The sequence below is a fragment of the Camellia sinensis genome, chromosome 15 (assembly GCF_055761805.1).
Source record: "Camellia sinensis isolate YWXY chromosome 15, ASM5576180v1, whole genome shotgun sequence".
NCBI classification, from domain to species: Eukaryota; Viridiplantae; Streptophyta; class Magnoliopsida; order Ericales; family Theaceae; genus Camellia; species Camellia sinensis.
This window is the reverse complement of record NC_138975.1, coordinates 84131727-84203815: the sequence shown is the minus strand read 5'-3', so window position 1 is coordinate 84203815 and position 72089 is coordinate 84131727. Positions and strand designations below refer to the sequence as shown.

General features: G+C 36.5%; 2 protein-coding genes across 3 annotated transcripts; both read right to left on the bottom strand.

Annotated features, from left to right (window-relative positions):
* Positions 1–10022: 10022 nt before the first annotated feature.
* On the bottom strand, positions 10023–15725 carry LOC114258662 (Tetratricopeptide repeat (TPR)-like superfamily protein). Of its 2 annotated transcripts, XR_003628023.2 has the most exons (2): positions 13625–15725; positions 10023–10274 (listed from the first exon to the last, which is right to left on the bottom strand). XR_003628023.2 is itself a non-coding variant. In XM_028198648.2 (1 exon), the coding sequence occupies exon 1, from the start codon at positions 15423–15425 to the stop codon at positions 13761–13763; it is 1665 nt and encodes a 554-aa protein (XP_028054449.2). In that variant the 5' UTR covers positions 15426–15725; the 3' UTR covers positions 13498–13760. The 2 variants fall into 2 exon arrangements, 1 of the variants encoding a protein (XP_028054449.2); XM_028198648.2 differs by lacking the exon at positions 10023–10274 and having other exon boundaries at positions 13498–15725.
* A 19736-nt stretch (positions 15726–35461) lies between these two features.
* On the bottom strand, positions 35462–65766 carry HDA6 (histone deacetylase 6). Its single transcript, XM_028198649.2, has 6 exons — positions 65102–65766; positions 56437–56877; positions 56199–56341; positions 38403–38493; positions 38165–38304; positions 35462–35977 (listed from the first exon to the last, which is right to left on the bottom strand). The coding sequence occupies exons 1-6, from the start codon at positions 65633–65635 to the stop codon at positions 35920–35922; spliced, it is 1407 nt and encodes a 468-aa protein (XP_028054450.1). The 5' UTR covers positions 65636–65766; the 3' UTR covers positions 35462–35919.
* Positions 65767–72089: the final 6323 nt, after the last annotated feature.

Here is a 72089-nt window from a genome sequence, read left to right as displayed (position 1 = left end):
TTCATTTCTATTTTTCTTTTCTATTCTTTTTCTTTTCTTTTTTTTCTTTTTCTTTTTCATCTTCTTTTTTTTTTTTTTTTGGCTCTAACTTTTGCCTGGGTTGCCCTTCTGGGTTTTCAGCCCAACGAGCCTCTCAAGGGTAAAAGTGTAACCTTTTCCATGTTGATCAGTTTTGAGATCTCAAAGCCATCTGAATCCAGGAGAATGGCTGCTGTTCGTTGATAATGTAGGAGTCCATCCAACCGGGGTCTGAATTGCCCCCAGTGTTCTGGATAGGAACTCGATTGTCCTTCAACAAAACTTTCTTCTTTTCTCCATACTGGGATTTGGCATTTTTGTTGATCTTTGTTAGCTTGAAAAATGTCCCAATTTTTTACTCTTCGAGCACATCTGACATTTTTTTGCTCCTAGTTCAAGGGCTACTTCTCATCCAGCTTTACAAGCTTTCTTTTGATCATATCTGACCTTCTTGCCCTTAGTTCATGGGCTGCTTCAAATCTGGTCATACAAGCCTCACATTATGGTTGACCTTTGAACATTCTAAATCCAAGTTCAAGGTTTGAAAGCAAAAAGGGTTGAGTCTCGAGGCTGAGAGCGATCCTATGCTACACAATCTCAAGAACGATTCCACACAGGTCTTCGTAGGACCACACAAAACATTTTTTGAAATCTTTTAAGAAAGCGACAAATCGCTCGCGCTGAAGACAGTGTAGAACCAATCTAGATCAAGCCAGAATCCTTCTCAGTATTCACATTAACAAACATGATCTCATTCATTAAGGGCTTAGCATGCCTCTCTTTCTCTCAATTGATCAAATTTTTACAAATCCCAAGGAATTCCTTCCTCTTTGTTTTCATCACAATGTTCAAAAAGTTTTGAAAAACTTAGGTCAATGCAATGATTTAAAGGCACAGAAAAGTAGGTGAAGAGCACTGTCGTTTCGTTCAAATCTTCTGGCACAACTGGCTTAAAGGCAGAAACAAACGCAAAAGGGCGAAAATCACTGTTGTTTTATTTAGATCTTCTGGCGCAACTGGCTCAATGGCAAAAATAGACTCAAAAGAAAGGGTGCAAAAGACAAACACAAAACAAGCAAATGATGTCCGAGCTAACACCCCTGAAATCACCCGATTCCAACACAACAGGACTGACTCGATACAACAAGACAGACTCGACTGACTCAGTATAAAAAGACTGACTCAATACAACACAACAAGACTGACCCAATACCCAAGTCAGAGAGTACAATAATCGGCATTTGCACATTGCTCAAAACAGTGCGTGCGATCCACCACATCTGGAGTAAACTGAGTGCCACCAGCAGGTTGTTCATCCCCCGATCACATTATCAAATTAGCCCCCCAAGTTCAGTGATCTAGTGCCGATAGACTTTGCAAAGCCTGGTGCGACGATGACCTTGTTATCAATCAGATCTTGTATTTGTTGGCGAAGACGAAAACACATGTCCGTGTCATGACCAATTTGTTGATGGAAGGCACGGTACTTGGCCAGATCATGCTTAGCTGGAAGGGGATCCAGGAGAGGCCGAGGCTCAAGGGGTTTGAGATGACCTTGTCCAACGAGGATGTGAAGAGCTTTGGACAAAGTCATGTAAAGGGGATTGAAGACCCTCTTGCCTCGGGGTTGATGATTCGAGGTTTATGGAGTGTTGGATGTACCGGCAAAGGGGTCAGCAGGTGTTGACTGGGCTTGTCGATCTCTTCCGAGTGTAGGATTGGAGCTGAAACGGGTGTTTTTGGTACGACATCCCTTGTCATGGCTTATCCCTTGATTCAAACTGCCCCCAACTTGAGTGGCGAAAGTGTCGTCCACAGTCTTTGCAACCACTACAAACACTTGCTGTTTGTTTAGTCCTTCAGCTTTCAAAGCCTCAATAACCCACAGAAGGTGTTCGTGTGGACCAATGCATGCCCCTACCTTGTTCTTACCGCTTGCCTCCACTTTGCCAAGGAATTGGCCTTCTTCCACTACAACCTGTCCCAAGATTGGGGAGCCGTTTGACATGAAATCCCAAATGATGGAGCCAATATCCCAAAGGCTAAATCTGTCACAGTTCTCTAAAGATCTTCAATCATTCTCATTAGCTCAGAAGTAGTGGGCTCACGGGTTTGAGATAATTGGGGTTCAGGTGCACTCATCATGCATAAGTCCATGCTGACTGGAATGAACACCTCAGGCTTGGGTAAATGGGCTGGGGTGATGTATATACTGGGGTCATAGGTGGACGGCAGTATATGGATAAGGTTGAGATGTAGAGGTGACGAGTCAGTGGTGGCCCGAGGTTCTTTTGGTGGAGTTAAGATCTCTTCATCAATAAGATCCTGAATCTTATGACGGAGGCGGATGCAACGGTTTGTATCATGGCCGTGTTATTGATAATAGGCACAGTATTTAGCTGGGTCATATCTTGGTGGAAGAGGATTTGGAAGGGGTTGAGGTTCTAGGAGCTCTAGGTGCCCTTCGTTTCGCAGCTTTTTCAAAGCTTGAGAGAGACTCATGTAAAAAGGGTTGAACTTTTGAGCTTGGGGCCGATTTGAAGTGGTTGGTTTTTGGCCATTGAGGGGAGTGGCGATAGTGTCTACTTCTGAGCATTCCGCAGCTGTGCTACCATTAGTAGTAGCATTGGAACTGTGACTAACATTCTTCTTCAAAGGCTCATCTTCTTCCATAAAAATCCCTTGTCTGAGGGCATCTTCAATTTGAACCCCTATTTCATGAAGATCTGAAAAAGTAAACAGAGGTAGAACAATCATCTTTTACAGCAACTGGCCACACATATTCTGAAAAATCATCCTAATCTGATCTTTGTCAGAAGGCCTTGTAGTCACCATCGAGGCCTTTGCTCTCCTTCTCGTCACGAAATCTGAGAAACCCTCCCTTGGCTCTTGGTGGGTGACTTCGAGGTCATGAGTTGTGACCTCGATCTGTGTGTTGTAGGAATATTGAGCAATAAAGGCCTCAGCCATCTCTTCCTAGTTCTGTTTCACAGAGTTCTCCAATTTAGCGTACCAGATTACGGCTATCCCCACATGGTTCGGCTAAAGAAAGACAACTTCTGGGCTGAGGTCAAACCCATTGGCCTCAGGATATCAGAAAACAGGTGGAGGTGCACCATTGAGTCTCCAAAGCCATCGAAGATGTCGATAAGCGGCATTTTGAACCGCTCCGGTAAGGTAACTACAAATTCAGTATACCCATCATCTAAGTCCAAAATAGAGTTCACTCCTTGTGCTCCTTTGAATAACTTCTCCAGTTTACTGACCTTGAGTGCAGTTGGGTCAACCTCAAATTCAAACAGAGCTTCGGTTTGATAGACAGGAGCTTTAGAGGCTTGTTCTGGGATTGGCTCCGCCGGGTTGCCCTGAGTCCCTTGGACATTAGCAGTGTGGGCAGTGGCTTTGGGTGTCGGGTTACCCATGGGAGGTGCATGAGAAGCAGAAGCCACGGCCGGCTGTGGCTGTTGTTATTACTGCAGCCTGTTTATCACTTCGGCTTGACGAGCCGTGACTTCAGCCTGACGGACTACGTCCTACTGTAGTGCCTCGATTATCTGTTGTAGGTGTTGTATCTGTTCTTCCACACTGGCTGGGGGATACTGAGCCATGGGAATGGGTGATTGATCTCGTGTTGAGCCGAATACAAACAACTATTTCCAGACCAGACTAGACCCGGGTGAATGTGATTGTTGTAGAAACTATACTGGTGACTTCTGCCTGAACCTCCTTCGTCTTGTAACCGGTGGGGGTGAGGTAAACACAGGTTGCTTCTGAACCAATTCCAACCTGACAAAGTCTATCGATATAAGCCCAAAGTACCCAGGGGATAATGGAGCCTTCTAAAGCTATGATTCCAAGACTACCATGCAAAAGAGAAAACAAACAGCATCTCAGCCCGATTTCACGAGAACAGATATAAGCATAGCTGAATGACTGTGCTCTCTACTGAATTATGCCCCAAACTTTCTGCCTCAAATTGATACCCCCAAACTGATACCCAAACTTGCAACTGATACATACATTCCTGTAGAGACACACCCTAACAGCACATATCAAGCAAGTGAGAGCCAAAACACCCCTATGGTGGGGTAAGGTCTCCCTGTCCTAGTTTCGTCAGGAGCTAGGGTTTCACTATGCACGCATGTGGTTTCATACAACCTACATTCGGGTAAGCAACATGTCCTAATTTGGAATGGTCTCTATGGCTTCCGATATGCAACTAGGTCGAATGGTCAAAAAAGGTGCCTCGGTAAAACTGAGGTTTGTGTTCCCATCATGGCAGAGCTCGTAACCGATCAGCCTTATGGTACGCTTTTCCAAGCAAGCCTCCGGCAAACCGTTCAGGAATAGCAGACGACAAACACTGTGATTTAAGCGCACCAATGCAAATGCAATGCAAAGAAACACTTAAGTGTAAACAAAACAACATATCATGATGTTCGAGTCAAGTTCTCTAAACTCCCAACAGAGTCGCCAAAAACTGTAGACCGCCCGAACTCTCTCCGCGCGCCCCCCTTTTTGGAGAGGGCGCAGATTGTGTTCTAGCTACTACAGTTCGGACTCCTGTCATGGTTCAGAATTTAATCTCACAAAATGTAATGTAAGACTGATAAATCACCAAAGAGTCCAAATCTGACAAATCGTTTTGGAAAATTGATTTTAATCAAAAAGCGCCAAACATGGACTGCTTTACCAGATTTCAGAGTCGCCACCTAAATTTTTTATTTTGGGAAATTTAGGAAACCCTGACTTGTGCCTAAGGCCACGTGTCCGTCATCACCAAAGTTACCTCGGCTCGGGAACTTGGGTACGAGAGGGGAAGGTCCTGAAATGAGCACACCCACTCGCCCAATCAAACGATCGGCCTCTACTAATCATGATATATTGTTTTTGAAAACACATATGTTCTTATTCTGATTATTAACTAACTTACTATGTGATGCGCACAACACACAAGTATAGACTAAATCACTCAATTTGGATCAAAACATCACATGTTTGTTTTTGAAAGTGCTACCCTTGAGCAGGCTAAAGTGTGGATTTGCCACCCTCAAGTGGGCTTAAAACAGGATGATTTGCCATTTCACAAAGTGGGCTTAAAACTCACATTTGTCAAATTGTTCCAATTCAAGTAATAAAGTCTTCATCCACAGGCATTCATACAATTAATCATTTAAGCACATAGCCTCATGGCAAGAATGCTAAACACGGAAATATGCAATCACACTCATGCAATATGCTAAAGCGTAAACACTTACAGTGTACTTCGAGCCAAAATAGAAGCTAATTAGAAATCAGTGCATGATCCTAACTATTCAAGATGCTTAATGCAACACATGCAAAATGCGACTAATAGGCTTGGCTATCTAAGGTGGCATATGAATGCAACACTTGATAACATGCTGTGAAACACGTATTCAAGTAAGTGTATTGAAATACAATGCAGTTTGAATGATGCGCCGAGCCCGATGCATGCAAGACAAATGAATGATGCACGCATGCAAAGCATAAGGTATGCTAATTGAAATATGCCCTAAACTAACCATCAAAAGCTGATAAGTAAAAAGAAGAAAGAAGTGAGGTGGGAAGACATGCACACACACACACACACTTATTACAACATTTTCCCTCTCGACGGAGGATCCGAATAAGATAAGCTAATCTAAGCTAAGCTAATCAACTAATCTAATAATCTAATTAGACTAATTATTACAGACCAATAAAGAAATAGCTAAACTAAGCTACTTAATTATTACAACACTTAATTAATTAAATTACAAAACCAAATGCTAACTAACAAGTAAGCATTAAACTAAGCTGCTCCAGCTCTGTTTGAAGAAGAAGAAGATGCATGCTCGGTTTTTGCGCCAAAAAGCTCTCCGATTTGCTCTTTCGAGGCTCTGTTTGTAGGATGTCCTCAAGAACTTGCTGCTGAATCTTACCAAAACAAAGCTGGGGAATGCACCAGTGGCATACCGGCCATGAGGAGTTGCTGCCGGCCAACAATGCAAGGGTGCCGGCCATCAATGTGGCACTACCGGCCATTGGTGTGCTGTGACACCAAACTGCAACAGAGCAAAAAACAGAGAAAAAGGAGGGTCTCCCTAGGACATGTATGTGCTATGCCACTCCTTATGATTTCAAAACATCATGGGAGGGACACTATTGGATCCAAAACCATCAATCAAGCATGCAATGCATGATGGCCAAAGATCCAACTTGCACACATTTCAGTAAATGCAATGCAAACAAGACTCTAAATCCACTACCTCATCATGGATGATCAAAGGCAACGGAGACAAAGGGAATTGGCTCACTTTCATCGCTTCAAGTATTGAAGTGGACCAATCCACCTTGTGTTCAACATAATGTCCGATTGAACACAATTCAATGCACACATACAACATGCTTATCTTGACATGTTAAGGTGGCATGCACAAGACTCTATCATGCAAACACTCATGCACAACATACTAGAACACTTAAGCATTAAAAGCTAGTAAAGGACACAACACTAGAATCATGCAAAGCAGTGCCCGATGGACTAAACCAACACCAAACAGACCCCATGCATGCCAAAACAGTGGCAAAATCCTACTCGAAATGAAGCACCAAAAGCTACAACAACATGCTCATGCATTGGCTCGCAAGCTAGGCATTAAACACAACTCTCAAAAGCTCTCAAGGAATGAAAGAAGTAAGAACATGACACATGTATACGCTCTGAAATAACATGTTAAACGATGCCCAAACATGCAATCATCACAAACATAGCATATTGCGGTGCTCAAAACTCAAGACTAGCTAAGGTACTTGCACCATAGCCATATCAAGCAAGCCCCGAAGGACCAAGATTACTCAAAATAGTTCTAAGGCAGGCCAAAACAATGCTAGAAACATGATGAAGTGTAGCCAAAACAAGCTAGAATGGGAGGCATGAAGCATGATGCATGCAAGGCCAATGAGTGGGATTACACTACACATACCAAAACCAAGTAAGAGGTGACTCTACCAACAAAAATCAAAGTAGTAACATGGCAAAGTAACACCAGAAACACGCTAAGATGGTAGCCCCAAAGCTTAGGCAAGCATGCATACATATTGGCTTATAAGTGAAGCATAAGGCTCAACCCTAAAGCATAACAAAAGGGCGATAAATGCAAGAATATGGCAGAGGTATATGATCTGAAATAACATGCCAAATGATGCCATGCCATGCAAAAAGCTCAAATATGACATACTAGAGGTCTCAAAGCTTAAGGCTAGCAAGGCCAATCACACTAGAGCCATACCAAGCAAGGCATGCACGACCAAAACCATTCAAATCAAACCTAAAGCATGTTAAATCAAAGCCAAAAATGTGCTGGAGTAGAGCATACACATGCTAGATCAATAGGCTAAAACACCAAACATGCTAGGCTAGTAAACAAGATTGCACTACAAGTACATGAAGCATGCAAGTGGCAACCAAATCAACCTAAAACAGAGTTATAACATGTTAAAATAAGGCCTAAAACATGCTGAGATAGAGCCTCAAGAAGGTAGAAAAACATGCCAAAGTGTTGAGCCAGCAACACATGCAAACAAAGCACAAAAGGTGGGGGGGACCACCCCCATCCACTTTGGGTGTCAAAACCCACTTTCCACCACTGAAATTCCTCTGGAATTCAGTGATGGAAAGGCCAAACAAAGGTGAACTTAAGGGCCTAAACGGATGGCACCAAACCTAAGCAAATAAGGCACATAAGAGGGTAGAACATCCTCAACACCAAAGAGGCCTCAAACAACCATTCTAAGCACTTAAAAATAGAACTTTTTGTGGTTAACAACCAAGCCTAAAACAGCATGCAATGAGGGCTAACATGGAATACAAAATATGCCTAAAAGAGGAACATGCTCCCCCTTGAAGTACAACAGCAAGACAAGTCTTTTTCTGAGCCAAAACCAGCCTTTTGAGTTCCAAACACACCTCCAAAAGTCTCAGCTCCAAGGTAGTGGTGTTTGACTATGTGTTCCTTTGCAAAAATGTGAAGAAAACACACTTTAAGCCACTATTGAGCACAATATAGAGAGAGTGTGAGTATTCTAGAGAGAGAGATTTTGTCTCTAAAAATCTGAACCTCTGGAAAGGGGGAGGAGTCTCCCGTTATGTAGAGCAATGCAATGCAAAGCTTGCTTGACAAGCTTGAAATGGAGGATGGCTCAGTGAAAAACAGCTGGCTCAAAAGATCTAAAATAATATCTGCTGAAACAAGGTGTCCTGCCGGCCATCAGTGGTGGCCGGCAGTGCCTCATTGATGGCCGACAGGCCTTATCAATGGTCGACAGGGCCAAATCCATGGTCGGCAGCCCATTTCCCATGGCCGGCAGGCCATCACAAACATCAATATGGAGGGACTAAGGCATGGTCCAAAAATGAGACAGAATGAAAGTAGGGTTTGGAAAGAGTAAACCTGGCTTGCCGTCGCGAAAGTTGAGAGCTCAGCGAGCAATCAAACTTGTAATTGGATGTACCTGCAAGCACATCTAAGTCTTGAGGATAGTCAAAAATGGGGTGTCTACACTTACCCACCAGTGCAAATGCTTCCTGGTAATCTACTCCATAAGTTTGAGTAAAGCCCATAGCAACCAGTCTTGCTTTGTACTGTTCTATGGAAGCATCGGCTTTGTGTTTTATAGTGTACACCCACTTACACCCAACTGAATTTTTGCCTCTATGTGACTCCACTAACTCCTAAATGCCATTCTTGATGAGAGATCGTATCTCCCCCATCATGGCATGTTTCCATTCAGGAATGGAGAAAGCATCCTGAAAATTAGTAGGTAGATTCACAGAAGAAATCTTAGACAGAAAGGCTTTGTTTGAGGAAGACAGATTAGAATAAGAGACATTTTTAGTAATTGGATGCTGAGTACATGACCTAACCCCCTTTCTATTAGCAATGGGAACATCAAGATCTGAAAACTTTGGAATAGAAGCATTAGGATTAGAATTACCTAGGTTTTCAAGAGAGGATGATGACTCTGGACACTCATCTGGAGAAGAAGTTGGCAGTAGAGGAAAGAAAGTAGTCTCTTGTATCCAAGTGACTTTCTGTTTATCCTTGTCCCTGACATAAACTTTGCCTAGTTCCTTTTCCACAACAACTGCTGAGCCATCATCCATAATGTGTTCAACCACAGGTGGTAGTGGAACAATCTCTTCACACCAAGGCTCCCCCTAAAGGGAAGACTGTGACACTGGGAATGGAAGAAAGTAAGACTGAGACTCAAAGACGGTAATATCCATGGAGACAAACCATTTCCAAGTGAGAGGATAATAACACTTATAACCCCTTTGGGTTGCAGAATAACCCAGAAAAATACATCTAAGAGACCTAGGATCCAATTTATCATGAGTGGGTGAATGATTATGGACAAAGCAAACACATCCAAAGGTCTTAGGAGAAATAGAGAACCCGAAAAAGGTAGAGCCGAACCAAACTTGAAGAGGAGTCTGTTTGTGAAGGACTTGGGTAGCAAGACGATTAATCAAATAAGCGGCAATGAAAACCGCTTCCCCCCAATAAGATTGAGGAACCCGCATCTCAAAGCATAGACAACGGGCCATATCAAGGAAATGGCAATTTTTTTTGTTTGTAACACCATTTTGTTGAAGGGTATTACTGACTGAAGTTTGGTGAATAATGCCATGAGTGAAGAAATGATTGGCAAGACCATAGTCGATATATTCCCCCCCCCCCCCCAAAAAAAAAATTTATCAAAACGTAGAATTTAGACAACCGCCCCAAACTGAGTACAAACCATTTTATGGAAGTTTTAAAACACCGAAAACACCTCACTCTTATATTCATCAGATATACGCAAGTGGCCTTGGAACAGTCATCAATGAAAGTAACAAATCATTTTTAACCTTTTAAAGACACAAAACGAGATGGACCCTATACATCAGAATGAATCAAAGAAAATGGAACTGAACTTTTATTAATAGACGGAGCAAAAAAGGCTCGGTGTTGTTTTCCAAGTTGACACGACTCACATTGAAAATCAGACACATTATTTTTTGCAAAAACAAAAGGAAATAAATGCTTAAGTAATAAAAATGAAGGATGTCCTAAGCGACGATGCCACATCCAAATGTCTTCCTTGGTGGATGATAACTGGATAGATAAATGAGCTAGCTTGTCTGTCTGATCCAAAATGTAGAGACCATGTTCCTCTCTACCACTGTCAATCATCTTCCTGATGATAAGGTCCTGATACAAATAATGATCAGAAAAAAAAACATCACACTACAATATAAATTACGAGTAATACGACTCAAAGATAAAAGATTAACACTAAAATTAGAAACATGGAGTATAGAGGACAAAGGAAGGGAAGAGGTGGCATGAATTAAACATTTCCCTAACATAGACGAAATATTTCCATCAGCAATACGCACTTTTTCCTGACCTGAGGAAGGGTTATACTCTGAGAATAAATTAGAGGAGCCAGACATATGGTCGGAAACACCAAAATCAATAATCCATGGTACAGTCGTATGAGATAGCAATGCACATGGGGAATAAGCCAAGTTACCTGAATTAGCAAAGGAAGAAAAGGGTGCACCTGTAGTAGATGTGGAGGCTCGACGGTGTAGCAAGTGGTGAAAAGCAATCTCAAAATCTAAGGCAGATAATCCCAAAACATCAGCAACAGGGGAGACAACTAGAGATGAAGATGGTGTGGTTCAACAGTGTCTGAAAGATGTGTCTGAGCATTGGCCCCTTGGCCTCTAGACTAACCAGACCTACCCCCTCAAGTACCAGGACGATCTCCTCGACCACCAAAGGGAGTCCCATGCAGCTTCCAACAAGTCTCTCATGTGTGTCAAGGTCTACGGTAGTAGTCACAGAAAAGATTATCCTTCTCAAAAAAAGGGCGAGAACCACGAGTATCACAAGGGGGTGCAAAAACCAAGGCCGAGCGATCAGTAGTAGCCGAAGGAAGTATCGTAAAGTGGTGACTCTTCTCATTCTGCACAAAAGCAAAAACTTCCTAGAAAGAATGAAGCACATCGGTGCCAAGTACTCTGCTCCGAACCGGATCATACTCCACATTTAAGCCTTCTAAGAACTTGAAGACCCACTCTTGCGCCATAAAGTTTCTGTAATCAGCAGAATCAATGGGACAGACAGACTTATCATCCTGAAGATGATCAAGCCACTTCCACCCATTGCTAAGGAAGGTAAAATACTTGAGGAAAGTCATCTCACCTTGTACCGACCTTTCAATGGAGCAACATAACTCGAAAGCCTGTGAGAAGTTCCCCTTCCTGGAGTAAATAGTAGCTACAACCTCCCAAATATCTTGGGCAGTGTCCATAGACAAGCAGCCCTCTCCAATCTCAGGTATCATAGAATGTATCAACCAATCCATGATTAGGGAATTGGTGATCTCTCACTGGTCATAACTAGGATCTGTGGTACTGGATGCCTGTATCTTTCCATCAACATATCCCATCTTCCCTCTGCTCTTCAAAAAAATAGTCAGACTTTGCGACCAAGCTAGATAATTTTGACCATTGAATAGAGAGGTGGTGATCTTAAGGTCAGGGTTGAGGTTATCAATCATAGTAGGAGGTATAATGGAACTCTCGCTCTTAGGTGGCTGAGAAGTGGTGGACTCATTAAGGGAATCTACCATGGATACTCTACTATTTAACTCTCAAACACAATGCCAATCACAAACCCGAAAGATAATAGTGGAAGGAAAGACACAACTACCACGATGAAAGCATAAAGAATTAAGAACTCATGTATTTTTTTTTTCCACTGCATTTTTTTCTTTTTTTTGTTTTCCTATTTTTTTTCTTTATTTTTTTTTTTTTTTGTATTTTAGGTTGAAAACATTACAGGAGAGAGACAGAGACTTTCCAACAGGAGCCCTGAATGCAAGAGAGCCACCCAACACAGGCCTAGAGGGCCAAAAGGGCTGCCGACTCACCCTAATAGGGTGTCGGGTAGCCCAGAGGACTGCCGAGGCCTAGGCAAGGGATTTTGGGAGGCCTGGTCTGGGCTGGGTTGACTGTCGGTGTGAGAGGGTGAAGAAGAGAGGTTGTCGAAGAAACGAAGAGAGGCTTTAGTGTGTCAGAAGAATGTGGTTGGGTAGCTAGGGTCTGAGTGGCTTTGATACCATGAAGATTTTAGAGAAGAGAAAGAGTTAGAGAATGAGTAAAAGCTCATCCCCTTTTTATATTAAGAATAAAGCATAATTACAGGAGTGTCACAAGGCATGAATTATGGGCCAACTCATTACAACCCATTACATCAAATCAGAATAACATATGTGAATATAATTTCCTATTCTAATAATAAAATTTCCTATTCTAACATTTATAGCTCGTGAAGCATCCCAAAAATATTGTTATATGAGTAACCTGGTGTTTACATGGTACGAGTTTGGGTACCGAGTACGCAAAATACTTTGGGCACATCATGGGTATGTATCAGGTACAACATGGGTGCGTTTCGAGTACGACGGGTATGTTTTAGGTACTTCTGTGGGTACATTAGGGCATAAATATAATTTTGTTTAAATATAGGGGGTATTCCTATTTTTAAAAGCTTAAAAAATATAAAGGTATTTATAAAATTATCAAAAATATAAATAAATAAATGTACTTAAAGAGTTCTTTAATTCTTTTTTAGACCATAATGAAAATACTTCATTATTTTTTTATATACCATGTACTACTACAAATTATAAAAATATATTTTTTTTATGAACATATCGTAACCAACTGAACCTATATCCTACTTTTTTTTAGGTTTTTTCATATTGGTATATTTGTAATACATATCCGTACTTGCACTCGTGCTTCCTAATTTATAATACACTTGATTGCTTTCAATTTCCATGATAATACATAGACAAAGTAAGCGAATCATTCTTTCTCATTGGAAAGATGCAAATTATACACACAAAATTGGGATGAATTGAGCTGAAATTTGCTTAAACTTTAGGAGATATCATAAGTTAGGAAGCACCAACTTGTTCACTTGGAAAGAAATCATTATAGAGGGAAAAGCTTGTTCTTTGGGGGTGGGGGGAACCTCTGATTCAAGGGGAAAATTTAATTTATGCTCAACAGCTCATTAAAGATTATAAAAACAATAATATAGACCATGAGGATTGCATCTTATGATGATTACGTCCAAGAGGTTTATCAAAAAACGAATAATAGGCTTTGGGACCACTTTGTCCATTAAAACTGTGTTACTTCGCAACACTCACTTCACATTGAGTAATACTTGCTGTAGATTTTTATTTTTTTTTCATACACATCTTGTTGTCTTTGTTGTTTGCAACTGTTACATAAATGTTCTATCTACTTTGCGATTAGAATGACGCAATTATTCAGTTTCTTAATATGTTATTTAAGTCACATGATGTTACAAAGAAACCACATTGATCCAATCTTTCACCAAACCAAAGTTTGTTCTAAGATATATTGCATCTCATTACTAGAATTGTGCATGTAAAACCACTTGAGCAATATCAAAAAAATATCACATACATGGTTGGCCAAATCATAATGACCAAGTATCTTTACATGCTTTACCTCTTGATGAAGCTTGCAGCAGCAAAAACAATGTATGTGTGAGAACGTTAGCAAGGCAATTAAATTCGTTTTGTAGATTCATCTGTAATTCTTCAACTCCTCATGGTCATCAACAAGCATCTACTTAACTGCTCATTTATAGACCGCTATTGCCTCCAATCCAGCTGACTCCAGGCATCTTCCCCATACCTCCTTTCATAGCCTCTCTCAACTTCCTTGCATCATCCCACCTACCATCACTGGCATATATGTTAGAAAGCATAACTTTGTACGTACATTTCATTGGTTTATGCTCAAAGAGCTGTTGAGCTACTTTTTCTGCCAACTCAAAATTTCCAAGAGCATCACAGCATGATAGTAGTGCTCCCCAAATGCCCGAATCCACTGGTTCTGGCAAAGACTGGATAAGTTCATAAGCCTTTTCCAACTCTCCAGCCATCCCAAGAAGCTTTACCATGTGGACATAATGCTCTGTTTTAGCTTCCATGCCAAATTCATCGGTCATTTTTCTGAAATATTCTTGACCATCTCTGACAAGACCAGCATGGCAACAAGCACAAAGGAGAGCAGAAAAAGTAGATTCATCTGGTTCACATCCTTTTTCTAGCATCTCCTTGAAAATTACGAAGGCATCGGAAGCAAGTCCATGTAAACCAAGAGCGGAAATTAATGAATTATAAGAAATGGTATTCCTTTCCAGCGTTCTTTCAAAAACCTGAATCCCCAAACGCAAGAAGCCACATTTTGAATACATGTCAATGAGAGCAGAAGATACAATGACTTCTGACTCAAATCCATGCCGAAGAACGTAACTGTGTATTTCACTGCCAGGCCCCACAATTGCTAATTGAGCAATAGCTGCTAGTAAACTAGCGATCAATATTGGATCTGCCTTTGTACCTTCCATATTCATTTTCTTGAAAAAAATCAAGGCCTTTTCCAAGTCTCCAAACTGAGAAAACCCAGTAATTAGAGCAGACCAAGTTACCAGGTCAGGCTCTAATAAACTATCAAAAACTTTAAGCGCCGAATTCAAACACTTGCATCTTGAGTACATGCTCACAAGTACACTGACAATATGAGCATTAGAATCAAAACCATTTTTTAAACAAAAACCATGAATCCCTTGACCAATTTCCAGCAAGCTGGGATCCGCTAAACTCGAGATCAACCCAACCAGAGTGTAGCCATCTGGCTGTTTCCCCATGATTTGCATCCTACTGAACAATAGTAGCCCCTTATCCCAATACCCACAACACCCATAACCAAAAATCATTGAGTTCCACAAAACTAAATCTGGCTCAAGTATCCCGTTGAAGATTATGCTTGCTTCACAAACAGGGCCTAGTTTCGAATAAGCCGTTACAAGTGAACTACTAACAATGGAGTCCCATCCTAAACCTGAAACCACCACTCCTCCGTGTACTAGTCTCAGTCTTTGTAAATCAAAATTTTCAGAACATGCACGTAAAATGCAAGCGAATGTGAAGTTATCGGGCTTTGTTTCTGAGCTAAGCATGTGCTTGAAAAGGTGAAAAGCGTCAATAAACTTATGGGATTGGGCATAAGCTCTGATTATGGAATTCCAGAGGTAGACACTTCGGTGGGGCGTTTCGTCAAACAAGTTACGGGCGGAGATAAGGTCGTCATTGATGGCATAGAATCTGATGATTCTAGTGGCATAGAATGGGTCATTTGAGAGATGGGTTTTGATGATCAAAGCATGCAAGTGTTTGGTTGTAGATAGAGTTTGATGAAGCTTGGAGAGTTCGAAGAGAAGTGAACGGAATTGAATGAACATATGTATCAGATAACCAACTACCTAACTTACCGTGTATGGTATTTGCTACTGAATATGCTAAAGACGGAAACTTCAACAGAGAATGGAGAAATAAAGATGTGAAAAGAAGAATGCGAGCCTGTTATTTTGGAGGAATAAGAGAATATAGATTATATGTATATATAAAAAAAAGATTTTGAAATGGCCATTTAGTCATTTCATCAAACAGTATATGCACATGCAACTCTCTATATATAAGAGAATTTTTTTTTAGATAGGAGGGAGAGAGAGAGCACGTAATATGCATAGCTCTACTTTCCACATTATTTCCAGAGCCAAAAAAACCGAATACATACCTTGGGAGCGTGGTAAGAAAATTTTGAAATAAAATAGATTGAAATAAAAAATAAGATAAAATAGCATATTAAATTTATAATTATTTTACTTTACTCTCACAAATACTATATTTAATTATACAAAAATTCAATCATTTTCACAAATATAAAAATTTTAACCTATTAAAATAGTCAAAAATTAAAATAATCTACTAAAATAACAACTTCCTAAATATCCTTTTTTTTTTTTTTTGGAGAAACACTATGTATATATATATATATATATATCCTATTAAAGGAGAAAATAACATAAATTTATATTTTTTAAATCATAATTAAAAATAATATTATAACTAAACATAATATAAAGTATAATTAAAAAAATTAATTATAATTAAATAAGAAAATAATATAATTAGAAATACATATGGTGTATCCCTTTCAAGGGTGTATATATTAGAATTTCCCTTGTTTTTCGCTTGATCATTGGGGTGTTTGGTAGAGATTATACAAGTAACTTATAACTTAATTTAATTTAGAAACTTGTGCTAGATTATTTAGTACAACTTTTTCTTATAGTTTATTAGACAGAACTAACTTAAATAAATTATAAAAAAAAATTAAATTTTCGAAAGTTAAAGGAAGAGTTCTTTTAACTTTTACTCTTCGATTTATCAGTTTTGAATTTAAAATAATTTCCACTAAAGTTGTCATGGGAAAAAATGTTATAAAAGTAAAATTTTATCTAGTTTTTAGTTTAAAATTTGACTTGTTATATAGTGATAAAATTTTGATATTTAAGAGACCTTCTGTGTTATGATCCGAGCTCGCCCCTAGAGGTTTGAATCATAACTGGTCAGTAATGATGAGATTACCTACAGTCTTAGAAATAAATCAAATCATATTTAATTATATGGGGTCAGAAGCAAAAGCAGAAATATAAAATTTGTCCAATGAACTTATGCATAAATGGCATGAACAAAAAACTTCATATATATATATAGGAAAATGTTTGGTAGCTCAAATTTTTGTGGCTCAAATGGCTCAAATTTGTCAAAACAACGTCGTTTTACACTCAAAATCTGTCAAAACGACGTCGTTTTGACAGATTTGAGCCATTTGAGCCACAAAAATTTGAGCTACCTAGCATTGTCGTATATATATATATATATATATATATATATATATATATAACTCACATCTATAGATACATGAAAAGATATCATATGTCCAAGACCATTCAAATATCATAGTTATACAAGACCCAGAACTTGTTGTACCAATAGTGTAATTAAATACAAATAGATTCATAAACAATTCAGATAGCAGAACATGAAACATGCTAAACATACCAATTGAACAGAATTACATAATAAACTAAAATGACAAAAAGAAAGCAAATCGAAGCCTGCACTAAACAGTTTTCTTAAAACAAATTCGTCGTCTCACCGGTTAGGTGCTGGAGGTTTGTTTGACTTCTGTCTTCCAAAATACGACGGTTGAACCAGCTATAGCAAAGCACCTATTGCATAGCTTCGGCGAACATAACAAAAGCAGCACACTCTCACTAAGAAGAATAAAAAGCTGGAGGAAAACTTTTTGGTTTCCAAAGAAAGCAAATTTTCTAGTGGCAAGAATGAAAGAGAAGGATCTCATTTTATACACATGGAGGGGGAGAGGAAAAGGCTCCAGCCATCGAGGCCCATCACAAATGCAAAAATCAATTATGTATTAACTGGCAAAACTGATGGATTATAAAATCCATCATAAATAGAGGAGTTACCAACTATTATATACATATGTAATGTGTATAATTCTGCAGCCCACATCTCTGGCTTGGCTTAAAAAGATTAAGATGGGTGGGCTAAGCCGAACCCGCACACTCAATCTAGTCCAGCAAGCCTTAAGCCCCAAAACCAAGCCCAAACCAAAAATCCAAGATCCACAACCCATAGATCACGGACTCAGACCCGGCCCGGTCCGAGCAGGCAGGCGATGTGTGGCAATTTTTTCATAACCAACTTGGACTAAAGTCTTAGCCCAGGTCCATCTTTGAAGCATCCATAACTCCATTTTTTTCGAAAATTTGGAAGCCCCAAGGGGCTTACACCCTTTGGCAAAAGATGAGATTTAAATACCCATGCTCTCCTCTACAATCAATGTGGGACAGAAGGTTTTACACTTTTCCCAACACCTCTTTCATGAGGCCAACTTAATGAGTTAATTTCTCGTTCAAATCTTAATGGTTTTTTGTCATTCTTTTTGTAGTGTAAATATTTCACTACAAAGATTCTAAACCCACTTTAATCCACCTCAATAAAGGATTAAAACCTACTTTAATTTCGCATTTAAGTCACTGAAAATCCATTATTTTCCAACAATCCCCCACATGAATAAAAATTAACAGAATAACAACAAACGGACAACGCTTAACAACAAAGACTCAGAGAGAGAGAGAGAGTGTAACGAAATAAGTCCTGCATCGGAAAAGGTTGCTTTTGGCTTTGAACTCTTCCTAGTAAAGTCTATCAGATTTACTAGTTATCTAGTGAACACGAAATCTTGAACTCTGCTGCCATTTATGTAAACCAAGATAACAGACCTCACACAAGAATTACTCCAACCATCGTTATGTTCTCACTGTTGTGTCCGGTTTGGCCCTAGAACACTAGCTTAGTTTAGTGAGTGGTTTAAAGAATTCATCCCTGTCAATTCTTATAGAAACGGCCCCACTTCACACTCACATAGGTGACTCTACTTGAGTATCTTGCTATACTCAGCTCAACACACTAGAGTCATTAAACGCTCACCTTAACCTCTATACTTGCAGGTATCACTGATAAAAGGGAATGGCTAGAGGTTTTACCTCTTCAGTGACATATCACCGTTACACGCAATCAGGTTGTCCCGTTGAACCTTAATCTCAGGATCTCCAATCAATTAGGTTGGGTTTCCATTCTGATAACACCTTATACTAAAGGCTTTAAACCCATTCCTTCTGATGACTTCTCTAATAACACTCGATCTAACCCTTTGGTTAGCGGATCTACAATGTTGTCCTTGGACTTTACATAGACTAAAGTTGCAACTCCATTCGAGAGTAGTTGTCATATGAAATTATGTCTACGACGAATGTGTCTAGACTTTCCATTATACATAGTACTCTATGCCCATCTAATAGTCGATTGGCTGTCACAATGAATACATATGGCCGGCACATGTTTTAACCAACATTGAATATCTTCAACGAAATAGCAAAGTCATTTTACCTCTTCTGTTGCTTTATCTAACGCTGTAAACTCCGATTCCATCGTTGATCGTGAGATATACGTCTTCTTGGAAGATTTCCAAGACACGACTGCCCCTTCAAAGGTGAACACATAACCACTAGTAGATTTTGAATCCCTAACATCAAATATCCAATTCGCATTGCTATAGCCTTCTATTAATGTTGGATATCTATTGTAATACAGCCCATAATCTCGGGTGAAACGGAGATACCTTAACACCCGAATGATACCCTTCTAGTGAGTGGCATCAGGATTGCTCGTTTAACTACTAGGCCTGCTAACAGAGTAGACTAACTCATAAAATACATCAAACTCCCAATGACTCGAGAATATTCTAGCTGAGAGACACTCTCACCATTATTCTTGGTCAAGTGTAGACTCAAGTCTACCGATGTCCTAGACACACTTGTATCTGATTTACCAAAATTTTCAAGTATTTTCTCAACATAGTGAGATTGAGAAAGTACAATACCATCAAATGTTCTGGTAATCTTAACACCCAGAATTACATCTGCAAGGTTCATATCTTTCATGCAAAACTTAGAGTTTAACAATCCTTGGTAGTTTTAATCTTCTCATCATTACTACCAACGATGGGTATGTCATCAACGTATAGACACAAAATGACATAACCTCTGTCAGTGTCTTTGGCATATATACATTTGTCACATCATTGATTTTGAACCCATTTGACAACGTAGCGTTGCCAAACTTCTCATGCCATTGCTTGGGAGCTTGCTTCAAACTATACAATGATTTGACAATTACAAACTTTTTTATTTTATCCTGAAACTAAAAACCCCTCGAGTTGCTCTATGTAGATTTCTTCGTTTAAATCTCCATTTAAGAAAGTTGTCTTTACATCCATCTAATGTATCTCCAAACCACGTAAAGTTGTTATCGCAATCACCAAGCGAATGGATGTAATCCTTGTCACAGGTGAATACGTATCAAAGTAATCCAGGCCTTCTCGTTGCCTGTATCCTTTGATAACTAGTCTAGCTTTATACTTATCAATTGATCTATCTGCTTTCATCTTTCTTCTAAAAATCCATTTACTCCCCAAGGGGGTAGATCAACCAACTTCCAAGTATGGTTCTATAAGATGGAGTCAATCTCACTCTTAATTGCTTCTTTCCACAAAGGACTTTCAAGTGAAGTCACAACTTCATGGAAAGTTCGAGGTTCTTCCTCTAATATATAAGTTAAGAAGTCCAAACCAAAGGACTTTGCAGTCCTAGCCCTTTTACTCCTTCTTGGCTCGTCTACGTCCTCAACTTGATCATCTACTTGATCATCTATGTGATCATTGTCACCTTCAACCTGTTTCATGGAACTCGAAATCCCTTCTTGGAGACGACAAGGAAATTTATCTTCAAAGAAAGATGCATTTCTCGATTCCATGATCATATTCTTGTATATATCTGGACTAGCAGACCTATACATAAGAAATCGATATGCACTGTTATTATGTACATAGCCAATGAATAGACAATCCACTGACTTCGGGCTTATCCGAACCGTCTTGGGTGTAGGCACCGCCACTTTCGCAAGACACCCCTGCATTCGTAGGTATTTATATGAAGGCTTGTGGCCTTTCTACAACTCATATGGAGTCTTGTTTACATTCTTCCAACGTATTCTATTAAGAATGTAATTCATGAAGAGAATCGCTTCCCCCTACAAATACTGTGGCAACTCGGAACTTATAACATCCTATTTTTTAGCTCAGCAACACCATTTGACCGAGGGGAATAAGGCGGTGTGGTTTGGTGAATAATCCCAAATTGAGCACAAAACTCAACAAATGGGGATTCATACTCACCACCACGATCACTTCTTAAAGCCTTAGTCTTACGGCTTAGTTGATTCTCAACTTCATTCTTGAAAAGAATCAATTTATCAATTACCTCATCTTTACTTTTAAGCAAATACACATAACAATATTTAGTGCAATCATCAACAATAGTGATGAAATACTTGTTGCCACCATGTGATTGTACAACTTTCAAGTCACACACATCACTATGCACTAAATCTAAAGGCTCGATACTTCTTTCAACAGAATGAAACGAAGTCCTTATCAATTTTGTTTCTACACAAGTTTCACACTTGTGATTTGGATTAATCTTGAAAGATCGTATCTGAACTAATTTGATTAATCTACGTAAAGAGTCCAAATTTATATGACCCAGTCTACCATGCCATAAATTAGGGGACTCAAGCATAAAAGTAGAAGAAAAAGCTTTCTCATTAATTTTAGGGACAAGAGTCATTACATTGAGCTTAAGCATACCGCCCGACATATACCCTTTCCCCACATAGGCCTCGTTCTTGGTCAACACGACCTTATCATCCTTAAACACAATGCAAAATCCATGCTTACTTACGAGCGACCCTGAGACAAGGTTCTTACGAATGTCCGGCACAAATAGGACATCGTTCAAAGTCAACACTTTCCCTAAAGTCATCTTCAGGACCATCTTACCTTTACCCTCAACAGTTGAGGTCTCAAAATTCCCCATGAATAACTTTTCACCGTTTGAAACTGATTCGAAAGTTGTGAACATCTTCTTCTCAGCACATATGTGGCGAGTGGCCACAGTGTCCACTCACAATTCCTTTGGGTTAGACCCCACCATGTTCACTTTCGAGACGATAGCTGACAGATGTATGTCGCCCATATCTTGTGATAGATCTTCCACTTCAGCCATATAGGCACGACTCTTGTTCTATGGAGGGTATTTCTTGTATGGCTTCTTCTTCTTCTGGTAATCAATTACCCGATGCCCATCGCTTCCACAGTTGAAGCACTTTCCATTGAACCTAAAAGTAGGTTCCTTCAGCTTGTAGACCGGCCTCTTGGAGACTCCGCATCTAGCCCCTAACTTTGAGCTTTTGTCTGTCGGTGGCTTTGTCTTCACCCTTGAGGACTCGCCATACTAAACCACATTTGCTTTCACAGTGGATATACTCCCTCATTTATTCATGTTGTCTTCCTTAATATGGTGCTTGACAACGAGCTTTTTGACTGTAATTTCCTTTCGCTTGTGCTTCAAGTTGTTCTTGAAGTCTTTCCATCCATTAAGCAACTTCTCAATCAGAGCAGCGGCCTGGAATGATTCACTCAGAAACATTCTCTCTGCATGAATCTCGTGTAGAATTTACTTGGAACTCTTAGACTTGACTAATGATGGTTTTTGAGTCCCCCATTTTGAAGTCTAGAAACTGGCCAACGACAAATTTCTTTGCCCCAGCATCCTCGATCTTGTACTTTTTGTCCAAAGCATCCCACAACTCCTTTGCCGACTTCTTGGCATAAAACACGTTGAAAAGTGGATCTGCCAAGCTATTCAAAACATAGTTCTGACAAAGGAAGTCTAACTGCTTCGAAGCATCTAAAGCCATGAGTTTCTGCTTGTCTTGCTCATTCTCTTCCACAGTTGGTGGATTTTTACTCAAAAACCTCGCAAGGCTTAGAGTAGTCAGGTAGAATAGCATCTTCTGCTACCATCTCTTGAAATTCACTCTCGTGAACTTTTTTGGGTGCTCATGATGGTTGAACGAACCTTCCGAAATAGTAGGAGCAGCAATAAGGTTGACTATAGAGGTTACAACAACCGAGGTTGACCACAGAAGTCATAGCAGCAGGGGTTGGCAAACCAGTTGCCCCGGGATTCTGATCCCCACCAACATTAACTGCAGCAGCAACAGCACCATCGAAAACAGTTGTCATTTCTAAAAAATACAACAAAATTTCAATATTTCGTGTTTCTAGAAATCAAACTTAACACCAAAAAATCTTATAATTGCAAATTTAATTCAAAACTGTCTCACCAATTAACCTAGAATCAAACATGGTCAGCAATGTTTTCAAGAAGATTAGAGGGGTCACATCGGTCCCACTTAAGATCCAGTTAACCATAGAAAAAACTTTCAAGAGGGTCCATGGGAAACAATTTTTAGAATTAAGTTTTCCAATGGATGAATTAGGTTAAAACAAACCAAGTTCCAAACTTACAAGCAATTTAAAAATTACTAACCAAATTACAAGCAATATAAAAAATTGCTACAATAATTACAGGCAAATAAAACTTGCTTCCACATATTGGTAAAAAACCATAACTAAAGTCCAAGCAAAAAATTGCTTCAATTATATATGAAAGAAAATACCCAATCCATAAGGATTGTATTTAGTCAAAGATTCCCTTTCCATGCTTAGGTTTCCTGTTCAACAAAAGGGTTAGTAGTCCAATTGTTTTTCCATCTGGATTTGTATTGTTTTGCTCCATTCTCTTTTGCTTAGGTATTCTTGTAAAGCAAGTTAGCAAAAAAACCATAACAATAATACAAAACACATAATAGGGGGAAAAAATCGTAAAAGCAATAAATCAATTTAAACCTTCAAGAAACCTAGTTAATAACACAATTAACTAATCAATTAAAATGCTAGATGAGTTACAAAAATAAACCTATTACTCTAGGAATTAAATTAAAAGTTAATAGTCAAGAGTTATATATATATATATATATATATAATTATTACAAAATAAACATATAAATAAATATAGACAAGTTACAAAAATAAAATTTGTAACTCCACAATTACAATTTTTAATTAGCAATAGTTCCTTATGAACTTATTACACATTAAACATGTACATAAGTATAGACAATTAACATGGAAAAAAATAATTCTAGAAATTATAAAACAATTAGCATGCAAATTACACTAAAAACTAGAAAGCAATTTAGCATGCAAATTACACTAAAAATCTAGAAACTTTAAAACATGTGAATTATCCTAAAAATTTAAGATCTAAGAAACATATGAATTTACTAGAAAATTAGAAACAAAAATAACGCACATGTACATCATACTAATTAGCATGTCTATTTTAACTAAATATTTAGACACTCATCAACATGCAAATTATATTATAAAATTATAAATTAAAAGGACATTCAAAGCATGGTAGGAAATTATGAACCATGTTCATAGAATAAAATTATACTAAAACAAACAATATACAAATTTTACTAGAGATCTAGAAATAAAGGTATGTAAACAAGTAGAACATAACATTGTAAATATTGATTTACAATCATGTATCTTCAGAAAAACAGTGGACTATTTCCCAGACACTAATCATAACACCAGAGGTATGAATCAATATTTGATAAGAGACAACTAGTAAGCAAACTCAGTGAAACAGTGCTATTATGCATATATATATATATTATTATTCTTTAAGAATCACTAAGTCAACAACATATTTCCAAGGACAATTTAGAACACATGAACAGTAGGATACTAGAAGTAATTTCGGTAATTGCTGACAAAAGCAAAACAGTGTATCATTTTTGAAATACTTATTGGAATTCCTACAAGTGGTCTCCAATGAAACCAAAAAACAAAAACAAAATAAATCTATTATAATACATATGAATCTATTGAACCAATTTCATGGGAAATATAGAATTTGTTTTAAGTTTGTTGTACCAATAGTATAATTAAATACAAATAGATTCATAAACGATTCAGAGAGCAAAACATGAAACATGCTAAACATACTAGTTGAACAGAATTACATAATAAACTAAAATGACAAAAAGAAAGCAAACCGAAGCCTGCACTAGACAGTTTCTTTAAAACAGATTCGTCGCCTCACTGGTTGGGTACTGGAGGTTTGTTCGATGTTTGTCTTCCAGGATACGACGGTTGAACTAGCTACAGCAAAACACCTATTGCGTAGCTTCGACGAACATACCAAAAGCAGTACTCTCTCACTCGGAAGAATAAAAAGCTGGAGAAAAATTTTTTGGTTTGCAAAGAGAGCAAATTTTCTAGTAGTAAGAATGAAGGAGAAAGGTCTCTTTTTATACACACGGAGGGAGAGAGGAAGAGGCTCTAACAATCAAGGCCCATCACAAATGCAGAAATCAATTTTGTATTAACCTGCAAAACTGATGGATTAAAATCCATCAAGAATAGAGTAGTTACCAACTTTTCTAATATGTGTAATGTGTATAATTTTGCATCCCACATCTTTGTCTTGGTCCAAAAAGATTAAGATGGATAGGCCAAGCCCAACCCCCACACTCAATCCAGTTCAGCAAACCTTAAGCCCAAGATCCAAGATCCAAGACTCACAAACTACGGATCACTGATCCGGCCCTAGCCTCGGCCCGGTCTGGGCAAGCAGGTGGCGTGCGCGCGTGTGGCAATTTTTCCATAACCAACTTGGACAATAGTCTTGACCCAAGTCCATCCTTGAAGCATTCATAACTCCCTTCCTTCGGAAAATTTGGATGCCTTAAAGGGCTCACACCCATAGGCAAAAAATAGGATTTAAATACCTATCAATGTTATCCTCTATAATCCATGTGGGATAGAATGTTTCACACCTTTCCCAACACCTACTTGTTTCATGAGGCCAACTTAATGATTTAATTTCTCATTCAATTCTTAATGGTTTTTAGTCATTCTTTTTTATGGGGTAAAGATTTCACTACAAAGAATCTAAGCCTACTTTAATCCACTTCAATAGAGGATTAAAACCCACTTTAATTTCACATTAAAGTCGTTGAAAAAATATTATTTTCCAACAGAACTTCTATACAGACATGGTCAAACATAACCAACAAAAGTGCCACGACCTAAACCTGCCCCTATAGGTTAGGATCATAACCGGTCAGTAGTCATGAGATTACCTAGGGCCTCAGACAGAACTCAGTCATATTTACTATTAATAGGGGGCCAGATGTGGAAGTAGAATTAGAAATTTTGTCCAATAAGCTGTGCATATATGGCACTACAAAATCTTTGCACATTTTATTAATAACACACCTTACAGTCAATATGGATATAAATATATCCAAGATCATTCTAGAAACAGTCTTAGCATATACTAAATTATATACTTAGATACAGACTTAGTCCTACGGGACCACAAAAGTACATAAAAGAAAAACAATTATAAACAAAGCCTCGCATGGGAGGCGTCCATAACAGACTCCACGGTATCTGATATCCTTAACGGGTTCACTAGGGTTGAGGCTAGACATCTCGCTACTCACCTACATACATATAAATAAAGAGTAAGCTAACGCACAGTGAATAACACTGAAGTAAAGGGGTTAAGTGAATGAGCTCCTTTTTAACAGATAAGCATATTTAATCAATGAGCACATATGACCAGTACGCATTTTACATCAAAACGACCTTGGGTCCAACGTGCGACAGAACGACATTAAGTCCAAGAGATAGCAGAATATACAATACGAGTTCAATCATTACTCAACATAACGACCTTGGGCCCAACAATGTACAGTATTACCTTAGGTCCAACAGTTAATAGACTCACCGATCGGATTCACTCATCTCTTATTAGTACGTCCTTGGGTCCAAGCATTTACAGTATATAGTGGCCATACAGTATATAACAGCCATTCAATTTTGCAATTGCATATCAGTCATTTAGTCTTATCAGAGATTCAGTCACATCTATAGACACCCCATTTTTGACCGTCCTCAAGACTTGGACGTCACCGTTTGAACACTCGGTGATTATCCATGTTTGTGTTCGTTTGGAGTTCCCGGAGGCCTCGGCTCGCGCGCCTTGCCTCAGGATCTCCGAACCCGACCGTTTAGTGTCTGGTTTTGCACCAAACACTGACATCTTGCTTTTGAGAGGCAGGGTAGGGCTTGTAGACCATCCCCACCCACCACCGGCAGTGGCTAGAGGCCACCGGCTGGTTTTTGCTGCCATCGGCACTTTTTGTTGCCGGTCGGCACTCTTTGTTGCAGGTCGGCACTATTTAGTGCCGGTCGGCACTCTTTTTTGCCAAGATGGCATTTTTGGCCGGCCGACTACTGTGCATCTGCTTTTGCAGATATTTTAAGACAGCTGTCTTGCTTTTGCTCCCCTCCATACACGTGTATGGAGGGATCTCCCTCTTATGAAGCTTGTCTTGTAAGCTTTACAAGACAAAAGCTTCTATATAGAGAGGGACTCTCTCTTGTTGCAAGGGGTTAGACACTTGAGATATTTTGAGAGCTTAGACAGCCATTGTTAGGGTTTGAGTTCTAGGGTTAGGGTTAGATACACATCCTATCTCTCTTTCCCTCTCTTTTGTGCTCTAAGTGTTTTGTGTCTTACTATTGCACACAAACACCTAGTGTTTCACCTTTGTCTAGCTATTGAGGTTCTAAGGGACTGATTTTAGTACTTTGGTGTTGGATTCAAGCCAAGGAAGGCCATTGGAGCATCATTGTTGAAGAAGGCTTCAAGGGTAAGAATCTCACCCCTTTATTCCCCATTTTTGCACCTTATTTCTACCTGTCTTAAATTCATTTTTGAGCTTGGTGTATAATACAAAAAAGTTCTCTTTTTAGACCCTCTTGATTGTTTATTAAGGGTGTTTTGTGATTTGAGGGTGTTTGACCCCTCTTAGGCCTTGAAAGGCCTTATTTTGTGCTATTTTGTGCTAGTTTCGGGACTTTGGTGTTTGGGCCTCTTCACCACTGAAATCTTGAGGGATTTCAGTGGTGGAGATGGTACCTTGAAGTCTCTAAAGGGAGAGGGCCACCCCCTCTCCTTGTTGTCCTTGAAAAGGGCATGTTTTGGCCTCTTGAGAGAGCATCATGTTTGAGTGTGTGTTGAGCATGTATAGACTGTTTTTCATGCTTATTTTTCCATAATATAACATGATTTTAAATTGGTTTTGGTACTCCATGCATGCTTAGCATAGTTGCCATGTAATGCCTTGTGATTCCTTAACATGTCTTAGGTCGTGTGCCTTTGTTTCTAGCATGTTTTAGGCTTACATTTGTGAAGATTTTGTGCTTATCTTGACATGTTTTAGGTCTGTCCATAAGTGTTTGGGTTGATTTTGGCATGCATCATATAGCCTCTTTGCATTTTGGCTTGTTGGCCTTAAGTATGTGCATGTATAGCATGACATCTTTACATTGATTTGGTGATTTGGGGTCACCCTACATGTTATTTCAGTCCCATTTTCATGCTTGCGTGACTGCCTTGCATGCATCTTTAATGCCTCATAAGCTTGTGTAGCAATGCTCCATGTTTTGGTGTTTATGCATGCCTTTGTTTTTGAGTCATTTGGATGCCATCTAAGTGATCCTTAGGCCTTGTATTAATGTCCTAAAACTCTATTTTTGGTCGATGAGTTCATGCCATGTTTGGTCTTGCTAAGTGTAGTTCAATACTCCATTGGTTTGTTTTGAGCACTTAGGCCATTTGTTGCATGCTTGGCTTGATTTATTGCTTGGTTTGGCACCATGTTTTAGCATGATTTTAGAGCTCATGTTGCATACTAATTGTCCATGAAATCCCTTTGCGAGTGTGCTTGAATGTTGCTTGCTTAATGCTTGAGGTTTGGACCATAACATGTGTATGTGTGCATGTGTGTTTAGCCTCCATTTTTGGGCATTTTGGCCACTGTTTTAGGCCTATTTAGGACTGCCTAATTCATGCTTAAGTCCATCCTCTATTTGGTTTGCATGCTTACCTTGCATGTTTGCTTGTATGCTTTGCATAAGTACATTGCATTGTTCATGTTGCATGAATGATAACATGCTTAGGTTGTATTGCATCAACATGCATTCCTTGCCCCTTGATTTGGTGATAGGGATTAGGACTTTGGTTTGATTTGGTTTGCATGCATTTGAAATCAAAATTGCATACTTGATCACTTGGGCCATCATGCATAGAAATGTGTGATTGGTGGTCCGAGAATCGAGGCACATGCCCCTTTGAGTCATTATCATGATAAGGGACATGGTTGGTGCATATATGCCTTGAATTGTGCTGCCATGCTTTGCCTTGCCCTCTGTTGCTGTCATTTGCAGATTCTGCAGGACCACTCTGTCGACCGGCAGTGTAAAGTGCCGACCGGCAATCATTTCCCAGCCGACAGCTTCACTTTGTGCCGGTGGCCACATCCCACTGCCGGTGGAAATTCCATGCAGCCGGTGATGTCTCCCAGCATCCAAGGAAGCAGTCCTGAGGTTTTGGCAACCTCCAGAGGAGTGAAGGAAGGAAAACAGAGGCAGCCTATGCATGGCGGCGCGTTTCCCGAGGCGATTTTCCTGTTTTCTTAGTTTTAGTTAATTTGCTTAGTTGATTAGGCAATTTGTAATATTTAATTAGCTTGCGTAGTTAATTAATTTGTAATATTTATTTGGTCCCTCCGAGCGAGGGCAAACCTGTAATAAGTGTGTGTGGGTGGTGTGTATGTCTTCCAATCCCCACTTCTTTCTTCCCTTTTATTTACCTGCTTATGATGGTAGATTAGGGCATCTTTAAAATTAGCATACCTCATGCTATGCATGCGTGCATCCATACATTTGTATTACATACATTAGGCTCGGTACATCACGCTAACTGCATCTGTACTTCAATTCACAAATTGAATATGTGGCAGTTGATCGCATTTCACATGCCATGTTTAGGGTTAGCCGAGCCTGCCTAGATTACATTTTTGCATGTGATGCATTAGCCATTTTTAACATGAACTAGGACATGCATGTTTGCTGACTAGTTTACTGTTTTGGCATGGAGTACGATGTAAGTATTTATGCTTTAGCATCCCGCATGTGTGTGAGTGTTGCCATGACAATATGCCTGCCATGCGGCTAAGTGCTTATGTGTTAAAATGTTTTTAATGCCTGTGGGTGAAGGTTGGATTGTTTGAGTTGGAAGAACTCATTGAAATCCGTGTTTTAGTCTACTTGCAAGTAGCAAATTTTCAAAGCGCTTTTCAAAACAAACGGATATGCAATGCTTATTTCCAAATTAGGCAATCTAGTCTATACTTGTTTGCTGTACGCATAACATAGTAATTCTAGGCTAACAATTGGTATAAGAACACATAACGTTTTCAAAAACGGATATCACGGTTAGTAGAGGCCGGTCTTCGGACCGGGCGAGAGAGGGTGCTCATAGCTGACCTTCCCCGATCGTACCTAAGCTCCCGAGCCGAGACAACTCCGGTGATGACGGACATGTGGCCTTCGGCACCGAGTTAGGGTTTCCTAAATTTCCCCATTTTAAAAATATTTAGGTGGCAACTCTGTATCTGGCAAAGCAGTCCATGTTTGGCACTACTTTTTCAAAAATCTGTTTCTCAAAATGATTTGTCAGATTTGGACTCTTTGGTTCAGATTAAGAACCGCGACAATAAAATCGCGAGTCCGAACTGTAGTAGCATAAGCCCCCCCTCCGCGGGCGCGTCTACAACATCATATCAGTCATTTAGTCTTGTCAGAGATTCAGTCACTTCGTATCAGTCATTCAGTCTTATCAGAGATTCAGTCATATCATATCAGTCATTCAGTCTCATTAGTGATTCAGTCATATCGTATCAGTCATTCACTTGTACAGATAATACTCTTGTTAATATCACATTGTTGGTATATCGTTCAGACAGAAGATGGTAACTCATTCACGCTTATCAAATCCTAGGTTCAGAAAAGCTTACCACATGTGAACAATCAAAAAATAGAGTATTAGTTAAGTATATTTACTAAGATATTACTCACTGTGGTCAGATGGCTGAATCGTCCTTGCAGTTGACCCTACATTCACTACACATTGGGCACAACACAATTCAATCAGTTCCTTAGTTTACTTAATTTTCTTAGGCTTTTTTCTATTCATTAATTCATTTAGAATGCTCAGTGTGTGCCTAAGAATGCTTAGAAATGAAAGAAAAGAGAAATTGGAACATAAAACAACTTTTCAGAATTTCCTGAAACAGGGCACTTCGCTTGAGCGCATCATTGGCTGCTCGAGCAAACCCCTTGGTCTGTAAAAGTACTGGATACTCGATTTTTCATAATCGATGGTCGCTCGACAGTTGCTCAAGCCAAGTATTGAGAAAAAGGATGTTCGCTCGAGTGCACAATCAGTTGCTTGAGCCACTGTGCAATTGTCTGCAAAACTACTGGGAGCTTGAAATGTACACTTGAGCGAACTGCTCGTATTATGGAATTTTCAAAATTGTGTTTGAGCTTCAAACTCAACTCCAAGGCTCCAAACTCATGCATGTCTTGTCCATTTGTGTATAAACACTCCCAAAAACATACATTTAAAGATAACTTCAACCCATAACTCAAAATTCCATGAATTCAACAAAATTCAACCTTGAACTTCATGTATGTAGACTCATCTTTTATATCTTGCACTTTTAAGCTTTTAAACTTAGAATTTGACTTCAAAACATGACAATTCATGCATGCGTGTAAGACACAATTTCCAATTCAACATAGATTACATGATTCATGCTCAAAATTGAGGATCCATTCCAAATTCACGTATGCATGTATGAGTTAGTTCTACATTCATCAATCTTACTTCAGTTTCTTTAATTGAGCTCATTAATCTCTTGAATTCACAAATTGCATGACTTAAGCTCATGAATTAAGGTTCAATCACTCACCTATGAACTTCAATTTAGCTCAAACTAGCAAGAACTAGAGCTAATCTTCCCAATTCTTGAATTTCCTTCCAAATTCTTCCAATTTTGCTGATCTCTCTCTAAAATCAAAGTCTCTCTCTCTCTCTCTCTCTATAGAATTTTGAGTTCAAAATATGTCTCTTCACTTAACTCTAAACTTAACTCATCATATATATACTCTTGATTAGCTTAGGCTAATTAAACATGATTAAGACTAATCAACTTCACCTAAATTAAATCAATTTAATCTAATTAATTTGATTTGAATTAATTTTTAATTAAATTTCACCATAGGCTCTAAAAATCATGCTAATCATAATGATGCGGTCAATTATGGTTTTTGTCGCCTCTACGGCTCTCAATTTCAAATTATAACAAGAAATAGAACAGATTTCTCTATGGTGGACAGATATAAATTTAAAAACACATATAATCACATAATCACAAGCATAATTGGGGGTTAACAGTATAACACAAAATAGGGTTATCACAAAAAGAAAACAAAAGAAAATCAAAAGACAAAAGCCTCATGCGTGAGGCATCCTTGGCTGAGTCCACAAAGACTCGGTATTTCTCCACAAGTTTGCTAAGGCTGAACATCTAGTTGCTCACCTACATATATATATATATATATATATATATAACAGAGTGAGCGAAAACCCAGTGAATAACATTAGAGTAAAGGGGTTATATGAATGAGTTCTAATGTTTAAGTAAAATCATACTCATTGTAATAATTTCGTATCATAACAGAATGACATTGTGTCTAACAGATAACAAAACGACCTCGGCTCCAACGTATAACAAATGTACAGAACATAACAATCATATCTTAATAGAATGACCTCAGCTCCAATCATTTACAACTGTATAATGACCATTTGGTCAACTCATAATAGATATTTGGAATTATCAAATATTCGGAATGACCTTACGTCTATTTCAAATATACAGAACGACCTTGGGTCCATTTCAAATATACAGAACACCTTCGGTCCATCATACACATTCGTGTCACATTAATCACATTTACAGATATCATGTTGATCGGGCGGATATAAACTCATTCACACTTGCAAAATCATAAGTTTGGGAAAGTTACCTCATTAGGATATTCAGAAAATAGAGTAAATAAGAAAATATATTTACTAAGATAATACTCACAATGATTCGATTGTTGATTCATCCTTATGAATGATCCTACACAATTCATAAACACATATACAAATTGGATCACAAGGCTTATTCAATCCGTTCATTAACTTGTTCAATTCTATTAGGCTTCTTTCTAACTCTTTAATTTATTTAGAATGCTCAATTCATGCTAAGAATGAATGAGAACAATATTGTGAACAAAATATGACTTTTTAAAATATGCTAAAATAGGGTATTTCACTCGAGTGCAACGTTGGTCACTCGAGCGAATCACTTGGTCTGCAAAAGTGTTGGCTGGTCTGAATCTAGGCTTGATGGTCGCTTGAGCCAAGGAACAAGATAGAAGGTGGTCGCTCAAGCAGTATCTTGGTCACTCGAGCCAACTACCAATGTCTACAATAATACTAGATGCATGTAATGTGTGCTCGAGCAAAGAACTTAATCGCCCAAGCGATGAAGATGAATTCTGAGTTTTCCAAATTAAATAAAAGTGTACCTACTCATTCTTAAAAGCAAAATTCATGTAAGACTTGTCCGAAACTTGAAAACATGTAATTAAAGATAAACACTTGATGATTTACAAATCTTATGCTCAAAACTTCATGAATTTACCAAAATTAAACCTTAATTCTTCATGCATGTCTATACCTTAACTCCTTTTCTTTCTTTTCAACACATGCTCTTTAACTTATATATTCATGAAATTCAACCTTCAAAATCAATGATGCATGTATGAGATAGTTTCAAAACTCAACATGGATAATAAATTCATGATCAAATATGAAGAATCTTTAACAAAATCATGCATGCATGAATGTCTAAACTTCCAATTCATCATCATTAAGCTTATTACTTGTGTTTAATCTCAACTTCTCCAAGAACTCATTAATTAAATAGCTCAAGTACATGAATTAGGGATTTAATTCTTACCTAGAGTTTTGAATTAGGCTTAATCTAGCAAACTATTGATCTACTCTTCACAATTCTTCAATCTACCAAGCAATTCTTCAAGTTGTGCTCATTCTCTTTCTAAAAATGAACTCTCTCTCTCAATCTAGAACTCTTCTCCAACAGATTTTGAGCTCAAAATAAGCTAATTTACTTCACTTAACCATATATATACAAGTAATTAGATTATGGTATTAAGTAGGTTTAAGCATTAATTAATCACACTTAATTCTAATAGTTTAATCTAATTAATTTAAATTGAATTAAATTCTAATCAAACTTTTCATTAGGCTCTAAAAATTATGTTATTCACAATAAACTAATCAATTTTGGTTTCTAACACCATTAAAACCTTCAATTTCAGATTATAATATAAATTTCAACAGATATTCATATGTTCAACAGATATGAAGTCAAAAAACACATTAATCACATAATTAACATTCAAATTTACACCTAACACATAATACATACATAATTTAAAAAATAAAAAAAAAATTAAAAATATAATAAGTGACGGGATTATCACACTTTGTTAGACCCACTTATTTGAGAAATCTTCAAGCAAGTCTTGCTTCCTCATTGCAAGTCAAATAATTAACATTCTCAACTTATTGCTATTTGTACTTTTCATTAGAAAAGTCTTTTGCTGCAAGAGAGGGAATTGCACTTTGGCCGAACATGTCCCTTGCACAAGCTAACACAATGCTCCCAGTACTTTGGTGCTGAGGGTGTATCCGCATTGTTTCCAAGGACACTTCAAGATGGGTGTCATGTCCATGCCAACACGTATCAGACATCAACATCTCGCAGACATGCGTGCTCACAAGTTAGACACAACACATGGCATGTCAAAGTTTTATACTATGTTTGGTTGGAGAATTTGAAAAAGAATTTAAAAAAAGAAATAAAAAATAAAAGTAAAATGTTAATAAAACATACTTATATTTCAACTAGTTTCACACATCTTTTCTCTTTTCCTTTATAAATCCCTTCCCAAATCCCTCAACCAAACATAACGTTAAATTATTCTTTTACAGGATTTGTTGAGGACACGTCACACACACGTATATCTTATATTTAGACTCCATAAATTAACTTGATAGACCCGTATGAAAAGTTATTAAATATTCTTAAATTTTTTAACATGATAATGATAAATTTATAAATAATTTTCTAAAAAATTTATTAACATATACATCAAAAGTATACGTTAATAAAATCCAATAACTAACTACATAGCCAATTACAGAAATTTATAGCTTAAGTAATCTCGAGTGAAGGGCTGTAATGTAACGTCCAATGTGTATGACCAGGTCCATCACTATTGATTGATTCTATATGGTATGATGCGGTCCTATGTTTGAGAAGTCTCTACATGAAAAGATCCAACAATAATTGGGAAACCCTCAAAGCAATTGAATAATGGTAAAACAATCATTTCATGATCTCCTTCATTTTATAGTTGTAATATAAGATTTTCTTCACATCTAATTACATTTACTACAATTATTTTAGAACTGTTCCACTAAAAATCTATGCCCATACTAGTTCTCCCATTTGGGACAGCTGTTACAAAAAGAATTATCATAACCAGAGAGACAGGAAGATAGAGGGAACTGAATTTCTTTTTTGTTTTTACGGTGAATAGCAGAGCATCCAAAATCCTGTAATTTGATCCCACAATTGTCTCATAATTTCTACTTTCTCAAGCCTAGATTGCACTCTCTTTTCAAAAATAGGTCACTCTAAACCATTTGCCCAAAAATAGCAAAATCTTGTAACTAAAATGATAAGGAATTTCACATTCTCTGATTCTAAAATTGGAAGCAAGCAGAGCATAAAGTGCTGAAATGTGTTTTTTTTTTTTGGCTCTTCGAACAGGGGACCCTGCCCTCCTTAACTGCTGTTGAAATGTTGTTTTTTTCCACATACGTTACAGGCTTGTTCTAGATGAAACAATTCAAAAGACAAAAATAACATATTTTGGCATCAAATGAAGACTGAGAACCCATTTGATTCCATAAAAGAAATCAATCAACATTGAAATATGTAGAAGATCAAGCTTAGTTCATCATCATCATCATCGTAGCTTCTTTGCCGCACGAAACAAGTATGGATATCCTTTCCTCTACTGGCTGGAAGTGTTGAATTGGTTCAGGAAAAATGGCGGGGGAAGAAAAGAGTTCTCAGTAACTAGACACCTCATAAGTAACTACTCTAATGCCTTATATAATGATCTAGAAAAATCCACTGTGCAGCGCAACCCCCCAAAGGGAGGACCAGTCTGGGCGTTCATCTGTATCAGGATGGCGGATATGCCTCTGTCATATTCTCTTCTTTGATTCCATCTGCAATATCCCTGAGTCACAAAACAAAACTTCAACTCAGGTATAATGAAAAAGAAAACACGAGGCAGGCCCCCCCCCCCCGGGGCAGATAATTAACTTCAATCAAATTTCTCTCCATTTGAAGAACTACCAAAATATGAGATAAAATAAAATAAAACAATATACAAGTGGTGAAGTGGCGAGTTCTGAAACCATTGCTCTACTCCGTCACATATCTATAATTCAAAACAGGAACATCTATGTGCGTCTGTGTAGCTGCCTTCTCCATGGGGAGCCTTGTCATGGGCTAAGCCTTGAGAGAGATGTTTTCATAAGAACATCATAAAGTAAATTCTATTCAGATCCAAGCTTCACAAAAGCATAACACGGATTCGGCTTATTGGAAAAAGTTGTCATAAAAAGAGGTCCTAAAACCTTTTAGGTAGTGTTTGATAAGGCTAAAAACTGAAGATTGAAAATTGAATGTTGAATTTTTTAACCTCAAAAGTTGTTTGATAAAAATTTAAGTACTAAACTAAAAATAAGTTGTTTGATATGTATAAGATCAAATTTGAAATTTGTTATTTTCAAATTGTAGATTTCAACTTTTATATTATGATAATGGTGGTGATGGTGTGGTGGTGGTGGCATGGTAGCAATAACAATTATAGTGGCAATAAAATGATGGTGTTGCTTATGGTAACAATAATAATGGTGATGAAAGTGGTGGTGGTGGTAGTGGTGGTGGTGATGGCAACGGCATGGTGGTGATGGTGATGGTGATGGTGATGGTGATGGTTATGGTGGCGGCGGCGGCGGCGGCGGCGGCAACCGTGCTGGTGCTGGTGGTGGCGGTGGAGGTGGTAGTGGCAGTGGCGTGGTCGTGGTGGTGGCAGTGGCAGTGGCAGTGGCAGTAGCAATGGTGGTGATGGGGATGATAGTAGCGAAAGCGATGATGGTAGTGGCATGATGGTAGCGGTGGCGGTGGCATTGGCATGATGGTGGTAGTGGAGGTGGTAGTAAGTTTATAATAGTGTTATGAAGCACAGATACCTCTCTGAGGGCTTGTACCAATGTCAGACATGTATCGGACACGGACACGCGCCAGACACGCGATGGACACATGTTCAACACGCAACTGAGAGTGTCCCAATTTTTCTATAATTTTTTTTTGCAACCGGACACGTTCTGGACACCTTTGAGATCAATTTCACAATTTATGGAACTTCTGTGGGGTCAATTTGTAAAAAAACAAAAACAAAACAATATGTGCCCTAAATCGAGTTAGAATAGAGGAAAAAGAGAGGAGAACAGAAGAACAAAAGAGAGAGAGGAGGCCTAGTCGTTCGTCGTCGTCGACTGTTATCTAAGGTACACATCTAAGGTACACATTCGCCTCTTTTTCTTCGTTCTTCTTCGATCTCCTTCTTCTTCTCCGATGTTGTTTCTGTCTCAGTCGATGTCTCTCTCTCTCTCTATCTATCATTGTCTCTCTGTCTCCGATCTTCTTCGATCTATTTTTTTTTCTTTTTTATTTTTTCTTTTATGTGGTCAGTGACAGTGGAAGTCTCTCTCTCTCTTCTATTTTTTTTTTTCTAATTTCATTTTATATTTTTTTCTCATTATGCCTCTGTTATAATTTTTTTTTTTGATAAAAAAATAAAAAAATAAAAAATGAGTCTGTTATAATTTTAATAGCGTTATTTTGTATTTTTTTTATTACCTTTGAATAATTTTTTTATAATTTTATTTATGATATAATAAATAAAATTAATTATATATATTAAACGTGTCCCCAGTGTATCGTGTCCCATATTTTTTGAAAATTTACGTGTCCACGTATCCATGTCGTGTCGCGTGTCCATGCTTCATATTAATAGTGCATATCGATACTTATATTTAGTATTTATAAATTCAGTCAGAATTAAGTAAATTTCATATGATTTAAAATTTTCTTAAGTTTTAGCCTACATTTTAAGAAGTGCTTAAATTTCTAAATCATATCAATTGTGGTTATCAAATAGGCTTAATTGATAATCACTTAATACATTCAGTTTAAGTGTTAAATCAAGTTATCAAACACCCCCGTACTAACACACTTTTTAACATGTCTTAATGAACATAATAAGCTGGTCTTGCAAACAGAATGGTATTTTTCCTTTCTGATGGAATGAAAAGTTATCCAATCATTGTTTTGCGTAAGCAACACAAAAGCTTACCTCATTTCAGCATTTGCAATGGGGCGAGGATTAAAGTTCAAGCTCTGATGTCGAGGCTTCTCATCTTCATCAGCATCAGACTCATAATCCTCACCATTCCATATGCGTTGTTTTGGTCTTCGATCCATATGTTCTACCACCTATACATAAAATCCTCAAATGAGATTGATATAAATTAGGGCAAAATGATCAAGTATGCAGAAGAACAATCCAGGTTGTTGGGCCATCAGTTACCAACCTCTTCCGGAACTTGTGTAGTCGGAGGTGTCGTTTGAAATGATACACTGGGTGCATGTGGCAATCTGGAAAGTTGCTCAAGTAGCATGGTCCTACAATAATTATATAAGTCCAATATTCATGTCAAACACAATTTACTTGATAGCTATACACAGTTAAACCATGAAAAAAAAGAAAAAACCATATGGATTCATCAATCAATTCCAATGGTATCTAGTCAATAAAACATCAAATCCCACAGAGAAAGAGAGAGAGAGAGAGTGCCTAAGCAACTGATGCAAAGCTAACAAGCATATATAAGCACATGTTACCTTGACGAACCTTTGAGTGCATCTCAACAGTCTATTACCATCATGAATGATAAAACAATACCTAAAAAATGGAAGGAGAAACTACATAACAGCAAGAAGAAAAAGAAACCCATAATGGTGTGTTAAAAGACCAACGGTCAATAAGGCCTGATGTAGGACGATTTGGGACATCAGCAACAGTGGATTTTTGGTGTTAAATTTAATGGGATTTATGGCTGAAATTGCAATAAAGCATAGGGGACAAGTAGGACTTGTTTAGGGTAATAAATGAGTAAAAGTTAAGCATAAAAAGATGAGATTCTGGCACTGTTTAGGGACTGTTTTAGGAGCTGTTAAAGTGCAGAAAAATATGAGAGGGAATAAAGGAGAAGATGGGTATAGGAATCACTCCTACAATTCTTTTGGTGGCACACCTATGGTTTGATTGCGTCACACAATCCATAAGAAAGCTTTAAAACTCTTAAAAATCTCTAAAATATTAGCTCTATTAAATTATAAACATCACTCCCTCCGTCCCAAAATATTAGTCCCTTATTTCATTTTTCATTGTCTCAAAATATTAGTCCCCTCTCCAAAATCAATAAATTAAATAATATGAATTTACTATTTGGCCTTTTTTTTTTTAAATTCATTAATAACACAAAGTACAATTATGACAATTGATATTCATTAAAAAATATACTATCAAAGGGTAATTTTGGAAAATTAATATTTTTTAAATGTAATAATTGCACTATAAAAAAAGTTGGATTCCCCAAAAGGGACTATTATTTTGGGATGGAGGGAGTACATGGTTTTATATAGAAATAAGAGACTTCTTAAACCAACTAGAATCAAAAAAGAAAACTATGAATTATTTTGACTTCCAAAACCAATTTAAGGAAAAATAAGAAATGTAAATAAAACTCAATTAAATAAATTGACTTACAAGACAATTCATGGGCGACACATGTCGCAAATATGAAAATTACCAAACTACCCCTGACCTAAAAATATTGAAAAACATAAAAAATAATCATAAAATAAGACTAGTGATACTAGAAACATAATTACATAAGATTCCGATCAGTTTCTCTTTGAAATCATGCTAATGTCCAAATATCACTTCTTTGAATTTAGCCTTCCTTGAACTTCTTATATTTGCATCACGGAGGTTACCAGAAAAGAGAGTTTTCGACAATAAAAGCAAATGCTAAGTTTTTCAAAGAATAATTAAGGGAAGGCAACAGTTGAAGAGGGGATAAATCTCTCTTCTATAGGGCTGCACAGAATCCAATCTACCCATCCGATCCGGACGGCATGCGGCAATCTCAAAAATAGGTTTGGTTGGCCACAGATTGAGGATTTTTTTTGGTTTCGGGTCAGGTGTCGGGAAGAGTAATGAAACCCGATATACCCAAAATGACTCGAATATTATTGCCACAAAACCTTAGCCTTCCACATGTCACTATCTCATTGGCGCCTATAGATTACACATTTCTCATTTGCTGGCTTTGTGAAAATAGCTAAAAGGTACCATCTCTCTCTAAGTTTCTCATCTTCATCGACAATTTCACCACACCTAAGGACCGCCTAGGCCCAAGGCTCATCAAGTCACAGTTAGTGCACTTCAGAACATCTCAAGCCAAGTGATGTAAAACAAGTCTCATAAAGGCACACGAAACGTGCGCTTTAGGCTTAGGCTCAAGGTGCACAACTTGTACGCTTCTTTTAAAACGATTGTTTATTACAATTACAACCATTGATTTCACTTCAGGGATTAAACCCCTAAACATTCATTGCAACCTAACACTTTTTTAGTCCTAACTACAAAAAAAATGTCAGCTAGATAGAGCTTTCTCTTCGACAAGATTAAGAGTTTTCATTCTTCTTCTTCTTCTTCTTCTTCTTCTTCTTCTTCTTCTTCTTCATCTCCTTTATGTCCTTGTCCTTCTCTATACTTATCTTGTTCAAAACTTCAACCTCATCATTGTTTTCAATTGTTTATGATTTATGAGTTAGATGTTTATGTTTATGTTTATGTAAACCTTGCATTTTTTGTCTATGATAAAATATTAGCATTTGTTGGTATTTATGTTTTAAAATATTTAATATTCCATTTTACTTATGTTGAATCTTTAATTATTTGCTTATATTAAACTATCTATTTATTTTTTTTGTCACACATGAGCCCCACTTCAACTAAGCTCGTGCCTTACCTTGCTAGGAAACCTTGGCGCTGCAATGTTATGTTACCTAGAATATGAATCGTTAACATGGTATGCAACATGCTTTATATTGTGGTACAATAGGGGTAGACTTACATAGTTTACATTATAAGAATTTAAAGTACTTCTAGTATAAAATAATTTTTTTAACAATTAAACATCCAATAAAATGTGTCTTTTTTCAAATTAATCATGTAGCAACACACATTGTGACCTATTTTTGACATGTCATGTGAAAACTTCACTCTCTTTAGATTTTAGTTTATTATATTTGATAAAAGAAAATATATTGAAAAAAAAAGTTGAGATCATTTTGGATCGATAAATTTATTGTTTAGAAACGAAAAACGAAATCTCTTCAGTCTTTGGATGCCGCTATGTCTACTTTTGCCTCCACCACCTTTGTCGTTGCTACGCATAGCCAAAAGCCCTCAAAGTAAAACCTTGAACCCCTCGGGTCTCTGCTGCTTCAGCGATACCTATTGCCTTTAATAATGCTAAACCTAGGCTATATGCTCATTACTTGCAATATTTTTCCCTCCATTCTATTATTTTTTAGCTCAAGGATGGGGTATTATGGGGATGGATCGTAATTGCTAAAGTTCAAACCCTACACTCCATATCGCTGCATTCAAAATCTCAAATTGGTTCCATAAAACCCAATGCCCCTTCACAATTCACAAGAGGCCATGGCCAATAAAGAAGACAATGCCCCTCTCTTCAGGCCTTCTTTATACCATCTCTTCAGACTTTGGACACCACTACGTCCACTTTCGCCTCCGCTACCCTTGTTCGTCGTTGCTATGGCATAACCAAAGCCCCTTAAAAGTGAAACCCTAACCCCCTCAGGCCTCTGCTTTTCCTCGCTACAATGATCGGAGATTAGATCTCCCTCTCTAACCCCTTCCCCTCATCTCTATCTCTCATCACCCCCACTAAAAGTCCCCCTTTGAAATTAATTTTTGGGTTTGAAACGTGATATTGAAGTTTGAACGGCCTTTTTTTGTTGATGAAAGATGTTGAAGAACTCTGAAAGATGCTAAAGCATATATATATATATATATATATTTTGGGTTCTTGAAGGATGTTGAAGGGATTGGGGGAAAAAAGATGAGTGAAATGGTGACGACTCCAATCTGAGATGATCAGTTCAGGTGTTAGGTATACAGTGAACTAGACCTAACATATAAATACCCCTACATCTCTAGCTTCTCCTGAAAAGAAGCTAAATTTGAACATAAAAGAAAACGGAATGCGCAAAAATTATCTTAAAAAGAATTTGATCTTCACCAAACATAATTTCACTCACTTGACAATATTATGTAGATCAGACCCATTAAAAATATAATGTATCTTAATTATAATCCATAAGGAAATGCCCTTGATTCGAACTTCTTAATATCACAAGTCCCATTTAGACAGAGTAGCGGGAATTGTCATTTTTTTTTTTCTTTTTTTTTTGAACCAGATTATTTATCTATGTTGTCTACATACCCAAGTAATGATTTCAAGCTAAACATAGTTCGAATTTTAAAATTTGATTTGAAGTATTTGATTTTGTGAATGGAATGGGTTGCCTACATATCTTTAGTCAAAAAGTCCAAATGAAATTGATAACAAGTTTAGATCAGACCAAAATCAAGTCAACCATAGTTCTTAGAAAAAATTTAGCTTTGATATAAATGAGTGAGTGAACCGACATTTAATTTGGTTCAACATTTGTGTTCACAAAGAAGATGACTACGCCCATTCAAATGTTCACCTAAATTAATTATTGGGTCATTCACCCATTCAAATCAATACCCCAAGTTTTATTCTTGAACTACACATACCTTAAAGAAGAGATTTGAGGTTTAAATTCTGGAAGACATCAAGCTAGGTAATTCACCATATTTTAATATTTTTATCCCCAGTATAGTAATCTAAACATTATTGTTAGGACTCAGTGCAGTACTCTGTTAGGAAATCCAGCTTGACAAACATCTTTTTGATGTAATGCATCTTTCAATTGTGTTGAGAATAATCATAGTCTCTAATCCAACCCACTCTGGCTTTAGATCCAATCAAGTTAACCAGTCAAGCAGTTAATTACCACTCGAGCGAATAGAGAGTGGTCATCAAGCAGTGAATCACACCTTGCAGGATCTCAGAGTTATTTTCCAGAGTACCGCATGGTTGCATAAACCATTCAACCAGTGGTGGGATGGCTCAAGGGATATATGTAGGTAGATTCTCTCACAACCGCATTTCAGTGATCAGATCTGGTTCTCAGCTCTTAGTTTCTCTGTGGATGTGTGAGAACAGAGCATGAGAGTTCTAGAGTGATTCGTGCTTATTCCTCGAAGAATTAAGAGTGATATATTGATCATTAAGTCATGGATTGAAGATCGTCACTGGGATTGGTTTCAAAAGCACTACCAAGTGTAGATCTCTTCGGTAGATTCCAAAGATTCGAGCCTCGATCTTCGGTGGATTTCGAAGTCGGCTCACCGTTGTGAATTCGGCATCGGAGAAGCAATTCCTTGGTAAAGATGGATTTGAAAGTGGCACAAGGGATTCCTTGTCTTCATAGTGGCTTGTTTTGTGATTGTTGACCCGTGTCTTTTTTAATTTTTTATCACAATTGGAGTTTTTCCACGTTTAATCTTGCTTGTCCTGAAATTAACTTAGATTTAACTAAGTTCATATTAAATTACGTTAGATCTAATCATGATTCAGTAAATTGTTCGATTGATTGAGAAATCGGTGAAATTGAATCCAACATACAAATCAACGAATCTTAAGCAAGTGATTTTTTGATTATTTTATTGGAATTTGGTTATAGGTATAAAACCCAACTTCTAATAATATGAAATGTAAGGATGAGTTCATTAAGAAACAGCCCAAGTACATGGCCAGCGTACAATCTTTTTATGAAAAACAAAAAACATAATTACTTTGGAAGCCAAAATCCTCCTAGGGTACCTGACACTGATATCCATGGGAATACAAGTTTCAAAAGGATATCATCTAACTTTGTGGTTTGAAATATCATGTTATAATCTTATGAAATGCTCATCATTAAGCAAACAGGTGCCTTCCATTCCATCTGCACACGCAATCCACAAATACATGAACCATCTAACGGAATGACAAGCTCTTAATAGTTGTCCCTAAGCGCAAGGCAAGACCATTGTGTACAAAAGGAGGAAAGGAAAATCCACATTCCTACCTCGAGAACTAGCTCACACCTCAAACATAACATGATAAAACTATTCACGACATCTTTTGCACACAGAATGCTTGTCAAGAACTCACCTCCTTAGTCAAATGACTGCAGTCAATATCTTATTTGCACAACAGTCCTAAAACAAAAATAATAAAAATAATAACAAAATAATAATTCTATGCATCTTACTAGATTACTACGTATATTTGTTTGTGCACATCAAAGTGTGAAGATTTTTTTCCAAAGATGCCTACAAACCAAAAACATTCACTGTCTTTCTAACCATTCTACCAAATAAAGCTCATCAAAAAGGAGTTCGCCTCTCTAATTTTTAATCTGACGCAACAAATATTACCTCTAACATATAACTTCCCTGGTATTTTCCCCACTGTTGCCTCTTTACTTGGGGCAATTATAAAAGATTAATGAAGATCCAACTTTGAAGGAAATACTAATGACTGCCCATTGGTTGGTCATTTGTCTCAACAAACAAAAAGGGAAGAGAAATCTGTGAAAAGTGTATAGACTATAGAGATGTGTAAAAGTGTTTTAGAATATGTAAAAAGTGCATTGGGATTCTAACTATTTTGGCATTATCTCTACCTTAAAAGGTAAAGTACTGTTACAGAGGCTTATGCCTTTCTTCTTCTGTTTACGAGTACAGCAGCTTATGCATTTATAATTTACTTGGCAAAAAAGTATCATTAATTGATGATTAATCAGTCGCATGTAAAAGAAATGAGATTAAAACTTTCATAAGCCATCATTAAACATTTGCTCACCATTTAACAATGTACTATTAAGTTTCCTTCAACAAAAACTTACTCTTATCATTCAATAATTGATAACTGACCCGAGTAACAATATGTTAAAAAGAGGAACACAGGCATCTATTTACAGAAAATCAAGTTCCATTACACATCCATCCCTTAATGCCCCTCCACCACCACCTCACCAGAAAAAGAAAAAAAGGAATAAGGCTGGAAAGGCGGGAGTGTTGAAAATAGACTGGAACAACTTAACCTCTTTTGCTTCATACAGCTATTATATTTGAAATCGAACTTACAAGAGATGCTACTGCAATTACATAGGCTTTGGAATCCGTGTTAAAAAATGTATGAATGAATACTTAAGAATGCTATACTCTACCATCAGAGAGAGAAATTGTGATGCAATCCTTAAGACACTCGAGGAAAAGCAAATTCAAAGATGCAACGAATCAGGGAATTTGGCTCACATTTAAGACTAAAACCACACGGAAACCTACATAATATGATTTTGAGTCATTTTAAGTCTTATGTATGTTTTATTTGAGTTTTTCTAATTGGATCAGTTTTATAAAGTTTTTAAATGTTTTTTAAGTTTGGGAGTATTATAGTAATTTGCAGAATTTCTGGATGTGAGTTAGCGGGTTGCCCATGGGAAGTCTTGTTAGTCGAATTATTTAATTGATTTTTGTTTATGTTTTTTATTTGGTCTTAAATTGGTTTTGAAAGTCAAAGTAGTTTTAGTAGTTTCTTTTTTCTTTGTTCTGGTTGGAATAGGAAGTCTTTAAAGTTTATATAATGCCATTTAATGCTTCTAATTGAATAGAGTTAATATTTTAGAGAAGGAAAATGTTTGAGACCCTCAAAAAGTAACCACAATTCTACCAACAATGATATGGCAGGATATGTGTCAACTTTTGATTTATTACACGCCCAACTCCCATGCCACATCATTGTGGGTAAATTTGTGGGTATAAATGTGTGGGTCTGCAACATTATTCTTTAGAGAATTTCAAGAACTTTGAAACTTTCTTATGGATTGTGTGATACAATCAAAACCCTAAGTGTGATGCCTAAGGGATTCTAGGAGCTATGAAGCATGAACGTCTCTCTGGAGGTCACGTACGAGTGTCCTACATGTGTCAGACACGAACACGTGACAGACATGTTGGGACACGCTGTGGACACTTAGGGACATGCTAGGGACACGTTGAGGACTAGTTTTTGCAAAAAAAAATAATTTTTTTACTAAAATAACATACCTAAAGTTGATAAATTTGATAAAATTAAATATTTGACATAAATTACATATTAAATATTTAAAAATATGATATATAATAAATATATAAAATTATATTTTTTGCATGTGTCCCCAGCTTGTCTTGCATTTTTTGAAAATTTGCGCGTCCGTACATCTGTGTCCTGTCCATGCTTAGTCTAGGAGTGATTCCTAGAACTATCTTCTTCTCTTTTTTCTTCTATGCGCATATACCCTAGGCCTGTGTACTTTTATACTTGAACACTTAAAAACTCAAGGCCAAATTTTCTCCAACCAAAGAAGAATGAAGCAGAGTAAAATAAGTTCAAGGAATGCTAAATTCAAAGAAGTAATGATTATTGAACATTGGCATGATTTCAAAGAGAAATCGATAGGGGAACCTTATGTAATTATGTTTCTATTTTATGGTTATTTTATGTTTTCAAGAGTTTTTAATGGACTGTAGGGGTCGCCCATGGATTGTTTTGTAGGTCAACTTATTTAATTAGTTTTTATTTGTGTTTCTTATTTAGTCTTAGACAAGTTTTGGAGGTCAAATATTAGTATTTGCCTATTTTGAAGTCCTAGTTGGAAAAGGAAGTCTCCAAGTCTCTATAAAGTCATGTAATGCTTCTAATTCAACAGAGTTGATATTTTATAGTATTTTCACAGCTTCGGAGCCTCTTTGGATTTATGTGATACCTAAGGGATTCTAAGAGTGATTCCTAGAACTATTTCTTCTTCTTTCTTCTTTTTTGTTTCAGTTTACTGTTCACAGATCCTAAACAGCCATGTTGTGATCCGGTTTATCAATCCTAAACCTAGTTCATTCCATTCATTAATTGAAGTCCTAAAATTCTTATTGATTTTCAGCTTTAACCCACCATAAAACTCCACAAAAATTCAGCTCCAAAGTTCTTACAACACTATCCCTATCTATCGTATAACACTCCTTATTCCTTGAACTAGTGAGATTGCTCTTCACACTCTTATTATTGTAGTTGGAGCCTCTTTGATTCATTTTAGAATATTGATTGAGGTGGTATGATAATGGTAAAGTATGATTGAACCAAAAACATTGATTCGGATAATTGTCCTATGAGCAGTCTTCACTCTTTTACCTTTTTTCTCTTTCCACACTTCGAATCTGAATGTGAGGCTAGAACCAATGGAAAGCTTGTTTTCGGGGCATTGATTTAGACACAAGAACGGCCCAAAACGGTGTCCAGACGAGAGAGTTATGCCTGTTTGAAATTTGAGTACCTGTGCTGGAAGCAAGTCCGCTCGAGCGAACTTTTGACAGCTCGAGCGGATTTCGCGAATTTCAGAGATTCTGGGAGCTTTCTTTCACCACTCGAGCCAAGTTTTGACCGCTTGAGCGGTTTGTTCGAAATTAGGCACTTTAAAGTGAGTTTTTGGCCTATACTTTTCATTCTTTCTTCCTCTCTTTTCTCCCTCTCCTCCATACCCAAAACCCTAGGCCTCCAAACCTTGATTTCTTCTACTTTTATCAAAGATTCATCCTAGATTTTGCAAGATAAGCAAAGAGGAAGTGAAGACCAACATATCTACTGATTTAATCGCTTTACCTTCGAAGTTCTCTTTAGATATTCATCTTCTTGTCTTCACTCTTGAGGTAAGGGTACTTCTAACTTGATATATTTATGATTTGAGATATAAATGTGATATTTCTGAGTTATAATAATGTATGGGATGATTTTGTGATATAATGTGGATTTGATGAATAAAAATGGGGTTTTACTTCATGTTTTGAAAAAGTTTATGCATATCCTTCTTGATTATTGTTAGAAATGGTGAATATGGACTCTTTATGTGTAAAGGAAGGGAAAGCTCCAATTTTTCCAAAAATCCTAGTTTTCAAATTTGATTTAATAATGGGTTTGGCCAAATTGACTCTTAAATCTTGAAATTGGGTGAAGGATTATGGAAATGGTGTTGAGGTACGAGATTTTTGAAGCTATTTGGGTATATGTATTGAGATTGATAAATGTTGAGATTGAGGAAATTGTGAGATTGGAGAAATCTTTTGGTTGTTGATACTATTAATGTTGTTGTGAATTGAACAAACCTTAGGGAAAATTTATTTGAAAACTCATGCATCATATGCAACATAATTTCTCTTGTGATCTTACAATTTTGTGGATATTTGGAAAGTGTTGGAAGGGGGGGTAAATAGCATAGGAGTCCGGGTAGTTGAGTCGGGTTTTCGTAATGGATTGTGCGTTGTATTTGGTACCCGCGCAGGGAGTCAAGGTGCCCAATTGCCATGTCTTATGCATATTGCCAAATGAATGTGGGAAAGATTTTTGGGTGTCCACGAGCCTGCCGTTTATAGAGTCGGCGAATGTGGAAAAACTTAATTTTAAGTGTCCACAAGCCTACCGTTTATAGAGTCAGCAAATGTAAAAAACGTGATTTTGGATGTCCACAAGCCCGCCGTTTCAAAAATCGACGAAAGTGGAGAGAGAGATTTTGGGTGCCCATCGCCCCGGTGTTATTAGAGTCTGCAAATGTGGGAATATTTTATGTATATAAATCTATATATCTATGTGTGGTTTTACGACTCTTACTTGGGGCGTCATAACGTATTTACTACCCCATGGTTGTAGATAAGACTTTGAATGAAAATTCATGCATTGAACATTTTTGTTTTAAAAAAGAGAATATGGATTTTATCCTGACAAGTGCATGGCATGATCATATGCATTTTGATTATTTATATGTCTTGTTAATAGTATTTCCTACTGGACATTAACTCACTCTAACTAACAACATTTCAAGAATTGACGGCGTGACACTGCCCAAGTGACAAGGCAGTGAAGATTTTGAATGGAGCACGTGGGCTCATTGAATGTTATTTGTTGAAGCTCCGAGCTAATGTATGTTGAGACTAAATGTCCGCCTTTTGTGTAACCAAGGGATCAACCTTGAAACTTTGTACGCCATTAGGGCATCTTTACTTTTAATTTCTTTAATTTTGTGAACAATAACTTGTATTGTGCACATAAGATGTAATAGCTTCATATAGTACATTGAGAACGAGATTTACTAAATGAGAAATAATATTTTTCTTAAAGCACTACCTTACGAGAAATGGATTTATTTGATGGAAACCGGTGAATATTTAATAAAAATTGACTATATAAAAATTTATAATATTTGGGACGTTACATATCCTACATCAAATTGATATCATAATAGTCATCAACAATTGCACAAAACCAATAAAAAATAAGGTTAGCCCAAAATCCATCTTGATTCTAGAAGTTGATTGCTAAGTGGCAAAGACACAGACACGTTGATTTCTGAAAAAATGCAGGACACGACATGCTTGGGACACAAATTTTATACTTTTACAAATTTATTATGTCATAAATGACTAATTTATTCAAAGATGATAAAAAAAAATTATGTAATATAACACTAACTACATTAAAAGGTTATACTTTTCATAACTTAAATATCAAGATATTCATTCATGTAACAATTACATTCTAAAAAATAGAAAACAATTTTAAAACACTATAATACACATGATGTATTCATCTTATTAATATTTCAAAACATATTTAGAATGCATAAGTTGTGTTTTGAAGAATGCATAATATTGTTATTATGAATATATTCATTACATAGGACGTGTTGAGAGTTTTTACGAAGTGTTGCCCAAGTGTCCATGAAGTGTCGATAAAGTGTCCAATATTATAAATATGATTTTTTAATTAAGACACGTTGGAGAAGTGTCGGACACACATTTAGGAGTGTCCAAAGAGTGTTTAGGAGTCTCAGAAGAGCATCGGCGTCAGACATGTCGAACATGACACTTCCTCTGTTGTAGTGTCCATGTTTTTTAGGTTGATTGGATAATGGCACAATATATGTAAACAAACAACATTTCATAATAATTTTCTTATATTATATAAAAATAAAATATAATAAAGGAAGGAAAAGATGTGAATGGACAAGGAAGAAGCATTTAAAGGAAATTATGATCAATATTCAATTAAGTCTTAAAATTCATTGAATTTTGTTTTAGAAATCAACAGTAGACATGTTCCTCAATTGATTAAGGCCAAGGGTTCATCCCACTGAAGTATGATAGTGATCTTCTCAAGACAAGATGTAAGATCCAGTGATATAAAACAATCATATTTAAAATATGCAAGTTCAAAAAGCATAATGATGAAAAAGAGGGCTCAAAATTGAAATTTTGTTTCCAACCTTTTAAAGAAGATTTTATTATGTAGACTCTACCACAAAGAACTAGACATCATATTCTATACTGGGTTCGTCCTTCTTACACTCCAATGCTCAAACCAAACACAATCCAACTATAACTGAGTTGTATGTTAAAAGCCCAAATTTAAACAATATCTTTTACGTGCCCACCCAAAATAGGTTCTACGACCTCTCGCTGCCGCAAAACTTGCAGTATTACATAGACTACCAGTGAAAAACATTACCGAGAATGAATAGACATTTTCAAGTTAACAGCACAAGATAATCAACAACACAGTTTCAAATTGTTCTGCCACAGCAACAAACACACGCACAACCAAAAAATAACTCAGAGAGAGAGAGAGAGAGAGAGAGAACATAAACTACAACCAAGATGAAACAAGCAAAAGACAATGGTCATTGAACAATTGTTTAAACATGCTCCTTAATGACAGCAAGGTTATTAAAATGCCTCTGACGGGGTAATTAATGTCAGTAACATAGCAAAGCCAACTTATGTGAGCGGCACAAAAGTACTGTAGGAATCTTACTGCTAATTTTATTTTATCTTTTGATAAATAGAATCCTACCACTAATTTTACCAACAATTCTACAGACCACAAGTTTCCAATGATGAGAAGAACTTTCTGGGGTGCAGACCAGAAGGCTCCTCCTTCCTCTTATATCTTAGATAGTCCTCGTGTTCCTCTTTTAAAACCAAGATGTTTTGTGACTCTATGGTAAGGAGGTAAGATTGAGTGATTGTAAAAGGAGTTGTAGGGAAAAGGTTAACCTGATTTTCATTTAGTTCAGAAAGCTTGCCAACCTATTTTATGTTGATTTTCAAAATACCCGTTTCAATCATTAAGATTTCTTTGGGTGGTATGCCAGACAAATTCAAGTAGAACACAAGGGATTGGAAGGTTGATTGCACTCCTACGATTGTGGGTGGTTTAGTTCTTATGAACCAAGCACTTCTGTTTATTTAAAGGGAAATTAAGCAAAAACCCCTCCATTGGACCCTTGTTTGGTGAAAATGACAGCCTAATTTATTTTGCTTCATAAACCTCCTAAGGAGAGGAAGCGCATAATTGAGTAAGGACAAAGTAAAATATCATTTTTTTTTCTTGAACAATATTGCCAGAATAACACATTATTGTGAACCAGAGTAACATGTTATTGTGAGACAAAGTAACATGTTACTGTCAAATAGAGTAACATGTTATTGTTTACATCAATTTCGAACAAAATAATTATTTTTATTTTTTTATTTTTTTTAGAAATTTCATAATCAACATGGATCTTATTTGATAAATCTTGATGTGAGGATTCTAAAAATACTAATTTTATTAAAAACCGACATCTAGATCAAAAGTTAAATTATTTTAAAGTTTAATATTTTGGTAATAGTGGTATATGTTGGATTTTTCAAGGAAAACTTATTTTTCTTGTCCTTAATGCATTAAAGTTTTATTATGAGGGGGCTTTGACTAAATCCCCCTTGTTTAAATGGCTACGTAGTTTTACTTCACATTGGGAGCCCCATGGAAACCAATTGCTTGAAAGTATAGAAGGAATAGTGAAGGGTAGCGGTGAAAGGTTGTTTCAGAAGTTATGGTGTGGGCATTTAGAAGGCCAGCATGAAAGGACTTGAGTGATTTGTGATGCAGCTACCATTGAAGAACAAAAAAAAATCAGGTTAAAATTTCAAGAGATTGTAGGGATAGAGGTGCCCCTAATGGAAGCATTTTCACTTTTTTCAAAAATTTTGATGGAGAAATTTAAGTTCCGTGGGAATGAGAAGAAATGCATTAGATTTGTTTTAAGCAGATTTCATAATTATTGGAGTGTCATTTTGTTCTTCAAAAAACTACTTGCCAAAAAAAATATTTTCTTACCAGCTCACATAACCCAAGGTGTGGACAATTTCATGCCCTTTATTTGGTGAAATACCATTTGGGTGCTTTGTCTAACACAGACGAGATTCAAAATTCCTATACAGTGATATTCTTGCTCCATGGCAAGGGATACGTCTTTGACACTCAAATCACCTAAATACTAGAAGCATGTCAATTCCAAATAGATGAATTCCATGCAAGAAGGCTACTGGGTATGTGTAGACACCCCATTTTGACCGACCGTTAAAACTTAGGTGCTTGAAATGCTTCCCGATGATGAAAGGTATCATAATTTCAACCTTTGAGATGCTTAAAATTGTTAGAGCTGCTATACTATCATTTTTATGCCAAAAACTATTTTTAGCCAAAATTACCGTTTTTAGGCTCGTCTTGAGAGCCTATTTTCACTTAGGAAAAGTCAAAATTGAAAATGTCTATTTCACACAAAATTGTAGCCATTCGAATTAGCTTCCCAACACCACTTGATTTGCCTCAATCCGATATCGGACGAGAGATATACCCAAAATACGAAAGTGTCGCGGAGATGTGAGGCAACACATCCCACCGACACCCAGAATTTTTTTTAAGTTGCTATTTCTTCGGGAGGCGCAAGGCGAATGCGATGAGGCAACCCTAGGACGACCTAGGGTGTTCTCCAAGCATTCCCTAAGCCTATAAATACAACCCCTCATCCCCTCTTTGAAAGAATTGAAGTTTTGGCCAACTTTAAGTGAGTTTTAAGAGAGAATAGCCACCTCCCTTCCACCCAAACCCTAAACTCCGAAAATAACAAACCCTACAGCAGCTTTAGCAATTAAAAGAGATCTAAGGTTTGAAGAAAAACATCCATAGCCTTGCCAAAGCTTGAGGGAAGCATTCAAGCATGTTTTACTTGCTTTGTAGTTGTGTTCTTCGGTTTGTTTCAAACCAGCGAGTTTCTGTTTCTCTTTAATTTCAGTACCTTTTAATTCATGTTTTCATTATTAGATCATGGTTAGGGTACTAGTTCATCATAACCATATAGGACATTTTTTTGGTTTGTTTTGCATGTTTAAATGAATGTTTATTAGGAGCATGTTAGGGTTAGTTTAATCTTGATATTATCATGCATATAGCCCGGTTTAATCATCATATAATATTCTGCACATTTATTTTTATGTGTTAGTTGCTTTATTTGCATTAAATCATGTTAGTAGTTCTTAAACCGGGCTTAGGTTTGCATTGTGTGTGTTTAGTTGCGTGTTTAGGTTCATGTGTATTATTTAATTCATATCATTCATGTTGGGCGCTTTGCGGTGGAATCCAGGTGAGTCCTCTTTTCATAGCATGTTGCTTGTTGGGTGCATTGCTCTTCAAATAATTCAATTTATGTGTTTTTGATGATCAATTGAGTGTTTTGAATGCCTTTTCACATATTGTTTGAGTTGGGTTATGTTTATGATCATATGATATTTAAGCCATCTTTTTGTAAGAAAATCATTGTTTTGTGGAAAATTGATTTGATTGTATTCATTAATCGAACTTGAATGATGTGTATTTTATTCAATCACCTAGTTGTTAGGTTTAGTAAATGAATTAGGGTTAACAATGAATTTTGTGGAATAATTAATTATTTAATCTCATAAAATAAAAGGTTAATAGAGGCCAATCACTTGATTGGGCAAGAGGGGGCGCATCAATTAATAACCTTCCCCTCTTGTACCTAAGTTCCTGAACCGAGATATTTGCTTGTGATGGACTTGTGCCTGTACTTAGTTTTCATTGTTACAGGTTTCTTAATTGCCCTAAAATTAAGTGGCGACTCTCGAATATAAGTTGGTACAACATTGGGTGGAAACGCGCCTTATACCCAAAAAGGCATGGCATCCACAATGCGTAGATCATTAACACCTAACATGGTATATAAATATTTAGGCTTTTGTATTCTGTACTTCCTCAAATGGCCATTGATTTGCTTACAGGTAGGCAGATTGACACTAAAATAAGAAAAATAGGAGAGCACCTACATAACGTCACACATATCTTCTCATTGTTATTTCTGGAAAGCCCTTTTTTCTTATAAGAATTTTTAAGGATTCAAGTGTTGGGCTTTGTTAGCTTGATTTCTGGAACAAGCCCTTATTTCTGGAAAGCCCTATTGCCTTTTTTTCCTTTGTCAACAAAATCTTCTTCGTTCATGATAAAATAGAGAAACATTACCCCTATTCCAAGGCATTTAAGCACAATGAACATGTAAAAACATCAATTGAAGCCACCATCACAACTGTTAGGCATGAGAACTTAAACCGAAAATCAAGATCATCACAAGAAACAGTCAATACCAAGAATGCAGTATGCAATGATCTACTGGCTCAAGTACACAATGAAACACATGGAAACACAAAAACTTTATAAACTTGCTATTAACCCCATAACTACTTGTTAAAAGAAATTAACATATTGGCCCCTCAAAACAATATAATTTTATTTTGATCCCTTCAAAATCAAAAAAAAATTACCTTTACCCCTCCAAAATCAAAAAGTCATGTCATAAAAATCAATAATTTACCTTTACCCTTCCACTGCACACAAAAAGTCATTATAAAAAATATGAAGAAGGGAAAAGATAGTGGCCCCAAAAGCTCTCCCATAATACATTTTTATATTATAAAATTGTAATACATCTCATGTAAGTTTACATGCTTAGTCTTTAGCATAATTACCTAACAAGAAGTGATAATCTGATCGAAATGTGACCTTGGGTTGTGAGCTTGAAAGTCCAAGATGAGCTCCAAAGACTGGTACCACCCAAACACTGATTCACAGACATTTGTAATCTACCTAAGCTCTATTTTGTAAGATTGGTTTTGGGGGGGAAAGTAAAGAAAAGAAAAACTCAAACTCCAGCTGACTCGTAATGCTGGTCATCCTTGCTTCCTACAAGTGGAAAGGGAGAATCTACAAGGAATTATCGGTTTCCCATTTACTGATGGTCCAAACTCTTCTTGGCTCATGAGCATTGCCAATTTGCTATATATAAAATTGATTTGACATTGATGCAAAACACAAAATGTATTCAACATCACCAGATATTTTAGTGTATTGCTAAACATTTTTATCATCAGAGGCATCGTAACCTATTAATCAGGGGTGTCACTCGAACCCATTGAAGGAAAGGGGAAAAAATATATTAAATAAATGTTGGCATTTTAGAAAAAAAGTCAGCACAATTGACTCCACAAAAAAGATAGTTTTGAACCCCTGGATTTCAATTCCATTCGTTTGAACACACCATATAAAAGTTTAGGATTTGTTTGATAACGTTTATATTTATAAGCTATTGCTTATATTTATAAAAATCTTAAAAATTATAAACAAAAACTCATTTGGTGTCTATTTTCATTTTCAAAAAATAGAAAACATTACAAAATTTATTAAAATTTTTGCAACCCAAAAAAAAAAAGTTGTTTTCATTTTTTGAAAATAAATTTTCATTCATTTCTCCCTCACCGCCTACGATCACTACCTACAATCCATTACCACTGCTGACCACCATATCCAGACACCCGCCATCTTCAGCAACCTCCACCTTCAAGCACCACTGCTGGTGACATCCTTCAACCACCACCACCACTGAAGGCCCATTACACTTTCGTTCTTTTCCTCTTGGGAGGGATAGTACTATTAACTTTTGTGCAAAAGTTGCGTAACAAGGACAAAATATGGTGAGTTTTTGGTAAAAAAAGGGATTGGTAACAGCACAACCCTTTATGAAGGTAAGTTTTTTATTTACACCACTAACAAAAAAATTTGGAGTCGCCATTGTTTATAATTTAAGAATAAATGATAATACATATAATATCTCATCTCACCCAATACAATATAGCAACTTATAATTACTCAAAGAAAATTATCAATCGAAAAAATTACCTTATTTTTTCCAAATCTTTGGCGGAGTTCAAGTTCTCCACAGAGCTTGGTTCAACATGAAGAGTGTAATCTGGGCCAAAGTATTCATAATACTCATTGTAAGGCAATTTATTATCAGGTTCCACCCCAACAGCAACTGCTGTCTGCAACAATGTAACAACAAACTGAGCTTCAACCAATAACATTCCAACAAAAATAGAAGTTATGTGAAATATCAAAAGCAAAGGCAGAGAGAGACCTCATAGCACCAACAGCGGGCAACATTCCGAATTGTATAGCCTCCCCCACCCAAAACCATTAGAGGGACATTGAAAGATCTAAGAAAACGAAGGCAATCTGCATGGCCTTTCACAGACAAGTTGAAACACCCCAATCTATCACCAGACAATGAATCAGCTCCACATTGGAGAACAACTGCATCTGGCTGATAAACCTCCATAACCTTTTGGATGATAGGTTGAAATAGACCACGGAAGCTCCCATCATCCAATCCATCATTTAAGGGAACATTTAGCGCATAGTACTTACCACCCAGTACCCCAATGTCTTTAATATGCCCAGTGCCAGGAAAGAAGTCTCCAAATTTATGGAAAGACACCGTCATCACCCTATCTGTGGTAAAAAATGCCTCCTCAACACCATCTCCATGGTGGACATCGATGTCTACATACAGTACACGCTGTCCAATAACATTGAGTGGATCAGAAAAAATGTGTTGAAAAGTTATGGTAAAATGACCACACACACACACACACAAAAGAAAACAAAAGAAAAAATTTGATGGCTGTGGAATAATATTAGGAAATAAGGAGAAAGAAAAACCATGTGAGTTTATGCAGAGTAGGCAATTAAAAGCAACTCAAAAGGCCATACACTAGAAATCTGGACTATCTAGAAATCGGTGTACCCAAAAAATAAAAATTAGATTGCAAGTTGCATGAAGTGTAAGTGAAAGCTTGGTGGCTGTGGAATAATGTTAGGAAATAATGAGGAAAGAAAAACAATGTGAGACAATTAAAAGCAACTCAAAAGGGCATACACTAGGAATCTAGACAATATCTAAAAATCAGTGTAACAAAAAATAGAAATTACAAAATAGATTACAGATTGAACAAAGTTTAAGGGAAAGGGAAAGACCAAGTTTTTCATTTTGGCAGGTACAAAACGTCAATTTATAACATGATTGGTTCGACAAAATAAAAATTCATGAAACTCACTGACAACACTACTCCCAAAAGCTTGAAATTAAAAAATAAAAAACAAAAATCATAACATGATAAAAATGTGCCAACTAGCTGTCAGCAACAAATAACAGTGTATCCACATAATACACTTCCAATTAGATAAATTGACTATGATGAATCTAATTAAATAATAAGCCAGCTAATGATTTATTCCCATAAACTCCACCACTACCATGCTTCCCATTTGATAGGAAGATTATACCTCTTTCACTTTCCAATGCATCTTTTTTTTTTATGCTATTGAAATATATTTGTAGAAACGCTATAAACACTTGTTTCTATGGATCATGCCCAATGTATAAATAATCAGAACATGCTATAACCTAGCCATGACTCATGGAATTCTACCCAATTTTTATGCTATGCAATTGTATCATAAAAATGATTTCGTGGTAACAAATTAAAGCCATAACACTCCATTTTGTTACAAACTAAATAGCACTAACACGGGCACGCAACATGAAACGGACGCACCATGTGACACCCCAAAGAACGCCACATGCTATGACTATACGATTATCTACCATTGAATATTGTAAGTCAAATTAATTATCTTAGTATACTAAGTACTTAATATAAAGCTTGGAAATGGGTAGCTAGGAAACTTTGAACATGAAAATTCTACCATCCACTATTCAGACTTAAGAATTAGTCCCATCTTGAGCATAGCAAGTAAGTGTGCATTATATCAAAAGTATTTTTACATTACATGACCGAATATTTACCTTAATTTTATCACCTTACAATACTCTAAAAGATAGAAATATGAATTGATAAGAAGAAACCCTAGAAGATGAATACAATTGGCAAGAAACTTAGAAATGAAAAACATGCCTTGATGAGACAAACTTAAGAACAGAAATACTTGTAGATCATTAAGAGTTGGGGGATACCTTAAGTTTAGAATTTGTGAATGCTAGGATGTGCCAATGCACTAATTAAGGAGCTTAAAGAAAATGTACTCGTCATTTTAATGCCATTTATTATTTTGCTAATAAGGATCAGTGTTAATTAAGTATGATTAGTGAGCCATAATTACGATTAATTAAGTTAGGTATGATTAAGTTAAACCTTGATTAATTAGTACAAACCTTGGTTAACCAAATAAGCAAGATTAGTTAAACTAAGCAAATAAAATTAGACAATTTGATAAAGCACACGTATACCTCTCCTTTTGTCCCTCATAACTCTTGTCTACCTTATATAAGCCAAACCAAGTCAAGAAGAGAGGAAATTCTGCTGAAGAAAAGAGAAAGAGCAAGAAGAAGGAGAAAGATGACGGAAAGACGAAAAGCTTGAAGAACTTCAAGAATTTCAACCTAAATCACCATTTTTGATCATCCTAGAGGTAAAATTAAACCCTAAATCATGTAGCTAACCTATCAATCACCTAAGATTAAGAAGAAACTAGAATCAATTTGGGTTAGTATAGAAGAAATGAAGAGAAAAGATAAGGAGGACTTAGGGTAATTGAAGAACAAGTAAAGGGTCTCAAATTCTTGCTAGCTTGATCTAGTTTTTGATGTTCCTAGCTCATAGGAAGTTCTATGCTCATGATTTCTCATAGCTTTCAATGATTTTGCATATTTAAATTCATGTTTTGAAGGAGGGAGAGGAAGAAGATTACAAAAGAATTGAAATGAAGATAAGAAATTAGAAATCTTGAAGTTTTGATATAGTTTTGATGATCTTATTGTTTTTAAAAAGCTTATTTTCATGTTTATTCATGTTTTCAAGAGCTTTAGAAGCTCAAAGTCAGGTCTTGAAACCCTAGAAAGAAAGGGAAGAAGATGAGAAAAGGAATAGATTTTCAAACTCAACCCAAATGTTTTAAAACAGCCAGATCCGATCGAGCAGATTTGACTTCTGCTCAAGCAGCTCAACCCCCAAAACTAGATTTTCGCTACTACTTAAATCTGCCCATGCAACCCCAACAATCCACCCGAGCGGATTTCCCTATTTCAGCCCAATTTCAAATAGGCATATTTCTCACATCCGGACGCAGTTTTAAGCGATTCTTGAGATTTAAGCTCCTGAAATCTAGTTTCTAATGGTGATAGTCTCACATCCAAATTCCATGTATAAAAAGAGATGTTTAAAATAGTGAAGGCTACTCACTTTTTTTTTAACCATTTCATGCTAACTCCTTTCCTAACTTAGTTTTCTTTCATTTCTTCCTATTTCCTTGAAACATCTAAGCATGATATTTTCTGATACAAAACATATGAGACTGTTGAGGTATACTTGGAGCTCTCAAACTTACGTCTTTGGCACACTTCAATATTCATCAAGCATTAATCACCCACGATGCTTCTAGGCATGCATTTGACACTTGATTTAGACTTGGAATAAGGTAAAGACCTTGAACAATCTAAGAAACTAAGAAAGACATATTAAGGTAAGTTTAGGCACTTGAATTGAAGTAGAAGCTTGTAAATTGAATTATTTTCAATGTCTTGTTTATGCCTTGTGAAGGTCAAGCTTAGGAAGAGAAACCCTTTGATCGATGAGCCATTTGGGAGTAATATTATACTAAAGTTATGTTCGAAAATTAGTTTTGAAAACTTGATAATATGTCATATTCCGTGAAATTCTAATTTTGTTATGAAGGAATAAATATCCCGTATTTTGTTTAAATCTATCTATGGCATCCGTAGATAGTCCCAGCCATTGGGGATAGTCTAAGAGCACATTTGTTTGGAGAGATAGGGGCATGGGATAGGACTCCATGTTCGGTGGATGGAATAGTCCATTATTTGGTTCAAAAATTTTGCACCAGACTACTAGTCCCAAATACGTTGGATTGTTCTATCCCAAGGGGGATGTGAGACAAAAAACTTAGGTTAGCTTGTCCATGGCATTACAATTTTTGGCCGGTTGACCGCTCGATTGACCAGCCAGTCAACCGAGGCGACCACCGGTGAGTGCTTTTGTGCCTGGTTTTGCTTAAATAAAATAAAATTTAAATTTAAAATAAAATTAATTGTACTTAATAACGTAAAATAAAATTTAAAAATCTCAACTAAAAATTAAAATAAATTTATGTAATTTTTATTGATGTTCTATTTATCTAATTTTTTAAAAATTTTAGTAAATAAATAAATAAAATAGGATATACATAGGATTCAATAAAATAGTCCAATTCAGACTTCTAATCCTATAACTAAACAAACATAGGATTCAATAGAATAGTCCAATCTAGACATCTAATCTCATGACTAAACAAACATAAGATGCGCATCCTTTCCAACCAAATAATCCAAGGACAATGTATCCTAAGACTAACAGTCCGACGGATTAAAATTCCCTCTTATCCAATCCGTCTAAACAAACACACCCTAAATGTACCATGGCTATGTTTCAACTCCACCGCCACTGAAGTGTGGATTGTCTAATCGTTTCCAGGTCGCTTATTCCATTAAGAGGCTCTAATAGATGTACTACCATGTATCATGCTTTGATTATGAATTATTCTTATGAAATATTTGAATGGCTGTAAATGCTATATGGAGTGATTCTTTACTAATGAGCTTGGGATTTATTCATTTACTACTTTACTTTCATATTATTCACTAGGCAATAACTCACCCCTCCCTTATATATATATATATATGTGTGTGTGTGTGTGTGTGTGTGTGTGTGTGTAGTAGGTGATGAAGAGTCCGGGTATGAAGAGAAGTTGATTAGAAGTCGGTCTCAAGTGCTTCTACTGGTTTTGTAAAGCTATATCATAAGTGTTGTATTTTATTTTATTGTTTAAATCATGTAATGATATAGATAACAATCCAAGAGGAATATATGCTTTCATTTCATATAATTATGCACTGCTCTGAATGGATGTTTCAAATGGATTCAATATAAGCAAGTAATGACTTTTGCACTCAAAATTGAAACAATTGCCCCAATTATCATAGGAGTCCAACCTGTTTTGAAAGTTAGGCCTTTGGTAGCCTCCGACTACTAAACGATCACTACATCATCCTATTTGGGGTGGGATAGAGTCGCGACACACCAACACGCCAATTTTAAAAAAATGCAAAACATCATACACTTGGGACACAATAAAATTTTATATTTTTATAAATTAATCATTTGTCATATATATGAATCATTTATTCAAAGATAAAGAAAATAAGTTATATAAAACTAATTACATAAAAAGTTATATTTCATAACTTAAACATTAAGATGGCATTCATGTAACAATTATATTCTAAAGAATACAAAACAATTATAGAACATTGTAATATACATGATATATTTATCTTATAAATGTTTCAAAACATATTCGGAGGGTTTAAGAAGTGTTATCGAAATGTCCGCATGGGTTAATTTTATTATGTAACCCCTATACTACTATAACCTCTAGAAGTGTCAAGAAAGTGTCCAATAATATCAATTTGATTGTTTAATTAAAACACGTTGAAGAAATGTCAGACATGCTTTTAAGAGTATCCAAAGTATGTCAGTGTTCAACATGGGTATCGGACACGACATGCTTCCTCCACATAAGTGTATGGGCATCTTAGGTTGCAAGGTTGTCACAAAGATGAACGTATCAGAATCTCACATTAGTAACTCCAACACTAACATGTCTTAAGATTTTGAGCTCAGAGCATGTAACACCCTAAATAATACCACGTGCCATAACCATATTATTATTATCCACTTTTGAATGCTCTATAAGTCAAATTAACTATCTTATTATACAAAATATTAATGTAAAGCTTAGAAATGAATAGTTAATAAGTTTTGAACACATGAATTTCCTTGCTAACTGTTAAGACTAAGGAAGTAGTCATCTCTTGAACTTATGTATCACACTGGAAGCATTTTTACTTGACGTAACTGAATACTTACCCTAATTTGACTACGTTAAAATGTTCTAGAGAAAAACTATGAATCGTTAGGATAACAACTTAGAAGATGAATACATTAGTTAGAAAACTTAGGAATGTTTGCAATTGATAGAGAACCTAAGGAGTCTAGAAGAATTTGAACATGGAACTTTGACAAGAGATTTAATAAGTATTAAAGAGTTAGGGAATTTATCTTGAACTTAAATATTGAACACTTAGATGATTCAGGAAATCCTAAGTGAGGAGCTTCACGATCTTAGTCTAACGAGTAGAATTTAATGAGTACTTTATTAGAAATTAAGCGAGATTAGCAAAATTTAAGCAAGATTAATTAGACTAATGAAGATTAAGGATTAATTAGACTAATGAAGATTAAGGACTAAACCTGATTAATTAAGACTAAGCTTGGTCAATTAAGCTAATGGGACAATTAGTAAAATACTTAAGCTAATTAATCTTTTACATCAAACAAAATAGAAGCTTGGAGAGAGTTTGAAAGAAATCTTGAAAGTTGGAGTTTGGTGATCTTGAGAGCAAGAACAAGAGAAAGAAAGGAGAAAAGAAAAAAATCAATTGAAGATTTAGGCTTGGAAAATTAGGAGAAATTCACTAAAAGGTAAGAAATTCAACCCTCTTTATTGTATTATTGATTTAATATAGTTAGAAAATCATTTAGGGCTGGTTTAGGAACTTGACTATTTTAGTTGACTTTTTGGCATTTTTGGCCTAGCTAAAAAAATTAAGTTTGGGATTATAATTGGGCTTTTTTGTAGTTAATTTGATGGATGTGAGAGAAAAAAGTGAAATGACTATGGTTTAGATGTGACATTTTTTCTTATTTGCTATTTTAGCCCAAAACCTTCTTCCAAACACCCCCTTAGCATAGATTTTGAAGGATTAAAGTTGGAGTTTTGTAGAGAGTTAAGGAAAAGAAAATAGTCTTGAAGATTTGCTAAGAAAAACCATGTTTTGATCTCTTTAAGCTCAGAATTTATTGCATACACGTGTTTACCCATGAAATACACATGATCAATTCATGTTTTGAAGCGTTAAACATCATGTTTTGAAAGATGGAAATGAAGAAAATGAGAAAGGGTTTGAAAAGAAGTTAAGTTGTGAAGTTCTTGAATCAAATCACATTTTTTGTTGGCTTAATCTTAAATTCATGCATTCAAATGAGTTTTTATGAACCTTGCATCATATTTTCATGATTTGGTACATCAAATATCATGTTTTGGAGCTTGGGGATGAAGAAAATGAAGTTAGAACACCAAGAATACGCACCAGCCCAAAATTCTGCTCAACAGGTGCTCGAGCGGTTACCATCCACCACACGAGCAGACAAAGCCAAAATTACCACTGCATGAACCACTGCTCACGCGGCCTAGGCCACCACACGTGCGGCCAAACATTAGTTGGGGACTGTTTTGTCTCCGCACATGTGGCCAGATTTCAATGCCCATGCAGCCAAACAGAGCACTTACGCATGTTTTGAACCTGAATAAAAATAAAGCACAGCTAGAAACCAACTTAAAGCATGTTTGATTATTAAAGAAAAGCTAAAGTTAAGTGAACCTAGGTTGCCTTGCATTATGCCTCATCGATATTTGTATGTTTATTGTGTAGGTCAAGCACTTCGGAAGTAGACTTTTTGTTCAAGTGCCATTTGCAAGTAGTAATATAAAGTTATGTTTGTTAAGTTATGATTCGAAATGCAAAACCTATGTTAATTTATGAAAGCTACGCTAATGTTCCATCATGAATATACTCTTGTATCATGTATGAAAATGACACCATTGGAATATGTCGTAGTTATTGGGGGACTCATGCCAATAACACCTTGTTAAGTCCTAGTTATTGAGAGATCCATGCCAATAACACCTTGATGCTCAAGAATCCTTGGAATGCTCATCTCTATGTATCATGTTTGAAAGCTAAGTCTTGAAATATCATGCTCTTGTTTGGGAAGAATCCTTGGAATACTCTTCTCTATGTATCATGTATCATGTTTGAAAGCTAAGTCTTGAAATATCATGCTCTTGTTTGGGACGGGTTGGGGTCATGACAGAGCACCTCCATTTGCAAGCTAAAATCTTGCTAAAGCCATTTTCTGACTAGACCCTTAACTCTCTATATAACCCTCCATTGGTGTGTGCATAAACCCTAGCCAAAATTTCAAATTTGCAACATAAGCAAAAAGCACACCATGATCACATGAGACTTTTGGTGAGTACATTCAATGGTCAAAAATTAATATCAGAGTTGGTGGTGTCAAAATGGCAATGAACCATTGGAGCACTGTTGGTGGCCAAAAAATGGCTTCCACAATATCATTTTGGCTACAAGCATTGGAGTTGTTGCTCAAACAGTTTTATTTGCTTCCTTTTAGCAGTCGAACAAAAAGTCGAATACCCCCTCCCACTTTCCCCCAAACCCAAAAATGAAGGGGTCAATATAAGCAAGAAACCAGAAACAAGTAGAAAACATAAAAGACACGAGTAAAATCCTAAATTAGACACTTCCAAAATGGCCTCAAATAATGTTGACAATGGAACTCTTGTTCCAGAAAAAGTAAAAAGAACAAATTTGTATCAGAAATTCAAAAACAATGACCAGTCAATGTAACTAAGGTGAAAACCTAAGATCACAAACATCAACTAATATCCACACAAAAAAACACCCAAAAGCATACAAATCACAAAAGCAAAAACAAAATTAGCATTAAATGAATAATAAAGCTTTAAAAAAAATTAAAATTAAAATATATATATATATATATATATAAAATAAAAAGTATTACCCTGTGAACCTTGAGGAGCTCAAGGATGCCCAAAACGATGTCATTGACGTAGCAAAAGCCAGAGGCCTCGGACTTCTTGGCGTGGTGCAAACCGCCGGCCCAGTTGATGGCGATGTCGGCGTCCTGACGATTGAGTTTGACGGCGGCGCCGATGGATCCGCCAGCGGAGGACTGGCAGAAGGAGAAAAGGCCGTCGAAGACAGGGCAGTCCTCGCCGACGTTGAAGCGCTTGAGATGGCGGGCGTGGGTGTGATCGTGGAGGGTCTCAGGGGTGACGGAGGCCAGGAAGTCAACGTAGTCGTTGGAGTGGAAGAGGCGGATGTCGTCGGGGGCTGCCGGGAAGGGCCTGTTGATCTCCATGCGCCGGTGGAGGGAGTAGTGCACGATCAGGTTGTGTGCCATCCTGATTCTGTGGGGCTTCATCGGGTGTCCCTGCCCGTAGTAGTAGTCTCCGATTGACGGCTCGTAGAAGTAGCTCACCCGCCTCTTTTTTGCGTCCGGCCCCGACGGAAGCGACACAGATGACTCACCCATCTCTCTCTCTCTCTCTCTATTCTCTCTCTCTGGCTTCTTTGTGCTGCTGCTGGTGTAGCCTAGCCAGGCTCAAATTACATACGCACCTTTAAAAGCTGAGTTTCATTGGTTCAACCTATGACCCTGTTTGGAAGTAGATTTTTTGGTTTTTTTTACCTTTAAAATAGCTAATAAAGATAAAATAAGATAAAATAATCAATAACACAAAAAGTTATATCTAAATATAATCATTTCACTTTTTTTTCGCAATCATCAAATCAATTACAAATAGCAAAAAATCAATTGTCATCATAAACTAAGGTTTCGAAAAGCGATTGCGGTCATTGTAATGGTTGCAGTGGTGTTGTTGTACTTGTGGGATGTAAAGGTCGTAGTGTAACAATTGCGGTAACCAAAAAAATATTTTTTTATATTTCGCACAATTTTTAAAAAAAAAACTTACGAATACACATATTTTTTTTCAGAATCACATTTATTAGGGTTCAAAATCAATTTAAAAAATTACAAATTAAAAAATACCACTCTTTTTAACCTTTTAACAATTTGACAAATAAAAAATGGAAACATCAGAGTATAAAATTTAAGATACTATACAATAGTAATCAAACAAAAAATGACACTCCTAAATTAAACATTGCTATGCCAACCTAATTAGTCGGACACCTAAACAATAACATGTTGTAGACACCCCATTTTGACAGGCCCAAAGACTTGGGCGCTTTCTTTTAATTATTCAATAATAAAAATGAAATTGTGTTTCTCACTTAATTCTCAATAAAAAAGATGGACTTTGTGCTTCATTCCCAACCTTAGACCTATTTTAGCCAAGTGTTTTAGATCCATTCAAAACTCTCTTTTAAAATATTCCTTTTATGGATAGTTCTAATAATTCTACTGAAAAACCCTATTTTTCCTAAGAAAAACAAAAGGAAAAAAAATTAAGTGAATAGTGCTTGGTGAATAGTGCCGGATGGCCAACAAATTGGTCGGCCGGCTAATTTGCTTAGGAGAAGGGTAGTTTCGGCAAAATTCTTATTGAATACGTGTGGATCATGCCCATTTCAGATCTTTCTAGGTATATTCATGCATGAGATGTGTATCTACCTCTATCAATTGTTTTTCTTTGGCCTCCATTGTCAAAAGGAAGTTTGTCCTCTTCCATAAGGTTGCATTCATTTCAACCACCATTGTCACCCCATCATCATTGTCTTCCACTTTCTCATTGACTTAGCAACCTTCCTTGATTGCATATAGAGATAGAGAGGATCAAAATGGATGAGAGGGAGTGAATAAAAAAAAAGAGAGAATCAATTAAGAGAAGAAAGATAGAGAGGAAAAAAATAGATAAGTTTTAACATTGAAACCAAAACTTCTATCCCTTAGATATACATTGATATATATCATCTTCTATTACCAAAACCATCCCAAACATTTTGTTTTAACCAAATTCTTGAGCTTTAATCAAAAGAGAGTGAGTGTTATTGAAAAGGAAAAAAACAGAGAGTTGAAACAACTCCCCCGCCCCCTCTTCCACACACACTATTAAACCTCCCAAAAACACCATTCCACACTTGAATTTCTAATTTTCAAACTAAGGATTGAGAACACACTTCTTAAACTTGAGAGTGATCAAAAAGAAGTTTAGAAATCAAATTATTTCTTGTAAGGTAAATTTTGCACATTTTTTATTTTCTTTTACTTTCTTACATTTTCTTTCTTATTTTGCTTTTCTTGCTTTAATTTCATGTCATAAACTTGTTATAAGCTAACTGAAAGTGGTTAGTTGAGTCACTTGCATATTTTCCGTTTGTTTTTCTGGTTTTTGCAATAAAAAAAAGCTTTGGCCTGGCCTGATTGGCCAGCCGGCCAACTTTTTGGTCAGCTAGCTCATCTTTTGGCCGGCTAGCCAATTTCTCCTAGACAAAATCCAACAGTCTCCCGGATGTCAAGTAGAACAGTTTGATGGTCTCCGAGGCCCCCTGAAGTTTCTTCTTTTTTTTTTTTCTTTTTCTGTTTTTGTTTTAATTAGAGAATGTTTGTGAGGATATATTTTGTTGTAATATTTTTTCTCTCCCCCATTTAGATTTGTAATATTCAAAGCGTTGTAATAATTTCCTACTCTCGCTTCTTTCTATAACGTTCTTTTATTTGCTTTCCATATTCTGTAAATATGCATGTTATTTTGTTTGTCATCATATCTATGTCTTGTATCCATGTCTTATGCCCTAAGATCTAACTAAATTTGCATCTATGGATTTAATTGATTATTATGTGATTTTTTGTAGTACCTCATGTTTTGAGATGATTCACATGTCATATTAGAAACCGGATCTGCAATTGCATTTCATGAGTGGATTGCATTAGGATCTTGTATATAGAACGATGCATGTTTTACTAACTTTGTTTTGTAATTATTTGCGGGACGTCAGTAAATATGTAAGTTATTGTGCTTTAGCATCCCGCTTGCGTATATTTTTTCTACTATATTTAGCATCCTACTATGTGGCTAGTTGCTTATTTGATATAACTCTATGCATGCCGGTAGATGAAGATTGTGTTATTTAATTTGGAATAAAATTGATTTTCATTATTGCACTATTCAAAACCTTTTTGAAATAATGAAATCAAATTGTTCTAAAGTAAATGACATAGTCTACATTTGTTTGATTCACATAGTAAATTTTAGGATTTACTAAATAATTGAAATATGAACATATAAAGTTAATAAAAATCATATCATGGCTTTGTAGAGGCCAATCGTTTGATCGGGTGAGCGGGAGGTGCTCAATTAATGAACTTCCCCCTTCATACCTAAGGTTACAAGCCAAGCATCCTTGGTTACGACGAACAATGGCCTTGGCACATATAACGATTCTGGTTTTGACCCGACCTTTGTTATATTCCGGACTCGGGTTCCGTGGTTTCATATTGTTATCCATGTCTTGTTTTCCCCTCATTTGTCTTTGGGTTTGAGTATTGGAATGTCTTGGGCATGTCCGGAGTAGGTTAGCTACTAGTTGTTCAAGTTGTTGTTGTCTGGAAAATTACCTCTTCACTCAAGCGAGGCTTCTTGCGCTCGAGTGAGCCTTATGAAATTTGCTTCTTTGCTCGAGCGAGACTTTTTGTGCTCGAGCGAGATTTGTGTGCTCTTAGTATTTTACCCAAACGCAGAATTTCTGGAAAGGTTGAGGTCTTCACTCGAGCGAGGCTTTTTACGCTCGAGCGAGGGTGTGCGTCTGTATAACTTCTGAAGGTATGTATTCCGCGCTCGAGCGAGGTCACTTGTTATATCTGGTCGCTCGAGTGACAACTCCTTCGCTCGAGTGAGGGTCACGTATATCAGTTTGCAGCTGAGCAATTTTATATCACTTTTTGATTTTCTTTTTACTAAAGACTCTAATCCGGTACTTTCTCTCTCTAAAAATCTCTCTCTCTCTCTACAAATACTCCTTGATCTAAGCATATCACTACCCTACTCCCATTGATAAAGAGTTAGAGCACGTTGTGGGCTTCCTCTTGATCCGAGTAAAGTCGAATTTGGGGCACTTTTGAGGTTCTTCTTCATCTCCTTTGGGCTTCTACACTTGAGGTAGAGATATTCTACACATTAATATGATTTTTAACTTAGGTATTTGTTGTTTTGTATAAATGATGGGATTTGGGAGGTTTGGGAAAAGTTAGGGTTTGGATTCAAAAATTAAAAGTGGGGTTTTCCATGTTGGTTTTACAAAATGACTATGGGGCTTGTATATGAGATTCTCTAGTGTTAGAATGGTGAAAATTTAGCCTTTGGGTTGGTATTTGAAAAGGGGAGAATTTGCCCTAAAATGAGTTAAATAATTATTTTATATAAATAATGAAATTAATATGGGAAATGTGAAATTGAAAGGATGTATGAATGAATGGTGTAGTTGGATTTGTTAAATCACTCACCTATGGAAATTTGATTAATTATATGTTATAAAGATTTTCTATCTGTCTAGAAATATCTGTTTTGGGCTATCGGTGAAGGATAGCTATGATTGTTGTAGAAATTGTATGAGGACTAGGTGAATTGAAACCTGTCATTTAAATTATGTCATTGAATATGACGGTATGATTGAAGCATTGAATATGTGTTGTGGATAGTCATTGTATATGATAATGTTTTAATACATTATATATGTGTAATTGTTTGGGAGGAGAAATGGGATGTACTCCATTGTTTGGGAGGAGATAGAGGATGGACTCCATTTAAAATTAAGTTGGCCGGAGTGTCTAGGGTGAAAGTCCCGAAATCTTATGTATATATGAGTGCCGATTCCCTTGGATGAGAATTTCGTAAAATGGCAAAATAGAAGTGTTGGAGTGATGAATGTATTAAATTGTGAACCATTGAGTTGTAATCTCATTTTGGTTGATTAGATAATAATGAATTTGGTTAATAGATTAACCTGAAATGAATGAATGGAAATGGATTGAGATATGGTTATTTATAGTGAATGGTCATGGAAAGAATATAAGTTGGTTATGAATATTGAACATTTTTCTGACATTTATATCTTAGTTAAACCTCATATACTGTGTTAGTTTATCTCTACTAGGCTTTGGCTCACCCTACTTGAGAAACCATTTTCAGGTACTAGTGACATGCTACCTCCAAGGAAATAGCTTGGGAGGACTGAGGGTTGAAGGCTCTATTTTGATTTTATTTGTCCTTAAGTGTTCATTTAAGCCGAGGGCTTTATATGTGTAGAGCTTAGGACTCTTTCTTTTGTTGTAACCAAGTGATATCTTGGAAAGATGTAAGCCCGTAGGGCACTTATTTTGTTATTATTAATTTGTATTACATGTTGTAAATTCAGAATGAGTGTTTATGAATGTATAACGCATGTAAAATCTTTTTGTAATAGAAACGTTGATGAATGAAGTATATCATTTTATTATGTTTATAGATTTTTTGTAATGGATTATTTGTATTTTATTTTGGGGGCATTACAGCACGAGTCACGAGTTTCCTAATTTTTTCAAAATATTAGGTGGCGGCTCTAATATCTAGTGATGAGTCCATTTCTGGCAAAGAATTTGTAATAAAACGGATATTAAGAAAGCGATCGAGGGTCCAAGGGTCTGAACTGTGAGCCTAGATCAAAGAGATGAAAGGATATTAAGAAAGATACTGGGTGGTGACTCTCATCTATGTTTCACATTGCACTCGTGAGCCTAGATCAAAGAGATCGAGGGTCCGAACTATTAATGAGCACGGGTATCCCTCAGGCGGTGTTACAGTTTCTGGCGATTCTGCTAGGGATATTAAGAAACCTTGACTCGAACTCCATGATATTAGTTTTATTTTCAATTATATGTTCATTGCATTTTATGCATTGGTGCGCCTAAGTCCCATGCTCGTCACATGTTATCCTAAACGGTGATTCGACTTCGGGCGGATAAACGGACGTGAGCTCTAATATGGTGGGAGCACAAGCCTTGGAATTGGGATCACTACGTACCGCTTGATTCGCCAAATTGGGTAGGTATATCGATGTCTCATTGAGGTACCATTTTGACCAAGACTAACCTAGTACACAACTTCCAAATTAGGGCAGTATGGTACCCCATGCTAGGATGTGTGATGCCACTTGTTTGAATAATGAAACCCTAGATCATGTCAAATCTCTTTCACTTGTGTTATTGCGTTGATGGCATTTCAAAAATTTCTAGGGATTCTCATCGTGGAAATTTTGGTTTGGTATTGTGGCATCACCGTGGTTGTGATAGGTTTTGTTGGGTGACTGTGTTGTGGATCACCAGAGCAACGCTAAGGAATGATTTTGAGGAAAATAAAAATATTATTTTTGGTGTTGTGGCCTTGAGTAGTTTTCTTGAACTAAAATGGTTTTTGTTTGAAATGTAAGTTTTTGGTTTAATAAAAAGATGAATCCAACAAATCAAAAAAATAATAATAATAATATTTTGAAAATGAAACTGATTTTGGTGTTATGAGTAACACTTTTGGATTTGGAAAAATAGTTTAAAAATCCCTGAGTCTTGTTGTGGACAGTTGAAAATGTATTTGGGTTGTGACGGTGCAAGTTTAAACACCTTTTGGGAAAACAAAGTGTTTTCAAACAAATAGGGAAAATGAGGAATTTTCTTTAACCTGAATAGGTATCTTATACCTTGTATTGGGAAGTCGCGTTTTGACCTAGCTTGAGTTGCTAGTTACATGTTGTATGTTTATTTTTGTAAGGACTTAGAATTGTCGGGCATCGATGTGCCATAACATTGTTAGGATTAATCGTGTTTTGTTTATATTCTTATGCTACAAGAGAGGTGATTGGGAGCTTTGTGTGCAAGTAGCTTGCTTATTCTCCGTGTCCAAGCATTGAGCACTCAGTAGCAATTTGGGTATTATTGATGGTTGAGGCGTAGATGACGTCTTTGAGTTTGAGGAGTTCTTATTGTAATTGCTGTT

What these genes read in the sequence shown, in the direction of transcription:
- HDA6 (XM_028198649.2), bottom strand. Translation starts at nt 65,635, where the DNA reads ATGGGTGAGTCATCTGTGTCGCTTCCGTCGGGGCCGGACGCAAAAAAG. An exon ending in AAAGATTTGGAAAAAATAAG is followed by an intron (nt 38,494 to 56,198) that starts GTAATTTTTTCG and finishes TAATTATTGTAG; the next exon opens with GACCATGCTACTTGAGCAAC. An exon ending in CTACACAAGTTCCGGAAGAG is followed by an intron (nt 38,305 to 38,402) that starts GTTGGTAACTGA and finishes TTTTATGTATAG; the next exon opens with GTGGTAGAACATATGGATCG.
- LOC114258662 (XM_028198648.2), bottom strand. Translation starts at nt 15,425, where the DNA reads ATGTTCATTCAATTCCGTTCACTTCTCTTCGAACTCTCCAAGCTTCAT.